This window comes from Passer domesticus, chromosome 3 (genome assembly GCF_036417665.1).
Source record: "Passer domesticus isolate bPasDom1 chromosome 3, bPasDom1.hap1, whole genome shotgun sequence".
Lineage (NCBI taxonomy): Eukaryota > Metazoa > Chordata > Aves > Passeriformes > Passeridae > Passer > Passer domesticus.
The window spans coordinates 111,181,233-111,253,052 of NC_087476.1; the positions used below are offsets into that span (position 1 = coordinate 111,181,233).

At 43.7% G+C, this 71,820-nt stretch overlaps 1 protein-coding gene across 3 annotated transcripts; it reads right to left on the minus strand.

Moving 5' to 3' along the window:
• Positions 1–620: 620 nt before the first annotated feature.
• Positions 621–28,595, minus strand: KCNK12 (potassium two pore domain channel subfamily K member 12). Of its 3 annotated transcripts, none has more exons than XR_010359483.1 (3): positions 28,228–28,595; positions 10,440–11,689; positions 621–7,356 (listed from the first exon to the last, which is right to left on the minus strand). XR_010359483.1 is itself a non-coding variant. In XM_064415136.1 (3 exons), exons 1-3 carry the CDS (start codon positions 28,577–28,579, stop codon positions 7,320–7,322), a joined length of 1,281 nt encoding a protein of 426 aa, XP_064271206.1. In that variant the 5' UTR covers positions 28,580–28,595; the 3' UTR covers positions 622–7,319. The 3 variants fall into 3 exon arrangements, 2 of the variants coding, with proteins under 2 accessions (XP_064271206.1, XP_064271207.1); XM_064415136.1 differs by having other exon boundaries at positions 622–7,356; positions 10,798–11,689; XM_064415137.1 differs by having other exon boundaries at positions 622–11,689.
• Positions 28,596–71,820: the final 43,225 nt, after the last annotated feature.

A 71,820-nucleotide genomic window follows, 5' to 3' on the forward strand; every position in this document is an offset into this window, starting at 1 on the left:
GCCAGAACTCTTCCATCCTTATCCTTTCTGCTGGGAAAATAAGTTGTGTGTGTTTTGGTAGGCAGGGGCTGCCACACCAGCCCTTGCAGGTTTTGTGCCAGGCTGGACACTGCAGGTGCCATCCACAGCCTATGCCCAGCACCAGCTCTTACTGGGGCTTGTTTTATTTAGCTGAGGAGATGGGGAGAGCAAGAGGGCTTTTTATAAATCTCTGGTTTATAAACCAGAAAGGTTTGCCCTCTGGGTTGATGTTACCTGGCAAGATTAGCAAGCCCCACGTTTGGGGCAGTGACATTTCTCTGTTCACAGTATGACTGATCTTTTAAGTGCCTTTCTAGTCAATATCAAAATTCCCAAGATTTATCTTAATCCCTTGGACAGATGGCTTCTATTGATTGGAATGGAAGTTGTGGAGAGGGGATATATTGGGAGTTCCTTGTAACTGTTTACAGAGCAAACAGCTTCCATCTGCTCTCTATTTTATTGCAGAGCAAAGGATCACTCAGCTGCAGAATTTAACAGATGATCATTGGGTGCATTGGAAGCACATCCCACCAGTTGTTATCCCACCTGCCTCTGCTTGACCATACGCAGTTTACTCAGCATCTGGAGACTTGTGGGGTCTCCACATACGGCTCTGAGGTCTCCATACATTTCCAAGGGGGTCTCTCACCCAGGAGGTGCTTCTGCCTCGCCTCCCACTCTCCATGCTCAGAAGAAAAGACAAGAGTACTCACATGCACGCACATCCCAGGCAATGTTTTTTTCTCTGGTTTATTTCAAAAGTCTTTGTAGTAGATTAACTGCAACATTCCCAACATCACCTGGACGTTTCTACATCCTCCCTGATGTAGAGAATTCATACTCAATCATGTTTCACGGCATTAAAAACACACAGGAATGTTCCCTGGACACCACCAGTGGGTTCTTCCACAGTCTCCTTAACCACCAGCTCTACACATCCTCTGCCAAAGCCTGCAAAGCAGCTGCACCTCAGCTGTCTCTGCCTCCTGGATCCATACCCATGTTTCTGTGAATGAAGGGGTGCCAAGCCCAAGTACCCATTTTTGTTTGCAGACTGTATACAATGAACCAGCAGAAATGTGATCCACTTTTATTGGCTTCGTATATGGCTTTTAGTCCTCTTCATTCAAAGATCTTACAGTGGAAAAATCCTGAGCTGACATCAAAAGTGGGACTGATTCATTAAGAGCACTCACAATTATGTATGAGTTGGAGGCTAAGTTCCTGTCAACCCAGGATTAATGCATTTTTAAAACTGACACTTGTTTAAACAGATTTCAGTCTTGAAATTTATTCCAGTTTAATGTTTTGCAAGGAAGTATTATCTGAAAGAGAGTAAAAATCTATGTTTTCCAATCAACAATTTACAGGAACTTTATGTTTCTTCATTTCACCTCTTAACTTGGTAAACACAATCAAAATTGTGATGGAAAAATACATGCATCTCCTTTTGACTTCTAGCAGGCATAAAAGTCATTACATCTATTTAATTAGGCTATTTACTACCTGCAATTCAACCAAGTTACTCCAGATTCAAGCCACAGGAACACTTGCTTCTTGGACCCTACCATCTCTTTTGGTTTATTTAGGTAATCTTTGTGTGGTTTGGCTGTTTGGGATTATGTTGAGTGATGTCAGGCACTGGGACCTGCTGCAGCTGTTTCTGGATGGCAAAATGTCATCTTTTTTCTGACCAACACTCAGCTGAAATGTCTCTTGGTTGTTAAAAATGTCCCTGGCTAATACCCATATGCACAGTATGTGACAGTAAATTGCTTGTGTAACGTTTGCTGCCATCCTCCAATTTCAGTAGCAGGGATGTGAAATGCCCCTAACAGTGCAGAAATAGATGCAGAAATTTGGTCAAAAAAGTGACATTTTGGTGCTGAAGCTGCTTGTAGGGCAATGTTCAGCACCCCAACCAACCACCTGATTCTCTCCTGAACCCAAACTTCTCCCATTGCCATGAAAACATCTAGCTGCTGCAAACAGAGGCAGCTCTGCTCACAGCTTTTGCATGTGAGATCCTTACCACCACATTCATTATTATTTTGCTTGTCTGAAATGCTCATAATGGGTGTTTGGGTTTTCTGTTTGGGGTTTTTTCCTCCTTTTTTTTGAAAAACCATGACCACTTGAAGGTCAGCTGCCAAATGGACTGAACGATCAGTGTAGGAAAATTGAAAATCATAACATCTTGTGTGTAGGCTGTGAATAATGGGCAACACCCTTTTTATCATTAAAATAGAAAATGATCTCTCTGTTTTCCACTGTTTTTAGCCCATTAAGAAGGCAGGGATAAGAGCACATTGCTGATGATTTGCACCACTCTGCTGGCAGTACAATCCCTGGCTGCAGACCAGGGGCTGGCAGTGGGATGGATCCCACCCTGGCAGGGGCTTGGCTGCAGGAGGCAGCTGTGGTTTGCCATGACCTTCAGCTGCTCTCCAAAAACCACAGACACCCCAAAGCAGGGACATTTTGTCCATTTTCTGCTGGGGGCTGGACCAGTATTCATGGTCCACAGGCATGCTTAAATTTGGGGATGGAGGCAAGCCCACCCCTGAGCGCTGTGCAGACCAAGGCATGGCCTCAGATACATTTTGCTTTTTTACAGATAAAGAAAATATAAGCCTTGCATCCCCTGGAGCAGGCAGAAACCAAGGCTTTTTCCCAAAGGATGCAGGTGCATTGAGCACTGGAAAAGAATGATAATTTTGTGAAACATGCCTGAGCTTTGGGGTCCAATTGTATATTTTAGCACCTTACTTTCTGTTCAGAACACCACTTTTGTTGATTCACTGTACTGGTAAGACAATTTTTCTTGCTTTTACTGATAAATATCTCTTAACAAATATAGCCAGACTTGGTAATTGATTCATCTTGTAATATTTATATATGCTGTCATCATATGGGAAGTGTAAACAAATCTCTCTATCCATTTTATGAGGAGAGAAGCACCACAGCAGGATTGCTGCTTTGCCAGTGCAGAGACACTGAAAAGAGCAAACTGGAGTGTCCCAAACACTCCAGTTTCAGGAACAACCAAGGGTTCCAAGGTGGCCAGAATCAGGAACAGCCTAGCACAGGCTACAGCCCTTTGCTGTGCTTCTCAAGAGGCTCAATGCTACGTCCATTATCTTTTTTACTTTTTTAGTACTGGCAATCATCTCCTGCATCTCAGCAAAGGGAAGTGCCTGGATCCACCTGCTTTAACCACCCCAGTGCCAACTCCCAGCCACCAAACAAACCTCCGGAATAACACTGTTGTCTGTCAAGAGTCCATCCATCACCCTTGGCCCTGCAGCTGTGTGACCTTTTTGACAAAAGTGGTTAGCAGCCAGTTGAGCCCTGTGATTTATGTTTCTTTGCTTGAATTGGAATTCCATTAGCATGCCCTTGGTTTGCAATGGCTAAATAGGTACAAATATTCAGGTTTTGAAGGTTTAGACATGCAATTCTGATTGCAGCAATCAGGCAGGCTCTGTTTCAATCCCTCTAAAAGCTCTATTCACAGGAGCAAATGTTCAGCATAGGGCTTTTTCCAAATGGGACTTACATACTTCTGACTTTAAGAATTTGAAACAATTTAGACAGAATGGGCAAATGAAATAGGCAAGTCCTTTTACATGAAACTGAATCATTAGCATCCTTCACAGAATTCATGTCAAGCAATTCTGTTGGTAGAAAAAAATATTCAGTTTGCTAATTCCAACCATGACGTAATTTACAATCTGATTCTAGATTTTACAAAACAATTTAAAAAATAAAAAGTTTAGAAAAGTGACTAATTTTGGTGTCTGGAAATGTTTGCTTGTGTTCATATTTCAGCTATGTGCAACCAATGCAAAAAGGAAAGTGATACCAAGCCGAAAACAGGACAGAACTGGTTGTTCCTTCCAGAATTCAGTGCAGAAATGAGCAAAAACCAGAACCAGGGGAATCAAGTCAAGAAGTAAAATTTTGAGGTTTGTAGTAGACGCAATGCCAGCTCAGCTAAAAATATCTACCAAGCTGTGCCCTTTCAAACAGAAACAAAATAAATAGGAATACTTTTCAACAGGTTATCTTGAAACTTGAATAATTTAAATGGGCTGGAAATTTGGAATGAATATTTTTGCTGAGAGTACCCAACAAAGTAGTATTCCAGTGAGCTAAAAATGGATTTGTATATGTAGAATTGTAGCATTTTTATTTTTTGTAAATAAACAATATTTACACACACAAAAAAAAACCCCAAACAATCCCCAAACCATTTTTTAGATGCTGTGCTTTCAGACACTGAGGTTTTACAATAGAACTGGAACTGAATTCTTGCACTGCCTGTGCAGCCCATGGATGGTACAAGCAAAAATTTCCTGGACATAATTTTACTTGCATGGAATAGGAAATTATATGCATTGAGAAAACCTTGTGTTTGATTTGCACATTATCAGAAATAGCAGTAATTTTTCCATGTTGTTTATGTATGTCATTACAAAAGCATTAATCTTGCATTGACTCACTGGCTTTAAAAAGTACTCTTACAGTCTGCAAAGTACAAAAGGAATATGGAGACTTCTTTGTATTCCTTAGGTTTGAAAAAGCATCACCTCCTGAAGGACTGATCCTGAAAACACTTGGGATGTTGAGGATAGGATGCTGGGATGTTACACACTTTCAAACCCAGCTACATCCTCACGCCAAGTCTGGGCTTGGGAGCTGGCTGGGACCACCTGGGTGTGACATGGCCCTGGGACCAGGAGGACTTGGAGGCATGGCCATCTGCACCTCTGATACACCCAAAATACTGATCATCACTGCAGGGGACCAGCACGGCTGCTTGGCAGTAAAAGCTGGGCAGCTGACTTCCTAAAATCAGCGCTGACTGTGTGTGGTGCCTTTTCCCACAGGAAAAGGCATTTCTCACAAAACACCTCTCTCCACGTTCCAGACAAGGCAGCTGAGCCCACGATGCCACGGGAGCTCCTTGGGGGGTGGCAGTGTCACAGCGCTGTGTGACGAGGAATAAACGCACGAGCGAATGCAAAGCAAGTCTTTGGTTTTCTGCTGGATCTGCTGGAGAACACGTCTAAGCTTCTCCCCTTCCCCATGATTTTCACATGATTTCCTATATTTTTTTCCCCTCATGCTAAATCACCAGATTTTTTGGATAATCTGCAATAAATTCTGTATTTACTCCCCTTTTTTTTTTTTGCAGGGAAGGATGAAACATTACATTTGAAGGCTGCACTTCTGCAGCCCCACTTCAAAGCTAAACTACACCAGTCTGGATCCTTAGAATTCAAAGTTTGGATTTGACCTTAGACCCATTTTTGCCTATGCATGATATAGGGCAATTGCATTTTCTTTTTGAGGGTTTAAAGAGATAATTTAATTGAAGGGTCGATGTTACCCATTTAGCAAACAAAGAGAGAAAGAAAAAAGATATGTGTGTTTATTGGTAGCTGCATTCAGACTGCGGCCATGTAAACTAAAGTAGTTTTTCCTCAGTGCCATTGCTACACAATGCATTTATAATGCAAAATGAACCACTTACTGTGTATATGCTAACATGCATAGCCTTTGTGTCAAAATTCAGTGGAATTGTCCATACTTTCCTTTCTTTTCCCCAGTGCAGTGCTTCTCTTTTCCTAGCATTCATGAAAGCACAATTTGAGCTCAAATATGGACATATTCACCAAAAAACAAAAGAAAACAAAATTGCATACTGGTTGTACAATGTGCAATGCACCCTTCATTAGTTATTCTGTGTGAGTCAAGTAGTAATTTTTCCTAATTGAATTTATTATGTAACACAGCATTTATTGTATTATTTAAATGTAACACTGCAGACGTGTGTTGGTTTGCAAAGGCACATTAGTAATCCAATTAGAGCAGCAGCCATACCCACAGATTTGCTAGGCTAGCAATCAGCAAAGTATGATTTTGTTGAGATTAGCTCTGAACATTCACTGCAATGATTTGCCACTGAATATTTTTCAAGTTAAAGGCTAGAAAAATACTAAAATGTGAGAATTGTCTCATTGCTACAGCTAATTTCCATATAGTCATAAATTCATCCCACACAGGCAATCAGGTTTATACTGAGCCCACATGCCTGGCTATATGACCTCCACTGCTGCTGAAGCCTTTCAGCAGCAAGGCATGACTGAAATATGGGTAAATGGTCACAGTATACTCAAATTTTCACCCACAGAAAGCTGGGGAGGAGATAAAACTGAGGGCCAGGGCTGAAGCTGTGCTGGGACAGCAGCACTACACCAACAGGGGCATTTCTGGGTAACCTAGCATGGCACAGGGCTCTCCCAGAGCGCTCTAGTGGGATTCCTGTCTTCTACCAGTAATTCTGGCTGCAATCAGAGCTGGGAACAGCCTAAAGAGCCTTTGGATGCATTGCTGTGCAATGCTGCTTCTGCAGGGAGGCAAAGCACAGCCTTGTCCCTCAGACACTGCCTCTGTGGCTGAGATTGCTCTGAACATCTGCGTGGTCTGAAGGGCATCCTCTGCAAGGAAATAAAGAGCCATTTGATTTTTTTTCAGAATGAGAACAGTGTTTGCAGATGGGAAGAAACCAATGAGAACCAGATGACATCTTGGTGTGACTCCAAACTTTGTCCAAGACACACAGAGGGAAGACAGACCCTGAGAGGTCAATGCAGTGATTTGCCAAATGCTACAGGTTTCACAAGAAATTACTCCTTGTGACTGCTCTGTGCTGACCTCTGGGGTTAAGAGAAGATGTCACTTGAATTTGGTCATTGTTGCCCATCAACTTTCACCTAAGATTTGATTTTCATCTGCAGGGTATTAGTGCAGGTGCCAGGCACATGTGGTATCTCCTTTGTCCAAACAGCTCACACTTGTGCCACTGCTGTTCTCACCAGGGGCCAGCTCACAGAGGAGTCCTAATTCCTGCAGCCTTCTGCTGCTCCTGAATGCTCTTCCCTGGGCTCAGGCAGCAGAAGACCAATCTGGGGGACAGAGTCTGAGCTCAGGGCTGTGCTGCCTGTAGGCTCAGCAGGCAGCTGGGATGTCTTGGTCTGTGTCAGTGAAGAGTTACTACTGCTGTTCTACAGGGTGGTGCAGAGAGGGGTGTACCAGGGAAGATGAGCTTTTAAAATCTAAGCCAACTGTATTCTTTCAAGGCTACCCATAATTAAATTTGAATAAAAAAACCAACCCATTTCAAGAATGTAAAGCTCCCAGGTTACCTGAAAAGAAAGTGCAATCTAGTGCAGTGTGCTTTCACTTTCCCACTCTGCTCCTCTCATTTCCTTCTGATTTCTTGTGCTTCAGTCTTTGTCCAGGTATTGCTGGTATCTGCTTTGTCTGTGGAAATGAAATACCAGGAGGAATTGCACTTGGTGCAACTGGTGCACGTTTAAGGGTTAATTCACCAATGGAGCAGGCTGCCCTGGGGAATCCACACACAATGGAAGAGGAGTCAGGTGCCCAAGCCTGGCAAGTTCAAAGAGGGGCTGTCATTAAAAAAAAAAGCTAAAGGAAGAGCACAAGGGACTAGGAAAGACTGATCTCAAACCTCCTATGTCCTCTTGGCTCGTGTTTTCATGCACAGGGGTGATGGGTGCCCAGGTAGGGCTGGCAGGTTGAAGAGTAGAGATTTGGAGCTGGGTTTCCATGCGTCCTTGAAAAATACCTCTGCTACTGAATATGAGGGAACTGTAAGGCCACCCTTCAGCAGATGCTTCCCAGTGAGACCCAGGTCAGTAACTGTGCTCTGACCTTCCTATAAACTGAGCTTTGCTGAGCCAGATGGGTTTGGGGATTTTTACAGGACTTAGATATGACCTGGCGGTCCCTGTGGTTGACTTTTGTCACCATCTGGGGATATGACACCTGCAAGCAACAGGGCCACTGGTAAATAACTGGGCATGCACTTCCTCTGAGGCTGGAGGGAAGCAGAATGGAGATTATCAAGGACCTTGGGTGTAAGTAAACATTAGATCTAAGTGAACAGAGCAGCAACCTGATGCCCAAATTCCTTGAGATGCCCAGCTCCAGGAGCTGGTCCAACTTCCTCTGGAGTTAACAGGAACTGCAAAGGGTCCTGCAAAGGCACCGCTGTGACTGATGGTACCAGAAAGACTTGGAAGCATTTCAATCATGTTACAACAGGCCGTGTGTCTGCCTTTGCCTGGACTCAGGAAAAGTACAGAGGAGGTATGTACAATTTCATATTATTTCACTGTATTTTCCAGGCTGGAATAAGAAGTTTGAAAACAATTCACAAATTTACAGTTTAAAAAGGATCCTAATCATGGTTATAATATTTATCCTTTAAAACAACTCACTGAAAAAAATTTGCAAATTTGCTACCATAAAAATAAGAGTTCTTGAGCTCACAGAATGTTGATACATTTGAGCATGCTTTTATGAGCAAAATAATAAACAGGTAATTCTGCTGTGGCTTGGAGCCCTATCAGTTCAAATTCCTAAGTCCTTTGGGACAGAACCTGTCTACCCTTATTTATGTAATAGTTCTAATGAGTAATAGTCTCCATGATGACAAATACACCAAGATACAACCTTAAGAGAGGTTGAGCTGCAAAAAAAGAGCAGGGTCCCATTCACACTTTTAATAAACAAACACATAAATCATCATAGTAAGAGATTTACCTGTGGGCGTAATCCCAAGGGGAAATAACAAATTTTCATTCTTTTGGTTCCCTGCCTGTGCAGTTTCCCTTGCATCTCTGGAAGGCGTCTGCCTGAACTGGGTCTTCCAGCAGTCAGAGTCTTTTCCAGACTGTGACCTTTCCCTGTACATCCTGCCTAAATTTATCCTTCAGTGGCCTTCAAAAGGAGCACCAAACACCTCTTCCTGCCTCCTTAAAGAGGAGGAGTGCACAGACAGGAAGGCACTGGGACAGATGGACTTTCTCTACCACCAAGAAAGCTCCTGCCTCTTGAATGCAGCCCCTACCATACCACAGAACCTTAAGCGTGAGTCTGTGCCAGCTGGAAACACATTACAATCATCACTGCTTGTTTCTGGCCAAACACATTTTGACAAAAGCTGTGACATTTACAGCGTGATACAGACCCATGTGTGATGGTTTATCTGCAGCTCTGATTTCTTTTCATCAGGAAAAAAGATACATTCCTCGCCATAATTCAGCTGCCAGGCTCAGGTGTGCAAAATCTCAAATTTAAAGTTGGTTTTCCAAGGGTAAATTCCAAAACCTTTTGCCCTGCTACAAATTTAAAAGAAAGCAAAAATGCTGGCTACTCCAAACCCATGCAAAACAAAGTAAATAGAATAAAATATCTATATAAAACTTCATGGAAATATTTTCAAACATTTCTAATATTCCTAGTTTTTGTTCATCAGCTTGTTCAATTTATTCAGTGACCAACCTACTACTAATGGTCTTGCCTACAAATTTCCAGTAAGTTTCCAAGAGAAGGCTTCTCAGAATACAAGCTTAAGTTTTATTACTTGCTTGGAATCAGCAGAAGCCTTTTTATTATCTTCACAGTATAGTAGAGAGAATTTAGAGAAACGATCTAGAGCTGTGCATGCATTTTTGAAAGAGGTTTGCAGCAAATGCTCTGCCCCCACTTGTCATGCTAAACTACACACTCTAGACCAGGTTTGCTTTTGGCTCTTCAGTGGTTTGGGCTAGCACAGGTTTAATATGGCTTAAGATGGTAGCAGCAACAGCCAAAGGCCACTTAATGACTTGGTGTCAGCATTTTGGGGGAAGCCAGCTTCTGGGGGAACTCCAAAGCAATGCTCTCCTTCTGTACAACCTGCACAGTCAGATTTGTGGGAAACAACTACAGGGCTGGGGCCCTCAGAGAATCGCAAGGAGATGATTTGCATGAATCTCTGCAACAACACTGCAGAAGATGCAAATTTAGGACAACAGAGAGCCTACATTCATTTTAGTGACTTTCAATGAGAAAGTAAGGAAGTAAGCATTTTTGTGGTGATGCAAACATTTCACACCAGAGGTGCATACCAGCTTCTCTTGTATGAAACAAAGTCAGTTCTGAGGATGACAATTGCCTGTTTTCTGTTATTCAGCAGGTAGGAACAGTTCTGCACACTTTAACACGGTCCTTGATAATCCCCTGACTTTTAAGGGCTAGGTGGCAGGTGTTCTTCCAGACAAGCCTGGTTAAACCCCATCATTTCTAGGAGGGGAGTTCAGCCCATTCCATCCTCTGCCACTGAGGTCAGTGGGATTACTGAAGTGAAGCACAACCACCCTAAATCTGGTGTGATGACAGTCACCTATGTGCATGTCATACACAGGCCTGCTACGAGGAACCGCTGAAGAGCATTGAGTACAAGGCTCAGGACCAGATCCAGACTTCAGCAAACTGGGAGATACTGGTTAGCCAAAACTTACCAACCCCATGTTTGAATCTGGAGCACAACTTGCCTGCTTTATGCCTTTTAACACAGAGTTTGGGTTCAGGCGCTGCTCTGAAGAACATGTTGGTTTTGACACCATCCTAGCCATGCACACCATCCTTCTGAAATTGCACCAGATTCTGCATCAAAGACATCCAAGTCTCATTTAAAACCCCCTTAGGGGAAAACTGTAACATAATGGTAAAGATCTCACTGCATATTAGAGAAAACTTATAAAACCCCCAGAAAGTAAAATGCTGGAACACCCAATGAATACCAAGGCTGTCTCTGAAATGTAAAACTTTCCAGTAGCTTACAGCGGTAACTCCACCCTAACCGCCATTTTATTTTTATATAAGAAACAAACAGAATTCCAAAAACTCTACCTAGAATCACTTGTTTCTGCCAAGCGGTTGTTCATGATGGCCAGAGCCCCCACCCCCGCAGAGAAACCGTTCTGTCTCGTATTGATGCAGACGTTCCTCGGGTAGCCGTTGGCTGTCTCGGACAACTGCTTCTGCAGAATGGCCAGGGAGACTTTACTGGACGCCGTGAGCTCCCTCATGGAGATCATCTCTCCCGAGAGCCTCCTGCCCTCGGTGTCACTGTCGTACTGTCCGTCAGCGTCCATGGCGACGTTGTGGCGGCGCAGGCGGGCTCCTGGGGTGATGGCGTTGCGACGGCTGAGGCGGGTACTGGATTTATGGCACTTTGGGCAACATCTGCATTCGAATTTTTTCAACACCCAGTTCAAAATTTGTTTGATTACGATTGAGATGACATTAAAAAGGGAGTATATGCAACATACTCCCATTAATATAAACATGAAGTTCCCGAATCTGTATAATCCCTGATGTTGGTACACAGCGTTTTGGTTGCTTACCAAATCTCCAAAGCCGATGGTGCTGAAGGTGACAAAGCAATAATACAAGGAATCAATGTAGTTCCATCCTTCCACTGCCGTGTACATGGCGGAGGCGCAGCAGGAAAGGGCGATAGCAAAAATTCCCAGGATCAGCATCACGTGGTAAACAGATGGCTTCCAGCCCACCAGGCTGCCCACCCCGGACACGGCTGGCCCCCTTCGGAAGTTGGGAGGTAGGAGACCACTCCTTCGCAGCTGCCTCTCGTAGCACGCCTTCATGATAAATGCCAGGAGGGAGATGATGCGCTCCAAGAAGAGGTTGAAGAAGAGGATAGTCCCAGCACACCCAAAAAGGCCATAAACGATGAGGAACACTTTTCCAGCCACGGTTGCTGGTGTGGTCATTCCAAAACCTATGGTGTGGAGATAAATGGGCAATGTTAATAACATGGGTTTTTGTGAGGAAGCTCACAATGCATGTACCTTAACGAGGCTCCCATCTCACTGGACAAAAGGAGTGCTATCTCTAAGTCAGCTTAGGCCAACACAAAACCGAGTTTGGTAAAGAAGGAAGAAGGCACCAAAAGTTCAACGAGAGGACTAAAACTCAAAAGTGAGCAAAAAAAATCCTTGCAAGATGAAAGGATTATTATCTGTATTAACAGAGCAACACCACTCGAAAGGCAGGTGGAAGACTCAGTGAGCCCAAACCTTTTCAGGGTGGGATGAGGTGAAGAGGCCATTTCCCTGCTCCCACATGTGTCAGCCATCACGACCTGATGGAAAATTTAAGTTCTCTGTTCACAAGCTGTAACACAGTGTAACATTTTTGTTATAGGGCTCTGATTGTACCATTCCCACTGAGAAGATGGAAGTTTTCAGGTTGTGTAACAGGAAAAAAAAAAACCAAACCACCTCCCAAATACTGAATACTGTTTTAAAAATAACAGCACTTTAAAGCCTTTTCTAAATCCCAGCTGTGACTAGCCCACCTGGTGTCATCACAGAAGGAAGGAAAAGCCATCACGCCGCAGAGCTGCCTGGCAGACTGGGGGCACTGGGAACTTGCAGATGGATAATTACAGCAGGGAAAAACACTGCTGCACAGAGTTGAACAGAAAAATCAGAATATATAAACTCTGGGAAGATCCAGCAACAATATTAATTCAACTCTTCTTCATATGAATTACTTATTGTAATATTACTTATTATTATAACATTACTCATACACGAAGTTTTAAAAGTAAGCAGAAATGCCTTGTAGCTAACAGATGGTTAAATAACAGCAAAAGTGAACTTAAATTTCCATGCAAATAAATATAGTAGCTTTATTCCATGTCATTTGATGATACCAGTTATGATAAAGATCACATGCATTTCACATCCTATCTCAAGAAGAGTCTTCTGAAACTCAGTTCTGCAGGTATTGGCTTTTTTCTGCTATTCTTCCCTGTAAAAACACTTGGTGACTCAGGCAAAAAACATTGACAGGATTGAGGTGACTGCTTATGTCCCATGAATAAATAACCACATCCAATCTAAATTAAAGTTTTGTGAAAAATCCACATTCCAAAATTTCATTGCTGTATTGTTCCACCAAAATACCCAGCAAGGAACATATTCAAGGAGGTAAATATCAACACCAGACTACACAAATAGAAGTTTGTGAAGGAAAAGCATAGAGCATAATGAAATCATTACAGAGCATAATGAAATAATTAAATCCAGTTTATTACCATTAATACCTTTATAAACAGCAACAGGATAATATTGCCTATATACAATGAGTTGAGATTGCTTCTTGAAACCTCTTGATCTATTTTTGCAATGGCTGAATTGTTCTGGCTAGTTTATCTGCGTTCCTTTCCTGCTTTGTTGATAGAGAATTTCCCATTGGTTGGCAGAAGAATGTAAATGCTCATGACAAGTACACTCAGACATATCCTTTCAGTGACATGAAGATGAATGAGGGAAGAGGTGGTCCTACTTTCACAACAGATTTGGCAGGCTCAGAAACAGCTGTGTGCCAGCAAGTCAGCCCATACCTCATAATCTGAGTAACCTGATCTAGTGGAAGGTGTCCCTGCCCATGTGAACAGATAACCTTTCAGGTCCCTTCCAACCCAAACCATTCTCTGATTTTATGATCACAAGCATCACTGTAAAAAGAGTATTTTGTGTAAAAGTCAGTGAAAAACTTGCTTAGTATTACCAGAAAATATTACCAAAGAGGTCATGACATTTTGCTTTCTGGACCCACAGTCTTCTCCCCATTTTGCAGTGTTAACAACATCACCTTTGAGCAGACCCCACAAAGCCTGCCATGGGCTCTGGGAAGTTCTCAGTTCCTTCTTCTCTGTGGGATGGACCTGTTCTCTGGATTGGGCTGGCTGGTAGCAGGAGTCCTCTCATTTAATGATGCATATCCAAAAGTGCCTGGTCCTCAGAAGGAGCTGGGGAGCCTGTTGTGGTTGCCAGCTAGGGATACACAGCCAACTTGTTATGGAGAAGGCATCTGTTTGCCTGTGCCTTGTCAGCAAAGCACTTAAACATGTGCTTCACAGCAAGCATGTGAACATCACCATCAAAATAAATGGGTTTATTGTCACACATACGGCTAGACACATTTATTAATTAGGGAAAAAAAAGAGAGATAGCAACAGTTTGGATCAAGCTGTAAATGTGCTGAAGCCTTTTACTATTTTTTGGTGATCATTCAAGAGAGGTGATGAAGTTTTACATTTTTGATGCTGTTTGTTTCATCAAGATTTTTCTGAAGCAAAATGATTCCAAAATTCAGTATGTAGCTAAGCAAGGTGAAAGAGCCCATCACAACAATGAGAATGTTAAGAAATACACAAAACAGGCAAAAAATGAGGCTAGGCAAACACTGAATCATTTAGGTTGGAAAAGACCTTTAAGACCACTGAGTCCAACTGCTACCCCAGCACTGCCAAGCCACCACTAAAACACATCCCTTGGGTCACCAGCTGGCTGAGGGAAGCAGTCACGGGCTCTCTGTGCAGGATCTTCCCCTGCCAGCTGTGTTTGTCCCTCAGTGTCACCCCCAGCACGAGGAGCTGGTCCTGGGATGCTCTGTACCTCATCTCTGAGCTCGGCCCCCACCCAGGGCTCAGAACACCGTGATGCCTGGATGAAGCAAACTCATCCAGAACTGCCTATGCTTCCAGCACAGTGCAGAGAAAAATACAACAGGGCTTTGTGCTTTTCATGGCCCTGAGACATATTTTAAAGGTGCCTTGGGGTCGACTTTGTGTGGCTCAGATGCAATATCTGAACCTCCCTCGTGCCAATTCTGCCCCACCACCGCAGATACAAGCTCTATGGCAGCATTAATTTCAGCTGGTTGATATTTGTCCTCCCCAAAGAGAATTAGCAGAGATGAGCTGATAAAAACTCTCTTCAGCAGCAGCCTCTCACGGTTAAGTGCTGGCATTTAATGAGACCCTCATCCAGACTTGCATAACAGGTTTGTGGTTACAATTCTGCTCATCTGGAGCTTTAAATTACTTAAGCTAGGGATGGATTCAAGAGGTAGAACAGATGGACAAACTTGTGACATATGCTTCCTGTTGCTCTTGCTTTCTTTTCTTTTACCCACTTTCTTATGAGTAAGAGGTGGTTGATGCCAGAAGACAGAAAGGAATAGCAGCTTTAGTACTTGTGAGCTCTCCTCTCAGTCAAATTATTTTGGCAATTACCTTGTCTTACTACATTTTGAGATTAAAGTGGGTAACAATTTTGCAGTAAAAAATGTATTTACTCAGAGATGCAATAAAGTTTTGGTCACTTCAAAAACTGAACACAAGGAAGTCACAGAAAACAACACAAGAAAGGGCATAATGTGTCCCTGCCTCTTTCAGCCACCCTAGCTCTTCTTATAAGCCACAGAACTTCACTCACACAGCAGGTCAGCACACTGGAGCAGTCATTTGAAATGCCAGAGTGAAACAGCACTTAGATCATTGGAGCAGCATCACCTCTACACCACTATATAACCATCACAAAGTTATATTTAAGGAAATCAAAAGAAACTAAAATGGTTAAAAGTAACTTTTTAAACAAATGGTTCCATAGAGACAAACAACAACAGAAACAACTATAACCAGAATGCTGCTTCCAGAGGGAAAGAAGTTCTTGTAACATAAAGACTAAGAGAACACAGAGAAAAAAAGAGCTACCAATTTTAATGTTTTCCTGCACAAATGTCTTTTCTGCACTTGCTTTACTTCATAGCTCTCCAGTTGTCCTGTCTGGTCTTGACTGACACATAAACCATACTAAACATGTATATAGGAACCAAACATCCTACTCTGAATCCCATGTTTGGGTTCTGGTGCTTCCTTCCACCCTTTCCCACCTGTTAGCATTTTATCATTATTTCCCCTGAGAATCATACCTGTATATTTTACAACTGCCTCTCATTTATTCTCTAGCTCCTTACCACCTAACATCCAGAAACAGTTGCCTTGGATACAGGGTCACAGCTCAGACTGACAGAACTGCTGTATCCAGAGCTTTTTCCCAAGGAGTGGGAATACAACGAGTCAGTTCTTCCAACTGGCCCTGCATTTCCAGACTACAAATGAAAGACTTACTTTCCCTTTAACATCTTTCTCAGCCTGCTTTACTAAAATACCCCACTCTGGGCTCAAACAATAAATTATTTTAGAGCTTTTCTATTGCAAAGCCTTTAATCTAGAAGTTGCTGCAAAATCCCATTTGATCTTATTTAGATTAGTATCTGCAAACACCTCCTGAACAGCAGCGCTCTGTCCAGCACTGTGTGAGTTAAGATCCTTTAAGTTGGACCTGTGCTATTTCTGAATAAATGATAAACAACTGCAGTTTTTAGGGCTGGCCTAACCTCTATCATACACAAGCTTGCAGTCCTTGGTGACCCACGTAGAGGGGCAGATATTCCATGGAGAAAATACTGAGTGACTATGCAAATAAGGACTGACTTCCACAATCATTCTCTCTATCCATTCTCTAGCCAAGAAAGAGCACCATGATAAGGCTAATGAATGTAGTTAAAAACCACCCATGTCTCTGCTGGTGCTCCTTGTTTCATTTCCACCTGTGAAACATTAGTCAGGTGTTTGAGACAACTGCTACTCAAAAGGAGCCATGCTGGCAGAACAGAGGCAGGAGATGATTAATTGAACTTTAAGGAGTTTCAAAGAGTTGCAGGTGACTATCACAGGCTTTCTACAGTCCCAATTTTATTCTATTTACACACAGTGGCGATCAGGTTATTGGTTATCCAAAGTGCTGTGATGCCTTAGTGACCAGTGAACACCAGAATCAATCACCCTTGGCAGTCCTCTGCTGGCCATGCCTTAAACCACAGGCTGAAAGGTCATGGCCACATATTCATTCCTCTTTGATATATGTTGGTTTTAAAAAGAGTTAACAGAATTGTATGGGGGTGAGAAGGGGACCCCAAAACCTAAGGAGAGGCTGCCATGTGTGAAACAGCCAGAGCAATGTATTTAGGGTGAAGGTGAGAGGACTGAGGGTGAGGTTTCACCTCAGAAACCTCAACTGTTGCCACCTTGATGGGGTCTAAGGCACTGGGGGTGATCCCAAAGAAACCTCAGGGAAGGAGAGAGGAATAACCTCCTCAAAACCTGGCTGCTCATGAATGTTTAACTTCTCCTCCTCACAGCAGGTTTCCCAAGAGTGTTTTTCTAAGCTGACACCTTCTAGTTGAGCGTTCCAAGAAAGATCTTCAGTCTCTAGTGGGTACTCAGCAGGCACATTTATCAGCTCAAGTGGCCTAACTTTTGCATGTTTGAGTGACACGTGGCCCTTAAAAAGACAAACACTGGGGCTTCAGCTTCACCACCAGCAGCAGCATTCCTGCTCTTTTCACTCAGCAGAAGTAGGCAAGCTTTTTTCCTCAGCTGTACTGCAAGCTGCCCTTTCTGTGTACAGCCTGCAAAGGAAGTGCACATCAAAGACCAACCAAACAAGTCCACCCTTGCTCACTACTACATGCCATTGTCCTGAAGACAAAACACAATAAATACAGAAGGAGGTCTGCTGAAGTTGCTTTGGCACAGAACCAAGCCAAGGAAGAAGCAGAAGTGTCTCTAAAGCAGTTTTATGGTTGCCTGGCTGGGGCCAGCTGCTCTTTATACACCTTGTACAAGCAAATGGGGACTGCCTTGTGCCAAGCCATCAGTGTTGCCAGCTGAGCAGCAGCCCTGGCCTAAGCAGGCCCCCCTGAAGAGGGAATATGTAGGGACAGTCACAGGCTTGAGGCTCAAAATCTTTGGCAAGCTTCTGTTCAGTTTTCTGGCTATGGTTTCCAATCAGGGAGAGGGAGCCCCTCCTAAAAGGAGATGGTGGGGAATAAAACACAGAGGATGAAAATCAGGAGCGAAATTCAAAATACACAGAGAAAAAGAAAGTCAAGACCTACAAACTGGCACTATTCTTGCTGAATTGACTTTAAAGGGATGGGTGTGTCCTGTGGTGTGATAATCTCCCTTCTCTATTAACATGCTGTTCATAAACTTTCTTTCAATACTTAAGGTTTTACTGCTCTTATAAATAATATAATCTTCTTGTCTGCTAAACTCTTGGGGCCAGTTTATGGTTTACAATCATAAAAATCAAGACTGAAATTATTTTCTTCATTTTATGCTGCCTTTCTTGGGCAAATCTTCAGCAAGATGCCACTAAATGTCCTCCTGTTTTGTCAGTTATCCTGTCCCCCTGGCACAGCCAAAGCACTCTAATGGCTTGTTAAAACAGAAAGAGTATGGGCTAGTGTTGCCTAAATTAGTCCTAAACCACCTCACAAAGGAGGGCTTCCAGAAAAAGGAGATGGGAGCAGGATGTACTTTCCTTTGGTGGCAGCCTGTCTCCTTGTACATTGATCTAAACTAGCCCAGAGCTGCTTCCTGTGGCTGCCTCCACACCTGATGATTGCAAGGTCCTGCCTCTGGCTTGTTTTCTTTTCTTATCCTAACAGCTGGGGAAAACAATTTTGCTATAATCTTATCTGAAATGGTGGTGGTGCTAATAACAGAAAAATACATCCCACACGCTCCACAGTTGTTTGACAAAGTTGTATTACTGTGAAAAAACCCTCCCCTTTGCACTACAGGCTTGGGGTCTTTACGCTCTCACATTAAGAGCTGCCAGGGAGGGTATCAAACCCCTGCTCATCATCCAGGCTGTGTGAAGAAGGATCTGCCTTGGCATACTGCACTGCCCAGAATCACCTAAAGCACAGGGATTTCTGCAACACCACCAGACACAGGAAACACCCCTGCACTTAAAAATAAATACTGCTTTAAAAAACACACAGAAAACAAAAGCATGGTAACCAGAAAAGAGATGAAGTGTGGCTCAGTAACCATGGATATACACAACAGTGGAGCTCATGGACCCCAAGAATCACCAATTCCTTCTTGCTCTTAAGATGTGTCCAGTATCTGAAGCCACACTCTGCCACCTCCTCTGACCTTCCTACAGTCTTCATGCAGCTGATGATTCTAGGTGAATATTGTTCCAAAAGCAGATTTCTGTTGCAATCATAATTTTTCATCCTTTAAAGCTGCTTCCATTCTTATTTCTCTATGTGTTTTTGAGAATGTTTTTTGTGTGGATGATCGTGTATCTAAGCAACACCCTAAGAGAAAAAAAGCTTATGCCCTGTCATTTCAAACATTAGCACTCACACATGCTTTTGCTGTTTATTGAAACTTGCAGTTGTATTTCAGATGTCTATGTACACCCAAGGTTGAGTCTTTTTTTTTTCTGAACTCCAAGTGAAAAAGAATAATGGCATCCAAATTTTGTTATATTCTTGAGATATTATTGGCTTTTAAAGAATACTTGCACATGTACTGTCACTTCAGTGCCAGTACATCTCACAATACTCCTTTCAGGCCAAGAAACAGCATTATCTAGATTTCACAAGTGATCTTGGGTCTGTGTCATATTTCCCTGCATAAGAAGTCTGACAGAAGAAGATGTCACTCGTGGGCTTTCTGAGCCTTACAGATGGGAAAGGCTGTTCAATAGTTATATTGTTGGCTTATCTTTTGACTGGATTAAACAACAGATTTGTGGCATATTTTTTCTTCTGCCACTGGTGTTTGTGTAGGTAGGTGTTCAGAGAACATCTGTTTCTTCATAGTTGTCTCAGCTATTCTGCTTTACAAAGAGTTTGGCTATAAAGATGCACCCAAGGGATAAAAAGGCCCTAAACATGAAAACAACCATTCCACTCTTAGGCATGTTTTTTGTTTTTGGTCTTTTTTCAAATCTCTGTACAAACTTCCACAGTTACAATTAAATGAAAAAAAACCAAAACAAAACTCTGATAAACCTACCTGGGCTTCTTAATGGTTTAAATATACCTTCAAGGTCTCTTTATATTAAAAAGTTTCAGCTGAAAGCAAAGAGCAAATTCTCAAGTATCTTTCTGCTCAGGCAGCTCTTCCAGTCCATTCACGAAGGCACAAAGTCCCGATTTTAAGTTACTGTAACAGAAATAGAGGGTGACAGGACTGCTGGCTAACCAGTTATTTCCCATTTTCTACTTCTTCATTTAACTCTTCCTTCCTCAGTATGCATTTCCCTTGACTATTTTTAAATTTAATGATACTGAACAACTCTGCCACACTACCAAGACAATTTTGAGCTTATATTTTATCTGAGATTTTCCTGGTCCTCACAGCTCTGCCCGTAGCAGCTTTTGTAAACTAACAAATCATCATATCAAACAGCTTGTTTCTGCCTCTCTTGTGAAAATCCCAGCTTGGGTTTAAGACCTTTACAGTGCTGTCACTCCCTCCTATTTCCATCAGGCTTAAAGCAGACCTGACTCCATGCACATTGAGCATGAGTGACACTGTGTTTTTTGTTTGACCTCAGGAGAGAAATATATTGCTTCCACAATTCTCAGGCTGAGCAACAAGATGACAGGATATATAATGATGGATAACCAAAGCTATTTTATCTGGCTTTAACTGAATTTTACTGAATTAGTTCCTCACTCAGCTCTTGCATGGACAAATTTCTTCTAGCTGCAGCTTCTGCTGTGATTAAATTTGACTGTGTAAAACTTGAGAATGATTGGGAAAAATTTGGCCAATAATTTCTAAAGGGGAAGAAGCTGCAGTGGAACAAGCTCAGAAAGGTTAAAATCCAGTGAGGACTTGCTATGGGGCTACAACTGTTTTCAAGGCATTACTGCTTCTTTCATGCACTTATTATGGAATTTTAAATACAAGCAACAGCAGTGCCTCACTCACAATAAGTAATCCCATATGTTAACATCAAACCATTCAATTTCTTATCTTATTCCACTCCAAGGCTTTAATTACTTGTAAAGGCTGCTAATGCTTTGCCTTGTCTAATGCAATTAGATTTAATTTTCATTCTGCTTCTCATTTGATTCAAGAAAGATTGTACTGAAACCTTCCCATGTCTAGGTGTGGCAGCCAGTGCCATCAACAGACCCACTGAGCTCAGGGGGATGTATTTTACACGGTAATAACAAGTGCATTTGTTTTATAAACCTGGAGTGCCAATAAAGCATCTAAGGCAGGATTTTCTAAAGCTCTGCAGAGTGGTCTGCTATTGACTTCAGCAGAAATAGGCTATTGAGGAGGTATTTTATTTGTCTGGATTGCTATGCAATTGCCCCTTGGATTATAATTCTGTTTGTTACTAGAGTGTTTCTATTCACAAAAGGTTTTTATTGTCACTTCAAACATTTATTGTGCTCAGGAGGACTTTTCACATTTCAAATGTACACCAGCATGAACCCTAATTTTTGTCCTTAAACATCTTTTCCCAAAATGCCCTGAGATATGCCCTTGGTTCTGACACACTACAAAGACTGTCTCTTTTGATATAGGTAAGCAAGGCTTATTCAGATCATGGCCAAAGGCTATGCTTTCAATACTATCAAGCTGTTTCAGTCTCAAAATTGCATATGAAATGTTCCCAGCTGTTTTTCTGTTGCTCTAACCCTGATGCAACTATGGCAAGAGGCAAAATTATCTTTGACTTAACAGCTTCAAAGATAAGGTAATCCTGCATTCATTAAAATAAAGAAATGACATTGTATTTTCCAGCACACCGCCAGCAGCAGGTAATGTTACATGAAGTTAATTGTCAACAGAACTACCCTGTAATTGTTTTCCTCTTCTCTCCACGATGAAGAGCAATTAAAGCTTGTATAAAAACAAGACAGTGTGCTGGCAAAGATGACCCCGTGGTACAAGTGAGAAAAAAATATGATCTGTGTCAAACTGAAGACAATCAGAGAAGGAGGAAACAAGCCAAGAAAGAAATGAGGGTCAATAGCAGGATTAACACCAGGGAAAGGGGATGAGGGTGATGAGGAACAGAGAGAAGCTGTAAAGCTTTACTTCTGACTTCTTTGGTAGTCCTTAACGTGAAAGGCTGTAAAGACAGCAAACAAATGATTGAAAGTTAATCAAGCAAACAAATCTCCAGCAGAGAAGGGCATACTAACTGGAGGAAGGCAGGAGAACTGGAGAAGCTCAGGCTGGGAAAGGCAGGTGAGCAGGCAGCAGTAGATAAGCACTACGAGAAGGAAAGGGGGAATACCCCCAGGAGAACAAAGTGGGGGAAGGCTCCAGGGACTGGCAGGGCTCCATGGGAACACAGGCCATAGAGTTTCAAGCAGGATTTGGCTTTATGAGCCTGCAGCAAACAGGGCAGCTGATAAGCCCAGTCATTATGATCCCTCACAGCCACCGCAGGCACCATCACTGGTTCACAGGGAGGCTGATGGTGAGAGACACGGACGGGCTGGAGCCACACGTGCACGGAGAGCTGTCAAAGGGTGCTTTGGCACACCGGAGCCTGCTCTGCAATCACATCTACAAGCTCTTGTAAATGTATAGAGGACTAAAAGAGAGGTATCTGCAGGACTATCACCGAAGACCAATGGAATGCTCTGCTAAGCAGGAGGTACATGCTCACCAAGCAGGCATTGCTCCTTCAGTGACCCTGAAGGCTGCAAAAATGGAATCCATTATTACAAACTCCAGCTGGTCTTTGTTTTGAACCTGAACCAGCACCTCATAAGGCAGTATAAAATCTCCCTTAGCTTCTGAGATGCTGGACCATATCTCATGTAACGCTGGGCAAAATTTGGTTTTTGGATGACTGCTCTACAAGGCTGTGGTGCTTGACATTTAATTTGGAGACCCCACATTTCAATGCTCCAGCTGAGCACCTCAAACTCCACAGCCATGGCAAAAAACAGTGCAATTTGTTTGTCCTTGAACTCTCCATCAGCTACTGATGTTAATGTTTTGAAACATTTAGCTAGGGGTTAATATTAAAGAAATATCTGTAACATTTAGATTAACTAATCTGAACTGAAATGCTCTGTAGAGATCATTCTGTTTGGATGGCCAAAGCACAGTGAAAGCTGAATTTTCTGTGGCTGGCATAACCCTACAGGGGCAGGCAAACCCTAAGAAGCACTGAAATTAAAGTAATATTTTTCACTTTTTTTTTCTTTAATTTTAGAAAGGGTTTTGTTTCATGTACTTGGGTTTCTCCCTCCTTCCTTCTAGAATAAAATCACAACAAATTTGGGATCAAAATTATTTAATCATGGCCCTTCAGTGGGGACTCCTCAAGTCACCTGTGTAATTACATGGATGTATTCCAAGTAAAGATTTATGTGGTTGCTCTCAACTACAAGAAAGCAAGCTGTGATTTAGATTACTTTTCTGCTCAGATCACCCAACCTATGCCCACACACCTAGGAAATTCCTATCAGTGGCACCCAAAAAGTTAATACTCCCATGCAGCTATGGCAAGCAGAAAATATTGCTATGGTCACAGTACTTCATCTGCGGAAAATCAGTGTGGGATCAGAACTCTCCACAGAAATATGCTGACCATTGACCTGCTGCCCTCTGAGCCTCTTGCTCTCTGTTCTTTATCAAGATTACCCGAGTGAGAAAATAACTCAGAAATCCACTGGCACATTGATCCAAGCATGGCATGCATGGAAGGAATCAGATCTGCCTGAAACACCCTCTCGTTCTGCCTGCAGATTGTGTACAGGATGGCAAAGACAAATAACCTGACACTGCAGCTTAATAACACTGCTGGCTCTTCCAGCTGCTTTCTCATTCAGTTTTGTTTGATTATTTCTTAACTTTAAGAAGGTCAAATGTGGAAGCAACTCCCCCCTAATCTGAAACCTGTGCAAGAGCTGCCTGTATCAGCCCCAGAGAACTGCAGAGCCCTGAGGAGGTAACGCTGCTGCTTATCAGGTGCTCACCCTGGCTTGGCTGTCACCTTTTGGATGGGCTGGCCCCATAGGCAGCGAGGCTGCCTTCAGGGAGAGCAGAGAGCCAGAACCTCCTGTGGCTGCAGCTCTAATTCACACCCTGGAACACAACAACGAAGAAGATGGGAAAAATAGACTTGCCCCTTAAACCTTCAGACCATCTTGGTTATTTGTGGGATTTCTCACCAAATTATCCTCCATAGAGCCTCCTCTCACAGGCTGCTCACAACCCCTGGTTCCTGGCAGTGCAGTCCAACATCTCACCCGTGCTTACTGAGCTGTCCAATGTGCTTTGCACATCCCTTCCATTAACTTATCACCTCCAGAACATCTGGACCGACAGATATTCTCACAAGACTATGATACAGAGCCAGAGGGTATTTTGGAAGTGAGTGGTTATGGTGCTTAGGTTGTGGAGCGCAAGCAGAAATGCTCTGCTGGGTGTGCTGGTCCCTACAGAGGAGCCAGAGAGAAGAAGGTCTGACCCAGCTGACATCCCAAGCAAGGAGAAAACAGCAGCCAGAGCCAGCGAGATGGCAGAAAATACAGAATGCTGTGTCTGTTACTAAAGAGCAGAGGATGCCCCCATCCCTTTGGGTGGAGTTGTCAGTCCACAGGAATATTGAGTAATTTAACAGGATACCTCAGGGATAAGGCAACTGCTAGGTATACTCAGTGTCTCTCAAGGGTAAATCACCCACAGGTTACTCAGCTCACTCCTACACTCTGTGTCCCCAACACCTGTAACCCCTGCACAGCTGTACAGAGAGAAGATCCCTGCTTCTTTTCTTCCCAGGGGCATTTCTCAAGCACACATAACCCAGACATGTTCCATCCCAAAATAATCTGCCCACAGTAAAGGAGCTATAAAAAAAAAATTACTTTAAAAATCACTTTTATATATCAGAGTATTTCACTTGACCTCATTTTTTCATGCCTGGTATGGATTTCTATAAATCAATTCTATCACTTGATTCTTGAAATATGTACTTACATATAAGAAGCTTAGATTCCAGTTTAAATGGGTCTATGTTACAAAATGTTTTACTACACAGGCACCTAAGATTTATTCTGACACTTAAGAGAGGAAAGAAATCTGGGTACAAAGTCTAGACTGAGACAGAAATCCAGATCTTCAGGCATTCCAGAGTTGCCTGGTGTGCTAGGCAGAACAAATCTCTGCTACCAGAATACAGGGAAAGCTAGGATTGATTATACCTGCATCTGTAACACTTTACCAGGGACAAATCTGGTCTGAGTTATACTTTTGTTTTCAGTCTTTAACAAAGTGCTGGGTACTATAGGTGGTTTGCATTTGGGGAGGGAAGGAAAAAACTCAACTGAAAACCAAAGCCTACAGTCAGTTAGACCAAAGAATCAATAATAAATTTCACCTAGCTGCTCCTTAAAGAAATCAGAATAATAACAATAATTGCCTAGAAACGTAGCACCTTTTGGAATGCAAAATAATGACTGAATAGATGGTGTGGTTTGACAGCAAGCAATCAGAATTTAGACTGAAGGATTTTCTTACATAGCTCTGAAAATCCAGATGTGTCTAATGAAAACAGACTCAACATTTCATTATTCAAACACAAACAATACAGTAATAAAAACTAAATGCCCAGAGTGCTATCAAGAGGGTGTTTTATGGACTGCAAGCCACACATTTTGTGGGCTATTCAGGAAAATGCTTTAAAATTAGAATTTCAACTCTCATTTCTTCAAGACCCCATTAACATGTTTCTCACCCAGCCTGTTTGATTGTGTCCCTGAGGATTTAGGGAAGTGCAGAACTGCAGCCAAGGAGGCACCTAAGAGAGGGGAGCTGCAAAGGGCCTGCTCCAGGAGCACGGATGGAACAGTTCTCTCCCAGCCTGGCCACTCCTAACCCTCGTGTTCACAGAAGGATGAAGAACAGGAGTCCTTCTCAGCTCAGCTCACACAAACTCCAGGAGGACTTGCAGCCCTGTGCCTGGATGACTGCATTTCAATGCCTGCAGGAGAAAGATTTAGTAGCTTTATTAAAACTGTTGAGAACAGAGCGAGGGCTTGAAAAGACATAGCGAGATTCCTGCGAGTTGGAATCCTCTACAGATGAGAAGCTGAGTAACCTGTGGGTGATTTACCCTTGAGAGACACTGAGTATACCTGCTGCTTGTTAAGCAGTGAGTAAGGAAGCTTTCCACCACCTCGCTGGGATGGTGGTGTGTTTAGCTGGAGTAATAAAGTTGCTTTGACACACGTAACTGATGAAGCTGTGGAGGAAGGAAAGCTGTTTTGACTCTGCATGTCTGGTAGTTCTTGGCAAGGCTGGGTAAAAACAGCATTCTTGTCAATTAAGCATGACACGAAAGCAAATCAAATTGCTCAGAGCCAGGATAACGTGGTGTGTGAGCAGACAGTGGAATCAAAGGTAGTCCAGGTGGGTAGGTACATAAATGAGCTGGCTGGGAGGCTAAAAAATGGACCTTGAAAGAATGGCTTTGGAACTGCTCACCCAGGTGACATCTCACTGCCCTGCCATTCGGTTTCTCCATGCTGGGACCATGAGCCAGACAGCTTTGTGCACGTTTGACTGAGAGCACAGCATCGTGTTTTAGTGGAACAACTAGTTAACCCACTGGGGTTTTCCGCTTCCGCTGGGCAGAACTGCCAAAAATAACCGAATACAACTGTGTGGTGGAAGAAACCCTGCTGCAGCTGAGCTCTTCGTGGGCTTTGCCTCTACGAGCTGCAGCAGCTTGAAGAGGCACACGAAGAGAAGCACTGAGGCGAAGGCAGCAGCTCCTCTTCATCTGCAGGAGCTGTACACGTGAGATGTACATGGTGGAAGCCATGCCTGGATGGAGCAGAGCAGCCTCGGGGTGCTGGGACTCCGGCAGACACTGCTCCTGCCAGGCTGTGCAGTCTGGCACCCCCAGCACAGCAGCTCTGCCACGGCCTTTGCTGCGCCCACAGGCACAACTCAGCCTGCATCTCCTCACTCAGAGCAAAGCCTTGCTCTACGGCTCTCTGAACTCTAAACAATCCAGGAGTAAGCACTGCCAGGTAGCATTCCAAGAGAAGGTGGGACTTGGGGAACACTTGTCAGAATCCAGCCTTTGATGCACATCACAAAAAACCCCTCGGTCTTCATCCCCCACCTTGCATGTGAGATGTGACACTACTGACTCCAAGGAGAAAGCGCTCGGCTGGTGCTACAGGAATATGAGAAACACAACTCCTGGGTCTGCCTTTACACCTCTCCAGACCCTGCTGAGTTCCTCAGTTCCTCTGCCCAGGCACAAATAACTGCAGGCAAGGCAATAAAGTGGAGATGGAAACAAATGCAAAGTAAGAGGAAACATTTTACATTTCAATAACCTCAGAGAGGAGAAGCCAGAGTTGGCAGGGACAGCAATGTGTTTACACATCACCTGAAGATTTCTGTTTCTCGCAGTAGGTGTAATGAAATTATGGCTTTGTTAAAACATTAGCTTTTTTGTTCACTCATTCTGATCAGTCAAAATCATCTCTTTTAAATACATGTTCCTGTGATGAAGAAAGCTTAATACTTAATTAAAACGGTGTTTTAATGACCGGGCTACCAAATGTAATTGCAAAGCAAAAGTTAACTGGATTTTTCAATGCAAAAAGTAACAATACCTGACAACACTGCTGTACTCACCATCACGACTCCATTATACGGATTAGTTATTATTGATAAAACATTTTCCATACCTAATGAATGCAAACGCAATAACGAGCTGTGAGTTTCTTCCTCTACAATAAACGGAAAACAAGACATTTATGCTCAGAAGACACCTGGCTTCTTACAGAAGTCAAAAACTGGCAGAGTTAAGACTGCTAAGATCTTGTATTCAGGGGACAGGGTTTTCTCAAGCAACAGACCAAGAGCAGTAGATAGCCACAGAGTTAAAAAATCCTCCCACCACAACTCATCATTTGCTTTACAAAGTGCCGTTCTTCCCAAACACCTATGGGATAGGGAAAACTGCAGCCGGCTGCAGCGATACACCGAGAACGCTACGGCTGCAAGACACGCGACTTTGCGTCTTTAAACACATACACATCCTAACTTTTGCCAGCAGTTAAAGCCGGTACCAAGGCGGCCAGGCACGGCGAAAGCCTGTCTCTCGTTCAGCATCTCCATCAGCCCGCTCCTGCCGGCCCCGCGCCGCCGCTCCCGGTACCGAGCCATTGGCGCGGCGGGCGCATCCCGGCGCAGGCAGCGCTGCCCGGGCAGCCGCCAGCCCCGTTCGCTCCCTCGGGCCGGCAGAAGGAAGAACCCAGGCGCCGGCAGCAGGAGTTTGCTGGGGGGGACGGGGCTCCCGCAGCCGCGACGGCCGGCGCTGCTGCCAGCCCGGGAGAGCAGCGCCGGTCCCCGGCTCCGTGCAGCGGGAAGGGGGGGCTGGAGGGGACCCCGGGACCGCGACCCCCGGCACGGGAGGGCAGCGGGGACAGAGCGACCCGGACGCGCTGCGAAGCCCCGGTTGCCACAGCAACGCGGCGGCGCCGCTCCCCAAACTTTGGTCGCTATAACGACGGGGCCGGGGCCGCGGCATCCCCCGGCCGGGCGGCTCTGCTCCGCGGGGCCGTCGGGGCGGCGCTCACCTATGGTGGAGACGACGGTGCCCACGAAGTAGAAGGCGCCGGGGAAGTCCCAGCGGGGCCGCAGGGCGTCGACGCGGATGCCCGCGGCCATGGCCGCCTCGTAGCTCCGCAGGAAGGCGCGCAGCTCCGGCAGGCTGATGTTGAAGATGCGGCTGAAGTTGTGCAGGGTCCGGTTCCAGCGGAGCTGCGCCGCCGCCTCCGACGGGCTCTCGAGGGCCGAGAAGACGGTGGCGCCGGCGCTCAGGTACGCCGCGATGAGGGCGGCCAGCAGCAGGAACCGCCCGTTGTCCTCGTTGAGGGGCGCCAGGCGCCGCCGGCGGCAGGAGCCCACCGCCCCCCGCGGGGGCATCATCCGGTGCGCGGCGCGGCGGGCGCGGCGGGCGGCGGGCGGCCCCCGGCGGGGGGCGCGGGCATGGGGCGGCGCTGCGCGGAGCCCGGCGCGGCGGCGGCGGCTTCGCTGCAGGGGCCGCGGCTCTGAGTCATCCCCCGGCGGGGCTGCCCGCCCGCCTGGCGACGGCGGCGCCCCGGGGCCGCTGGCCTCGCCCGCCCGCCCTCGGCCCCGGGGCCGCGGGCTGCTGCGGCGCGGGCTGCGCGGCGCGCACCGGCCGGCTCGCTCTGGCCATGCGGGGCGGCGGCGGCGGCGGCCCCGCCGCGGGGGAGACGCCGCGGGGAGGCGGAGGCGGAGGCTCCGCGCGGCGCCCGGTCGACGGCGGGCGGAGGGCGGGAGCGTGCGGCGCGTCCCCCGGGGAGCCGCATCCCCGGCGGGGAGGCTCCCGCAGCCCCGCTGCCGCCGCCGCCCGCCCCGGCCGGGCCGATGGAGCCGCCGCTGCCGCGCCCCCGGGGGCCGCCGCGCCCGGCCCGGGGGAGGGATGGGGCGGGACGGGGCGGCCCTGCCCTGCCTTTCCTTGCCTTTCCTTGCCTCGCCCTGCCCTGCCCTGCCCTGCCCTGCCCTGCCCGGCCCTGCCCTGCCCTGCCCGGCCCTGCCCTGCCCTGCCCTGCCTCGCCCTGCCCTGCCCTGCCCTGCCCTGCCCTGCCCTGCCCTGCCCTGCCTCGCCCTGCCCTGCCCTGCCCTGCCCTGCCTCGCCCTGCCCTGCCCTGCCCTCCCCTCCTGTCCCCGTTTCTCCGCTCCCGCCGCGGCACCGGCCGGGCTCGGGGGGCGCGGCGGACGCGCCGGTCCCTCGGCGTGTGCGGGATGCGCCGTGGCCGCTGCGGGGGTGGTTTGGCTTCAAAAGCTTTGCTCTACGCCCGGTGCCAAGAGGGTGTTTTTTGCGGGGGTTGGCGGTGGTCGGTGGAGCGCTAATGACTTGATTTCAGCCATTTCTAGATGAACGAGTCGTTGTTTCTGATCTGACTCCACAGAGGTAGACCCAAGAAAATGATACATTTTGGGTTCGGTGCCAAATGCCCATTTAATCTTAGCTAGTGTCTGAAAAGTGATTTTTTTCCTCCTAAGATGTTGGATTCTCTCTTTGCTGTTTGCCTTGGAACAAACACTGTATCCTTTCTTATCTGTTATGCTGCAGTAAGAACTGCAGTCCTTTCCTGGGAGACTTGAAGTAAATAATTACATTCGTATTTTTAAAATAAAATGAGAATTCTCACTGATAAAGTATTGCAAAGAAGATGGGAGTGATGCCAGTCCTGCAAACATATGTGTAGGGGTTGATAACACGTGTAGGAAAGATCTTGGCTTGGAGGAGGAAATGCTCCCCACAATTTGCAGTTGCCAGTGTCAGTCTCACTGGGATAGGAGCTTGTGCCCTGGTTTGTGGGTTTTTTTAGCCTAGGTTCTATTTTTTCTTTTTCTTTTTCTCCTTTTAATTTTTTTTGGTCTATATAAAATACTTGCTGCCTCTTGGTAGCTACATGATGTCTTTTAGCAAAGGGCTATTTGCCATCACTAGAACTTCTCCATAGCTTCACACATCTATTTCTTATTTTGGATCTGAGAGATTTTGCTTTGCCATGAGATTTCACATTATTGAGAGTCATCTCTTGGCCACCACATCCATTGGAGGAGGACTTCCTCCCTTTCTAACAGACTGTTCATACTTGTCAGGTGAAGAAAATTGCTTGGGTTTACACCTATGCTTCCTAGGAACAGAGTACTCTGATCAAAGTATGTTTTGAGAGCCACTAATGTGCCTAAACTTTGGGGTTTTGTCATTATTGCTTTTGTGCTAAAGCATTTTGTTCAGTAGAGGTGAAAGTGTCTAGAAGTATCAAAGAAGATTTCCAATCTCCTTTTGCGCTCAAGGCGACCAATACCACATGTAACCCTTAAGCAAAAAAGTGTCTCCTATTTCAAAGTGTCAGTTGTGTCCCATTATAAATACTAAAACTGAATAAAAATAAAAAAAATTAAACCAATAAATCACAAACCCAATAGCTGGGGAAAGCAATAGCAGATCTCAAGGACACAAGAAGCAGAAAAACATTGGGAAAATATATCAGACCTGATCAAAAGACCATTGAAATGAGTGGGAGGTCTCCCATGGATGGTCAAGAGCTCAGTAGGTCAGAAATGGGCCTTTTAGTGCCAATGACTATAGCTGGAAATAATTTCCACTGTGGTATGGAATGATTACATGGAATACACTGTGTCAGATGATGTAAAACTAAGCTAATTTACCTGAATTTGCAGGAATTTTGTTGCTGCAGATGGACATCATTAGGTTGCTGGTGCTCTTGTGTTTGCAGGGGAAGTTTTTTTTTTTTTTTTTTTTTTTGATTGCTTTTTTTTTGTTTGGTTTGGTTTTGGGGTTTTGTTTTTGTGTCTGTTTTGTTTGTTTGGTTGCTTTTGTTGTTTTTTTTTTCACTTTCTCTTGGGAACATTATAAAATGAGGGTTCAGTTCTCTGGAGTCCTCAGCAATTTCACCTATTGTGAGAGGCCCTTGATGTTTTTAGTGAGAATCCAGTCAGCAAAGTTTGTGTAACTCGTGCACCATGCCATGCATTGTGCCCTCTCGGGGGATGGTTTCTCCTAGGTGGGGAGTGAAAAATTGGCCATTTCCTGGGGTGACAGGACAGTTTCCAAGCAGTAGAAGCTGACTGGCTCTGGAGTGTATGCTGGCCTCTCTGGAGATGTCCTTCCTGGGAAGGGATGATGCTGGTGGGATGCTGATTAGCTTGAGGAATCACCTCATAGATGTGAAAGCCTACCAGTAACTTTCCATGAAGAAAAAAGCTCAGCTGAAGCAGCAAGGGATGTGGTTTAGCTGCTTCAGCATGGACAAGATTGTATTTCCAGCATCACCGAATCATGGTTTCTAAGAATTCGAGCTGTTGACAGATTTTCAAAATGTTTTGACAACTCATTTCGCTAAGATTTTTTTACTTAGAGTCTTGAAAATTTGTCACCATTTTGCAGAAATACTTAAAGTTTTTTTTTTTGTTATAAAGCTAGGGGGAAAATTTTCTTCTTCTTTTTTTTTTTATTAAAGTCCCACTGAAAATGTTTGGTCCTTTCCAAAGTAACTGGCTCCTGGAAAAACTCAATTAGCTAGATAAAAAAGTCTTCCAGAGCTGTGGCTTAAAGGAAGGTCATGGTTTTGGTTGCTCTGATCTGGATATGAGAGTTTGAGGAAACATCCTGAAGCTGCTGCTGTGCCCCTGCCTGGGTAACACTCTTAAAGGCTGTCGTATGGTTAAATGAAAGATGTTTTTCTAAATGTTCTTGAATAATTGATTGAAATCTTGAGGGATTTGGTGAAAACATCACTGTCTTTAAAACTGTTTGCCTAGATTTTTTTTTTAATCTGATGGTCAGCTGTAAATTGGGCTTTATGCTAAATTTAGGTCCCTGAGCTGTGGGAGTATTGTATGCATGGCACCAGCCATTTGGTTTGTCAGGAGGTCAGTGTTTGTGAAAGCAATTATTTTAATAACCAAAATGTGGTGTTTGCGTTATTATCTTGGCTGTGTGAAGTTAAGCTCGTGCAAAGAAACGAGATGGGCTCATTAAATGTTTAATTAAAGCATTGTCTGCAAATAGGTTGTACTGCTAAACATCACATCCCTTTATTAAAGAATAAAGTTTAAAACGGTATTTTAAACCTGAAAAATACCAGTTACAGTTATTCCTTTCAAGGGAGTAGTTATTTTAAAATTTTTCTTTTGATGGGTGAAATCCTCTAAATTTCCAACCATGGTTTGACTGTGTAACTCAAGCAAATTAGCAAGACCACTTTTGACTTCAGGGATACCAAGACCTCCACATTTGTGTTCTCAGTTCCAGTACAAGCTTCACTGATACACGTCCCCACTGACTTTGTAGCAAATATTTGCCAAGAAAAAATATCAAGTACCTCATTCAGGAGCTTTTTACCGCTATATTGAAGTAGTTATTTGGAAGTGTCTCATACAATCTGAAGGTAAACATGCAGTCCCTGACCTGAAATGTGCGACTTGTTTGCTGTAGCTGGACATATTTTCTACCTCGACAGTGACCAAAGGTAAATGGATTTGTAACTGTTCCTGCAGCTGGAATTAATGTGCAGATGGGTTTGTGTTGATCTCCATTCAGCCCAATACAGGCTGTATGAGTTATTTTTTTTCTGTAATATGTACCAAGGAAATTAGTTTTCAGTGAGTGGCCTTATGGTGAGCCTGGGTGCTTGACAAGCTGCACAGGCAATGACACGGTGCTCTTCTTCTCCTTTGCCTTCTTCTGGATATCAGGAAATTACCTTGTAATTAAAAAAAATGGATGAGGTAATTGGTAGTCTATGCAATCAGAGCCTGGGTAGCATTGTGAGCAAGGGTTTCAGTCACAATACATAACAGAAATTAATATGCCCCATTTTTAAGTTAGAAATCTGGATATTTTAGGATAAAGGGCTCTTCCCAGTACCTGACAGTGTGATGACAGATTGAGACAGTGAAAAGTATATCAAGTGCAAAGTATTTGGGGATGAATATGTGTTTCCATGGAACCTCAGATGTTACTAGGGTCTCCTCACCCTCCCCAGGCACTTTCTAGGTTTTGAAACAGAAACAGTCCCATGACCCAAATAGCCTATTGTGTTCTCATGTCTTCTCTGTGTCAGGGTGAACTTTCGGGGAGGGGAGAGAGAAAACAGGTAGGCTTATTACTGGTCTTGAAGCCATGAGTTGCCTGTTGCAGACAATTTGGTTGAAAACTAGGACATTTTATGTGTTGATTAGCATTGATTATCAGCTGGTCCATGTGGAGTCTTGGCATGAAACTGTTTCCAGGTAGCTGGGCTCTGTAAACCCCCCATTGCTCTGCCAGTAGCACTCTGGCTTTCGTGGGAGAAGAGCCAAAGAGGCTGATGAGATAAACTTGAGAATCCTTTGGGAACCATTTCTTGTCCTCCCAAACTCAAAATGAAGTCAGGGTGAGATGTAGGAGTTAGCCAGTGCAGGTTTTGGTTTGCTAGGTCGAACTGCTAGGGGATGCTAAGCTGTAGGGAAACAGTGTTGTTAGCCAAAGACATGGTTGTACTGGGAGAATACTTCCACAGGTTTAAGAGAAACAGGCAGCAATCGCTGTCTAAATCAGAGATTCCTTCATTCTTCCTGATAATTTATAAATATGCAATGGCCTTTTGTTTTTATTTTTCCTGAGGCTCAGTGATCTAACTACTACTTTCTCACTTTCACTGCTCTCACTGAGAATGATCTAATTAGTGCTGCCAATTATATTCAGTTTAAATCTGATGAATAGCCAATTTCAGAAGGCCTGATTCTGTCTAGTGCTCTGAGCATCCTGAGCATGTTAACTAGTTAATGAATTAATTAATGTGTTCTCACTTGCCTGTGCTGCCAATGGAAGCTCCAGGCACCCTGCATTTTGTGCAGGTAGCTCTGTGTTCACATGACTTACTTTGCTCACTATTTTTGGTATGAAATCTCACATTTATGGGAAAACCTTCCACTCCGCTGGCTTATGCTGTTCCTGCATTAGTTTTGCTTATTTGTTTTCTATTATTGCTTTGCTCAGGGAAATCTCAGTCAGTGGCTTGGCATGCAAGGGATTTTTAGTATAATTTAATAATGGAAAGCTACTATTCTGCTACTCAGAAGGATGCAGCTCTGTCACATTTCTGAGACCCTGCAAAGGATAATTTCTGAATGCAGAACCCCCTGCTGAATTAATGTAAACTGTTAGGCAACAAGCCAGTTACGAGATTTTCTTTGGATCTTACCTTGTTCAGCCTAACCAGGGCCTGGCCCTTCAGGAGAGGTCACCATCCTCCAGCCCTCCAAGTGAACAGCTCAGTTTTTGAAAGGACTGAAAGGCCATTTAGGCAGTTCTGTCACTGCCATTTCTCTTGACAAGAATTTGGAGGAAAGAGGAAGAGTTCTTTGTAAATCTCTGTTAAGGCTGGAAATGTGGCCCTTGTATTCTGTGGTTGAGCTTCTCAGTGCAGAGGGGAGGGATGGACAGACAGATGGATGGATGGATGGATGCAGAAACCTGCAGAATGGGATTGGTGCAGCTCCTGAGAAATCTGCATCCTCCAAGTCCACGGTTGCCTGTGTACCAATGAGCTGCAGGGAGCTTGCCAGGAAGGGAAGTAATTTTAGAGTGTGATTTGGAAAATGATTCAGTTTAAAAATTGCTATTTTTGAAGGGCTACTTTCAGCTGGGATCCAGTCTCCAGCCTGTTCCCAGAAGCACTTGCCTTGCTGCAGCAGAGCGTGGTGAAAAGTGGAGGAGGAATGTCTGTCTGGGAGCTGGCAGCCCTGAATCTCGTGATGCCACGGAGGAAACAATCCCTGGGGATGGGACCTCCTTGCATTTCACATCCCTGCCTGCATCTGACAGGTGAGCGTTTAACCCAGCTGGGCTGGTGAACATGGCAGAGGTCACTCTGCCCACCCTCCCTCCACGCTCAAAGGAAAGCACAGGAATGTGGGTCTGGACATGGGGCCCCTGGGCAGACAGAGTTTCAAGGCAGGAAAGCCTACTTTATCCTGCTGACATAAAAGACAAGGACAGCGTGAGGAATTTATGAATCAAGGCTGTGCAATGGCAAACACCTTTTTCATGCCATTTGAAGATGTACTGTGTGTATTTGACAGAGCCTGTGGCTGCAGCTCCTGCAAATCTCTCCAGCCAGAAGCACCAAATGAAATCAGCTAAGCTGATGCTCACTCCATCAGGCTGAGGCTTTGCAGAAGTTCAGGACAGGCAGCACTTGATCACAGCTCTGAAGAAAATATTGGCAACCCCTTTGGCCTGTTAGATTTGCCTTCTAGGGTGAGAAGTTTCAGAGAGCAATTGTGTGCTGATTACAGCTGTCAGTCACCACCAGACAGGTTAAAATGTCCCTCCTGCCCTGGATCTGTCCTTCTTGTTTCTTTCAGGTAGGTGCTGGCTGATGTTCCTCTAAGGTCATTTATCCTGGTAAGCTTTTCAAAACCAGGTTCCACTCGTGACCAAGCAACTTCACACAACTTGGTTGGTTCTCGAGGATGTGAGGAGTGGAAGTGTATGGCTGAAGAATTTGCTTTGGTTCCTGTGCAGGTATCAGGCACATACAAGGAAAGCAACATAGCATCTTTAGAACAAATTTTAAGCTCCTTCTAGGAAGCAGAAGGTAAAGAGAATGTCATGGTGAGGAGAGCCCCCTTTTACAGCTGTCTGTTCTTGCTTCAAGTGCAGTAAGCAATGGGGAAACGTATCAAGCTTTTTTAAAAAAAAGTAAAATTCCAGTTGTCTATGTAGAGGGTTTTAAAGGACATTTTCAGATTAAAATTTCCTGTTATTTATGGCCACATAAACATATTTAAAGTGTTTCATATGTAATACCAAAACATTCTTTGTGCATCTTATGAAAGAAAGACAATTGCTGTGCCACTGAGCATGCAAAAATGTGCCAGGGAAAACATTAAGGACCAGAGTAATTTTCATCTCTGGTCTTAGCCTGGAGCTGAACTTCAGCCTCCCATTTTCCTATTTTTAGAGATGGCCACTGCCCATATTCACCTGGGCACTAGGGGAAAATGAAATGAAATGAAGCTGTTTGGCAGAGTTTTGCAGTCATTTCACAAAGGAGCGGTTAAAGTGATGCAAAGTGATTAAACTTGTTACAGTGGCTTTAATGCATTGTAGGTGTAGTGTGGCCAGTGCTCTCACTTTGGTTTTAGAGCACTGGGGTATTGATTTAACATTTAACAAGCACTTATCTAGTGAAAATGCATCAGTGGAAGCATAAAAAATAAAAATGCACAGTGAAGAACATATGAAACCAAACTGCACGGTGTGCTTCAGGTCAGAAATTGCTTAGGTAGGGAATGAGGTGGACACAGAGGAATAGCTGGATGACAAGTGCCTCAGAGTGGACACTTCAGAAGTGGAGTAAAGAGTGGTAACTCTGGGGGCACTCTGCACCTGGGAGATCACCTCTGTAGCTCTGCATCTGGGAGAAGTGCAGGAGCCAGGGGTAGAGAATAGAAAGGACCACAGACTTTAGAAGCTTTCTGGAACTCAGGCTTGGAGTCCTCTCGGGAGATTTCCTTCCAGCTGCACAGTCCCCTTGCTGCCCCTTCAGCTGTGTTGACTTGGAGTTCAGCACGGTCTAGGGCAGAAAGTTTTCCAGCAGCACTTGCCAAAGTGTATATTTTAATTTTCTTAACCAGAAGTTCAGTGGGCTGGCAGAGGTTTGGGAGGCAGGGGGTTTATCCTACCTGGAAAGGAGCTGCCTCTGGGTGGCTGAGTGTTGTGTCCCACTGGCACGCAGGGGCTGCTGCCTTCCCTGGGACTCCTGGCTGTGTCTCAGGATGGAGCCATTCCCATTTTACAGGACTCTGTCAGGTCCAGCCCATGTGCCACCCAAGCTCCCGACTCCTGGTCTAACGGCCAGGCCATCCCAGTCAGGCTTGGAAAAGGTGGAGTTCCCACCAGTTAAAAGCTAATACATTGCATCATATCTTGGTCCAGTAATTTCTCTTCCAGTTGCCTTACTTACCCTTTGGACCTTGGTCCTGTTTCTCTTCCTAAGTTGAGAAATATTCCAGAATAGAACAGCTTTTATTTTGATGCATTATCATAGCTCCATTGGAGATGCAAAGAAATCATGGCCAGCTTCCCACCATCCCTGAAGGAAATAAAAGAGAATTCTGCTGGTGTGAGAACCATGGTGCTGGGGAGACCTTGTCATGCTGATAATGATGTAAGGGGAAAATGCTGCGAACAAAATGTGTTCCAGCAAGCAGGCTTCATTTCTGTCCAAATGCTAGTGTGGCTTACTATTCTCTAATGAAGTGAAATATATTCGGGCTCTCTGAAGTTGACTGTGTTGATTTAATTTGTGTTTTATGATCAAGATTCCAGATTTCATATCTTTTATGTTTTATAAGTAGTGAGCAGGGATTTAGCTGCATAAGACACATTAATATCCATACAATATAACTCCCCAGGCACTTCTTCAAAGACTATTTTATACATAACGACATGGAATTTCACCTCTATATTTCTCTCATTCTCTGTAGGAAAAAACAGTGATAGCTAATCCGAAGGCAAGCACACATTTTATTATTGCTCTCAAAGCAGTAAGCATTTTTAATACTCCGAATTTTTCCTGCTGACAAACAACAGGCAGTGTATAACACAGAAGCCAAATAGCTGTTTTTTGTGGGCTGGGCTGGGGAAAGCAGCAGAACAATCTCAGGCAAGAAATCACAGGTTATTATTTATTTTATGTGATTTCAGTGTGCTGCTTTCAGGGTTTTTTGCTTTAGAGAACTGGTATGCAATAAGTGAGATCCTTCTCCAGTGTGAAATATTATTAGAAAAGTAATGTTCACTTTTCTAAAGGAAATTTCTTGGGTCTGCTTCATTCCTCATGAGTAAAAATGATCCAAATACTGTTGTGAATTTAAATAGGGAGGAAAAAAATGACATGTTTTCCAAGCAAAATATGTTAATTTTATTTTTACTTTGTCCTTACAAACCATGTTTCTGACTTTCATCCCAACAACTAGATTTGTCTCTCTGTACCAAAAGACAATTGTCACATCTTAGACACCTGTTCATCCAGGAGAATGGAACAATCTAGGGAGGATCAAAGATTTTTTTTTTAGTATTTTCCAGCAGAAGAAAAGACCTCTGAAGATCGCCTGAAGACTTTTGCTGTGTCTTGGACATCCTGAGATGTTCTGCTTGAGCTGGTGAGAGCTCCTGCCAGAGCAGGGTCTGTGCTGTGGGTGAAGCAGCTGGCTGGGCTTTGCAGGGTCTACCTGTGGGATCACACCTGTATCATGCTGACCCTCAGTCAGGAAACATTACATTTGTCAGAGTTTAGTATTCCTAAAATTCGGCTTTCCTGATTTAACTCCTGATTCATTCTGGTTATTCTGATGACACTGAGAAGGGTGGCACTCATGGTGACCCAGTCACAATTTGCCCTGGTTTGGGGTTGCAGAACATTCCTTTTGCTCTGGTGTGAGTACATTTAGCAAGTGTGGAGTGTCTCTGGAGCTGTGCAGTTCTGGTCCTGAAGAAGATTGTGCACTACACTGGTCAGTGATACTGTTGTGTATTGTTGGAGCAAATTCTCCCATCTCTGATCAAGTGCTGAAGTTTAAAAGGACTGTTGCAATACAAGACAATATAAATCATCACCTTAACTGCAGCCTGTGGTAACCTGTGTCATGGGATTCGGCCTAACAACAAAATAAATCTATAAATCAGCTGGAAATGATTGAGGAGATGAGTGCCTGGATATTATCAGTTGGGTGTTGAATAATTATGAGCTCACAGTGTGTATGCCCAGGTCTCACACACACACACAGACACAGAGGAAATCTACAACAAATCTACAGCAATTTACAGAAATCTACAGCAAAACTGTATAGCTGATAGAGGTGTAGTCCAGAAGTTCCTTATTTGGCAGTTGTAGGAGTTATGCATTCCAGGGGCTGCCTGACCTTAGGATTCTTCTTCTAAGCTACATCATATTTAAATAACACTGGATTTCATAGGACTGAGGAATACATGAATCAGAGGGATGAAGGTCAGGGAAAGAAAAGATATGTTTAAGCTAAAGTATGACACTGGCCCAAAAGCAAATGAGTATGTGTTGCCTGTGAATGCACTGAGAGAATATTTGAGAATGTTGCTAGCTATCAAAAAAAAATCAAATTTCTAAAGTCTTCCAATAGGAAGAATGAGAGTGAAAAGCTGGACTGTCTGTAAAGTGGAGTCTGAAGTGTTTTATATAAAGTGATGTCTGCAATACCAGTAAACTGAATTTAATGGCTAAAGTGCTCCAAAACATCATCAGGTATTTTAAGCTGGATAACATACAGACCTCAGTTGCACACGGTGTTTCTTTCCCATCACCACTAAAAGGGGTGTTACATTTCCATGCTCTTTTTATAGCAATATTGACTTTTGGAACTCAAATAACTTTTGTAAGCTGGCTGAGGAATGCATTTAGGAAGAAAGGCTAGGGATGATTTTGCTAGAACATCCTTATCAGTGGAAAGAAAAAAAAAAAAGAAAAAAGAAAAAGTTACGTCTGTTATAATTTACCAACATGAAAGCTCCTCAAGGTCTCTGCTGTTCAGAACCCAGCAGGAATTTTCCAACTGAAGAGGAGAAAGAGAAATGTTTACTAAAAGACAGATTGCAAACATCAAGCTGCCTGTTCTGCAATTGATCTTTTACACTGAGACTATCCAGAAGATCTATACTTATGGTTAGGCTGTTATTTGAAAAGGCAGTAAAAGACATTCTGCTGAGAACTGCTTCATATTAAGCCTGCAACTTGGGGAGCTTTTAAAATACAGCAATTGCTTTGGATGCTCATTTCAAGGCAGACCTTACTCTGTAAATTTAAAATAATGATTTGTCTTTCGGATCTACTGGAAGTATGTTGGGTTTGTTGTTTTTTTTTCTTGCTTGATTAATAAAAATAAAAATACCACAGAGGAGGGAAAAAAAGGCTGTTAGCAGATTTTTGTTAAATGCCACACTCTAGATCCTTCATGAACAAAAAAAAAATTTGAATAACGGACACCTTTAGCTTACAAGTCTGGAAGGTAGGTGCAAATGTTCTTGAGCAGGGAAGCTGTCAAATTCAGTCCATGGGGCTGTGCTAGCTGAGTGAAACACCATGGGAGAGCCCAGAAATGGGGGAATGATGTTGGCTGAAAAATCATATTGTCATTTTTAGGAGAGGCACATCTACACTTTGTCATATTGACCTTTAGTTTCTTATCACTGCAGCTTGATTTCCTCTTTTGTGCTTTTCCCCCAACCTGTTTAATCACTATTTTCTTGATGAGAAGACAATTTGGAATAATTAGAAGATTAATTTCTACTAGGAAGAAACTTGAGTCTTTATCAACTGCCCCTTCAATTGATGCTGCTAGGAGATTGAGACATGGAAAAGAGATTTATTGCTTACTGCCATGCTTCCTGCCTGGTAACATGAAACTACATCCACATCCCCATGGCTCCTGTCTGATACTTATGCACAAACTTGTCTTCTATGCAGCAGCAAAGCTTTGCTAGAAGCTGCATTTGCCTCTTCCACTGCCTCTGTAAGTCTCAAATCCTCTGCAATAAAGCTCCTTTCAGTATCATTTCCCAGCAGAGGTGTGATAGCTATAAGCTAGCTCTTGACTCTGATATTAAATTCTCTGGTATTAATGAATTATGGCCTTCAGCATTGTCAATATTATTGACAACAATATTATGACACTGGAAACTCAATCAAACCTCACCTTTTACATTAATTGTTACACAGCTTTTACCTTAGCACCCTGAAAAGAAGGAATTATCCTGGATCCATGAAAACATCTGAAGTGTAAAAGACAGCAAGTAATGACTGCTGTCCCTTCACCCTCAAAGAGAGCAGATAACTGCAAAATATAAATAAAGACAGTGGTGAAAGAAAATGGGATATAAACGGGGCCATAGGTCATAAGAAATTCTGCCTGCTTGCATCTACAGTGCACTAACAGTTCAGCAGTTTCTCAAAGGTAAGTGGGTTGCTTTCACAGCATTTTTTGATGCATCTTTTGGGAGACCTGGGGCTAAAGATTGCCCAGGTGTGATTTGTAATTCTACCTCCTGCCTGTTCCCACACATGCAGGGAAAAGTCCTGTACCCTCTTCTTTTTGAGCATGGCTGGCTAAAGGCGAGGATCCCCAGGGAAATCTACAGCAGAACTGTGCTCCTGCTTTATGATGACAGTTAACTTTTAAATTAAAAACTAATAAAGAAAATTCTAACTGAGCCCAGAATGATACTGGCTTTTTGGACTAAAATTTCAGGGTTGAATAACTGGAATTTCAATATCATCCCATATGTGTTTGTGAAGCAGTATTGTCCCAAATGGCTAGTGATGCAGTGCTTTCTCAGTCCTGCTGAATAAATCTATTTTAAGTCAATTCCCAGTAAAAGCGTTTGAAAACCTCCTCTTGCTGTTGGCATTGTTTATTTGCAACAGTAAAAATCTGCCAAATTTCAGGCTTCATCCCAAAAACACCAGGAGCTCAGTCCCTTATCCAGCAAAGCCTTTCATCACGGGCTTAATTCCGAAACACATGAATAGTTCCCAGTGACATCTGCAGAATAAGTGAACTTCAACAGCTTAGGTGAAGCAGCCCCCTGCCCTGGATCTGAGGGTTTTGTTTGTGTGTTCAGAGCACAGCCCTGCAGGAAAATGTTCACCAGCAGAAGGTACCTGAGGAGTTGGTGACTGGTGTTCTACAGATCTGAGTGGGGCAGGGGAGAGGGGACCAGCTGGGCATTAGGGAAGGACAGGAGGTTTGTCTTCATGCTTTAAAATTTATATTCCACTTCATCCCAAAGACTGGAAGTTTATCTTGGTCTGGGAGTGTGCTCAGGGCAAACACAATGGCAGGTTTTTGCAGTCTTTGGAGATTTCTGTTTGGCTTCAGGGGTTGTTTCAGGGGTTTCAGTTCCCCTGTACCTCTGCCCAGTGGGGGAACTGCTGAGAGGATGGAATGGCACAGCACTGCTCAGCCCTCAGAGATGTAAATGGGTGCTGCTGAAGGAGGATCTTCTGCTACAGCCCAAAACCTGGCACAGACATCACTTCACTGCACTGAGTGATTTTAATCTGATGGAGCCCTCTTTATTCAAATCTCAGCACTCTTGACTGACATCAGGAGTAAAAATCTTGAATAGAAGTGTTTCTGTCTGTAATTATAATTGGATAAAACCCTCCCCTCTCCACTACATTGACCATGCAATGAATTCTTTCGGTTCTGTGCTTGTTGGGAAGAAAGCCTGGTATATCATCATCTCCATTGCTCTGGAGAGAGTTTACAAGGGCAGGTGCACAGGAGAGAAATAGATAGTATGGCCTTGTGTTGACAGGAATTGTTACTGGCATGGAAAAAGTTTAATTTCAATCTCACTATAAAACATGAAGCCAATAACTCTGTGAGTGGTGAAACTCACACCAAGCACACTCATCCAAGCCACACAAACAGGAAGGGGGCTCTGACTCAGATGGGTTGAAGGCAAGTCAAGGTGAAACCACCTTGCTCACAGGAAATGAAGAAGTGACTGATGGTGTTGGGTGGGTGAGTGGCTTTATTTCAGCCCAGTGAACGTGGTGCTGTGCACAAGGTGTCCCCTGGCTGTAGGATTACAACAAGGGGCTGTGGGGTGGAAATGCCTTGTGAAGCAGAAGCCTGAATGTTCAGGAGCTCAGAGTGTGCCCCACCAGGAATGTGCTGTAATAATGCAAAATATGGTGGGGCTTTTGTTGTGTTTTGTTTTATGAGAGCTGACTGCTGCTTTTAGTGGCCTTCCCGAGGTGAGCTCCCAGCTAATGTGGAGTGCATTTACAGCACTGGCTGCATCAAGTGCACTCTGATGGAACAGTCTGGCTGCAATTCCAGTCTCTGCATTTGTCTTCCTTTGAACAAATGGAAAAGAAATAGTTAATCATTAAACTTAGCAGATAATACTGTTTACAGCTGCTGAACCCATTAAAAATGGTTTTCTGTCCCCGGCAGCTTTGTGCCTTTGAGGGTTCTGCTTTTGTACAGAAAAAAAGTCATTTTGCTCTGCTGCAGGCAGCAGCATGGGAGTCCTGTGTTTGTCCAAATTCTTGCTCTGAAATTCTACTGTTATTTCTCAGCATTGCTTGTTCCATCCCAGGGTCATTCAGACTGAAAAGATATCCTTAACTTGAGTGCATGGAAAGCATGAAAGACACAGGTCAAGGTCTGTTAGTTAAATAAACTGGTATCATAAACTGAATTATGCCAGGGGAGAACCAGACACAGAACCTTACATGGGAATTTTGTGCTGCTTTTGCCATTCAGGCAGTTGGCCACCTCAGCCCTTGATGTGTGAAATACCACCTTTGGCTCCAGTGTTTTTAATGCAGGTTTTTGTTCCTGCACGCTGTGGGCTGCTCGTGGACTGTCAGAACACCAAAAACATGTGAAATGCTCCTTCAGACCAAGCAAAGTGATTGCTTTGAAAGACACATTGCAAAAGGAGTGTTCTTCTAAAACATCAGGGACCCTCTTAGAAAGTGTTGGGCATCCCTGTGCTCATTATCATTGGAAGGACAGGAAGAGCTTGATGGGATGTAGGACCAGGCATGGGGCTGGTTGTGGAGTTTACATTTCCTTCCCTTTCAGACTTTTGACATGAACCAGAAAAGTGAGCCTTTGTTTGAAAAATGTCTGTGGTGACCATGTGAATCATCACCATGGACACTGAGATGGGTTGTTGCTCTCCTGAACCTTGCCTTGACAACCTCTTTGTAAATCTATGGAAAATAGTATTACTGCTCCTTTCCTTTCCTTTCCTTTCCTTTCCTTTCCTTTCCTTTCCTTTCCTTTCCTTTCCTTTCCTTTCCTTTCCTTTCCTTTCCTTTCCTTTCCTTTCCTTTCCTTTCCTTTCCTTTCCTTCCCTTCCCTTCCCTTCCCTTCCCTTCCCTTCCCTTCCCTTCCCTTCCCTTCCCTTCCCTTCCCTTCCCTTCCCTTCCCTTCCCTTCCCTTCCCTTCCCTTCCCTTCCCTTCCCTTCCCTTCCCTTCCCTTCCCTTCCCTTCCCTTCCCTTCCCTTCCCTTCCCTTCCCTTCCCTTCCCTTCCCTTCCCTTCCCTTCCCTTCCCTTCCCTTCCCTTCCCTTCCCTTCCCTTCCCTTCCCTTCCCTTCCCTTCCCTTCCCTTCCCTTCCCTTCCCTTCCCTTCCCTTCCCTTCCCTTCCCTTCCCTTCCCTTCCCTTCCCTTCCCTTCCCTTCCCTTCCCTTCCCTTCCCTTCCCTTCCCTTCCCTTCCCTTCCCTTCCCTTCCCTGGAAGGTTTTCTCCCAACACAGAAGGATAGGAAAATAATGTCATTGAGCTTTATTGTTCTTTGCCAGTACATGGCAATCTCAGCTCCTTATTATTTAGTTTGTAATGAAAAGCAAACTAGTGTCATTGTCAAAGAATTTTGCCCCTTAATACGTCTTTAAATCAACGTTTTAATGCATATAAATTACAAAAGTTTTAATCTACACACTATATATTTTTATTACTATGAATGAGCTCTAGAGACATTATTTATGAGGAATCAAGTGAGATTTTATGGTGGGAGCCTTAAAGGGGCTCCTTTCACTTAATTAATTAAGAGCAGCTCCACCAAAATCAGCAAAATGATGTGACAGGAGGAGGGATCAGAGATTTCCTCTCCATCTCTACTGAGCACCTCTGAATTCCTTCACAATCTGGTAATTAGCAGAAGACTAATGACTGCTGAGTGTCTGCCTCCTGCATCAAGCCTTAAACATGGTCAGGTTTTTGAGGCTTTTAAGCTCAATGGAAAACCCAAGATATCTCAGTACCTGGGAACACAACATGGAATCTTACATTGCTATTTTTTTCAGAAATAGTAACAGAACTTCTTATCCACTGGGAGATATCTGATCATCTAAGAATCCCCCTTTCTCTGGGGAATATTTCAAGGACAAAATACATGTGTTGACCTCTCGAAAACAGAATAAACATGTCCTTAATAAATAATGACTTCTTTAGGGAAAAAGTTTTCTTGCTAAACATTGAAAGTGGAACTAAGCAACTAGATTTGCTTCAGCTGAGCTGTAAACTGCCCTGCTTGTACTGAACATGGGAAATAAAACTGGAATTTTATTTGATGTAATTGTAGAAGGGACCAAGGAAACAGCATTACTGACTGAAAACTGCCTCCTGGGCACTGTAGAGAGAAGTAAGTCCCAGTGTAACAGGACCAATAAAATGTCATGAAATGTAAAGAAATGTCTGTGTCAGTGATTTTGCAAAATTGTTTTGAGCAGCTACAGTTTTGCTGGGGATTGCTTGCAGAATGGACTGGAAACACTTTTCCTAATGACCAATGTGCAATATAAAAGTCACATGGTTCTCCTTCATGCCGGAGGGCTGGAAGTTCAGAATCTTAATCAAAACTTTTTTCCTCTGACTTAGAGCAGTATTCATAGCCCTGAGGACAGCTACACAATTTGGACAGCTTTGTGAAAGAAGATAAACTGCCTGCCATAGGAACCCAGATCTTAAAAAAGTCAGCATGCATCTGGCAGAAAAGACAAGAAACACCCCAATGGTTTGATATAAGTATGAAATGTTGAGGTTGTCTGGATGAAAACTCTGTTCTATCTGACTCAGCTAATGCAGACACTGTCACTTAGGACCAGAGGGGATATTCTGATCATCAGGTGGAAGCAAAATTTAATCCAATTATTTTTCTGGGGAGCCCAGGACATTGAGTCTAACTCAAGCCTGTCTTTTGGAAAGACTTGAGTAAATTGCAGTGATTAATCACACTTGAAGTTTAAAAATATATATCTAGTTTCTACTTCAGATTTGCCTGGCTCTAGTTCCCAGACATTAGTTCTTGTTTCATATTTACTGTTTGAGTTCTTGTTTAGTGCTTACTATTTGTGAAAGCGTTTATAATACAGACACTTTCTGGTTTTATTGTTGAATATGACAGAATATTTAGAGCTTTCTGGATCTAAATCTCATGCTGGACTCCTCCATATTGTGACTGTACTTTTGTAGAGTGGAGCTCTTCCCAATTTCAGTCTAGACCACCTGTGTCTAAGAAATAGAGAAAACAAGGCAAAATAAAGAGAGGAAACTGGATGCACAGGGAGAGATGTCAGAAACACAAAATCCTTGGTTCTGGCTGATGTCATGTCCAAACACTTGCCAGGGTGTCCATGGTGAGTCTGGGTCACAGACATGGATCCACACCACAAACTAGAACAGAGTTTTTGGGAAGAAGCAGAGGGGCCACCAGGAATTACAAGGGAGGAGTGGAAAATCTTTAGAAAATCCCCTGGGCAACCCTTTTTTCCAGGTGCAAAATTATTCCTGTGTTTTTCTCCCTGCTTCCTCTTCAAGAAAGGAGTAAAGGATGAATTACCTGAGGGAATGGCATGAACCTGTGTCAGGGAAGGTTTTCGTTGGATATTAGGAAAAGATTTTTCCCCCAGAGGGTTTTGGGGCACTGGAACAGGCTCCCCAGGACAGGGATCACAGCACCAAGCCTGACAGAGCTCAAGAAGTATTTGGACAAAGCTCTCAGGCACTTGGTGTGACCCATGGGGTGTTCTATGCAGCTCTAGGAGTTGAACTTTCATGATCCCTGTGGATCCCTTCCAACTCAGAATATTCTATGATTCTGTGAAATTCAATATTGCAGCATCTGTTTGCCAGTAATTTGCATATTGTTTAAAAATACTGGAAGTTTATCACATATAAATTACATTGTAACATTGGAAAAGGCCATTGTATAAATAAGGAAACAGTGGAGAAAAAGTGAAACTGTTAGATGTTTTGCTGTCCAATATATAAATTGCTACATACAGGACACTTAAGCTGCAAGAAGGAATAAAAGACCCTGAAAAATGAGGGAGAAAGCCAAGAGACAACCTGAGGACACAGACTGGCAAACTGGTATCAGCTTACAAGGGTGACTGGAGCCATTCAGAAATGGAAAATAAAATTGTTGAAGATGCAGCACCTGTTGGGAGGTGCCCTTGCAGCAGTTTCCTGGAGGGGATTGTGAGTGACCTTCCTCCAATTGCCCCTGTGACCATGGTCACAGGCCAGCAGGAACTCTGTGCACTTGGAGAATTTCTCTGTTAAGGTCAGCTGGAGCTCTCTTTAAGCAGAGTGCCTGATTGCAGCTCCAAGGTGCTTGCACAAACCTTGAAGGGACCTCCAGAAAATACATGTTGGCTGTAGTATTTGAGGTGCTAATAACCCATCTAAACCTGTCTGGCTTCCCCAAAGCAGGAGCCTTTTCTCACCAGTGCCACCCTGTGCCCTGCTTCCATATTTCTCTTGTACAGCACTGGAGCAGGAGAAAGGAGAGCTGTTCACAAGAAAACCTCTGAAATTTAAAAACAGAAACAAAGTGGTTTTCCCAGTCTATTATTCTTAGAAATCCTGGAGTGATGTGACATAGAGGGGTGTGAGGCTGTTCTGGCTGGTTTCTTTGGGTGCTCTAGCCTTATGCCCAGCCCTGTGCCTGCAGTGCCAGCCCAAGGGGATGCTGGTGGGCTCGGTGTGGCAGCACAGGGGCAGCTCTGGACAGGCTCCCCTGTGTGCCATCTTTTGGGTCAGGGGGGCTACAAGCCCTCAGCCTCCCCTGTGCACTTTGCAGGGCTGCTCTGTGCAGGGGGTGAGGCAGGCTGGGTCATGGCTCTGGGGACAGCTCTGCAGTGCAGTCCCTGGTGTGGGGCATGTCCCTTGGCCACAACCCCAGATTGCTGCTGGGAGGAGCTGCTTTGGCCTCCTTGTCAGACCTACTGTGTCCACAGGGCTTTTAATGGTTCAGGGGAATGTCTCAAGCAGGGGGACAGAACTGAAATTCACTGATAGCACCTTCTCAATCCTTTTGTGTCAAGGTTAACAAAAATTTTTGGAAATTAAAGCTAAAATCTATTACACTCTCTCCTCCTTTTTCCTCTCTTTCTCTTCTTCCTTCTGTTCCATCTTCCCTGCAGAAAAAGAATCACCACTCTACTCAAGGAGGACTGTCCTCCAGAAGGAGCTGGAAATTAATCTTGTTGCTGAAATGAAGAATAGAAAAGTTCTTCTAAACTTTTTCATTTATTTATAAAATACAAGACTTATGATTTATTTGTCCTCCCTTTCTCATTAATCATTGTCACCTTCAGGCATTCAGAAAATGCATGTCAACCCCCCCAGATTCATTAAATTTTTCCTTTTTCTGCCTCCTTTTGCTGAGCCTTGTAGAACTGTACTTTACGGATGTTTTTGGGAAACATCATTTAAAAAAAATGAAATGTACTTTGAAAATTAAATAGAGCCTTAAGAAGAATATCAGCTCTTAGTACATGAGTGATAAAGCTGTATGATTTTGGATTCTGGGTAAGACTAAGGAAGCACAAATATCTTTGTTTAGTGGATGTGCCCTCCAGGACTAAGGAGCCTTTGGTAACTCTTGCTTTGAACCTGCTGCCAGAAGAATCCTTGTCCTGCCACCATACACCTGCATCCAATGGGCATGGCAGGACCAGGCTCTCGTGCCTTTGCTGTGGCACTGTGTAATTCCAGCATTTGTTGAAGTGCCCTTGACCCCTCAAGTTACTGATTGCAAGCCTCTCCCAACACAACCCAGTGAATGACAGAAAGAGGGAAAGGTGACACAGTAGGGAAAAGTGGCTTCCCTGCCATTAATTGGTGGTGAAAACCTACTTACATAATTTCCTTCAGCACAAATAAAAATGAAAAATCTTCTTTCTGCTCAACAAAGCTATGGATAAGAAAGGCAGAGCTTTGATTAAAATGTGCTGGGAGAGTCAGGTGTGTGTTTTGGAGCCCAAAACGTAGAATTGCTCGTCAGAAGTTGTACTAAGAGGGGAAAACCTTCCCAGGCTCCCAGTGGCACACCAGGATTGTAGAGAGCAGGGTATAAATTTCTTTTTCTCTTTCGGCATCCACTCTAAAACACAATTTCTAGAGCTTTATTAAATGGCCCTGAACATGAAAGTGGGTGCTACATATGTGTATATTACAAGTAATATTAATGTAGGTATGTTACAGTAAATTTCCAATACATTTTCCTTTCTTTCTCCTCTTTCCCCTCATCTCCATTCTAACATATTTTTGAGGTGGAGCTGCTGAATCACATTTAGAGGGGATGAGGGACTGTTTGGTCTCTCAGGTGTGTTTTCCTGCAAGGCAGCACTGTCCCTGGCAGCTGTGGTGGTGAAGATGGGCCAAGGACCTGTGGAGAGCTGAGCTTGTGCCTGTCCCAGGAGCCTCCTGTGCTTGAGAAAAGACTTGGTGCTGTCAGGGGTCTGGATGAAAGTTATTGCTGGAATTTTTTGTGGTGAGACACTGTCTCTCCTCCTGGAGAGGAAATAACATTCAAAAAGTTAATTTAAGACAGTAAAAATCTAGCATTTAGTGCAGCTAAAGGTGTGCATACACAGAGAGTAGGGGTCAGCTGGAGTCCCAGAGGTGTGACCCTCTGCAGCTCCGCTCCCAGTGGATGCATTGCTCCACCTGCAAATGTGTTGGATGCTCTGTATCTGCTCATTTCAATAAATATGAACCTGACAAAAGCCTCAGACCTTGCTACTTCAGTGTCAAGAAATCTTCTCAATAGTCAAAAATTTCCTTCCTAAATTAGATCCATTTCTGTTTGTTTTTTACCTTCTTTCCTTTCTCACCCAAAGCTACCCTGGATAATAGGGCATTGCAAAAATTGATGTCTAAGACTATTTAGAATTATTTGAGTAGTTACCATGTAGATTCTTACACTGCTATTAACTTGCCCAGCTGATGTGTGTGTGCTCTTGTGAGGACAATTTGTGTGCAGGGCTGCTTCTCCCCTGTACTCAAAGCAGGTTTTGGTACAGCTTTCTGTAATTTACCTCTCTGTTTCAATGAATTTAGGACACCCCTGCCTCACCAGTATATTTCAGTCTTTACTAATTTTTGGAATTGTCCTGCCAAACTTTATGCTGCTGGTGGAGATGATGGGAAGTGGGACACACGAGCCTTTAAATCCTACTTTACAAATCTGTGTGCTGTAGGTAGCTAAGACCATTTATATATCAGCCTCAAGGTGAAGGTAATAAATCTTGCTCATCCTTGGGACACTTTGCCAAGTGACTGATTAAAAGCAATCTTCACGGGAATTGTTCTCTCTGCAACTGGCCCATAAAAAAATCCCAAACCAATCCCTCTTTTCTTAGTTACTCCAGTACATGTAGTAGAATAAAGCTGTTGGTTCTCTGAGAAGGCTTGAATATTCTTCTTTTAGACTTCTAGCACTACTCTTCACTGCTGGTCACTGTACCCTGCAGGTATTCCATTCTGCTGAACACCAGGGCTACACAAGAAAGAGAATTAATATGTTTTTTTCCTCAATGTCTTTAGGCTGCAGGTGAGGTGTCAGTCTGCAGACAGAGTTTCTGGAGAAGGCATGTCCTGCCCCAGGAGAAAAAGCTGGAGCAAGCAGCAAGGCTGCCAGCAAAAGTGATTTTTGGAGGAAGACAAGTGGCTGATTGGCAGTGTTGGGGAGGCAGGGGAGTATTTGGGTGGGGAAAGAAGGTATTGAAACAGAGAAGAGGTTTTAACTGTAAATGTATGGTGGGCATAAGGGAGACAAAACACTGCTTAAGAAATTGTGTGATTTAAAAAATACATTATTTGGCTGTCAAGTGAATTATAGAGGAGAAAGGGAGATTATTCATTAGATGCATCATAGCGACAGGACATAAAGGATTAGACATGCTGTGTGAGCCATAAAGCTTTCAACCAAGCAGGGAAAGAGTAATGATCTTGGTTTTATTGTGCTGTTTTCAGGATGACAAAGTTCTAATTTTGTTCCAAAAATAAAGTTATGAACCAAATAGAAAGGGCTCTTAAATTGTGTATGTTCTCTTCTGTGGTGGTGTTGACTGTGCACAGACAGTTTGATCACTATCTGTCAGAGCTCTAGAGAAACCTCTGCTTCATGGGAGCCTAAATAATTCTCAAAACAAATGCAGATAACATTTCTGGTTATTGCTTAGCCTTCTGGCTGTTTTATTTGCCTCTGCAGCCCCCTCTGTTAGTGCAGGGTGAGTACCTGGGGACTTGCAGGAGCTGGCAGGCTGACCTCAGCTTCTCAGGGCTGTGTTCGCTGTGCCTGTGCTGGCTCTGGCTTCCTCAGCCCAGAGCTACAAATGCTGCCAAAAAGTGCCTCTCCTGCCTCTCACCCCACTCTCCTGAGTCACAGGGGTAGATAATCATCCCTCAGCCATGGGGAAAGTGCTGCTGCCACCTCCTGTGGCTGTGTGACCCCAGCACCACTGACCCCAGCCAGCCAGAAGCACCCAGCCTGCCTTTCACACAAACACCAAACCCAGTAAAAGCAGGTGAAGGACCCGTGTCAAGCTGCAGAATGCACCTAACAAAGGAGTACCCGTGGCCTGGCTTCAGCTGGGACAGAGTTAATTATTTGTAGCAGCTGGCACACTACTGTTTTGGGTTTAGGATGAGAATGATGTTGATAACACACTGATGTTTTAATTGTTGCTCGACTGCTGCTCAGGGACCAGCTGGGCGCTGTTCAGCAGGTGGTGAGCAATTTTATTGTGCATCACTTGGTTTACTTGGGGCTTGTTCCTCTTTTTGTTCTCTCCCTTTCCATCATCATTTTTAATGTTGTTGCTGTAAGAATTTACTTTATTTCAATTATTAAACTGTTTTAATCCCAGCTCAAAGGTTTTACCTTTTTCTGACTCTCCACCACAGCAGGCTGGGGGGATAGAGGGAGCAGGCAGCTGCCTGGTACTTAGTTGCCATCTGGGGTTAAAACATGACATCCAGGCACTTAAATTCTATTGCTTCATATTTATTATGACTTGGACAGCCCCTTAATTGGCTGTGGGGGAAAATTTGAAATGAAATTCTAGAGTGTTTTGTTTAGTAGAACAGCAGGTTCTGCTCTTTTCAACACTCAGAAGGAGGTAGTTGGTGAGGATGTAAAAAATACACTTAAATCCCTTCTGTAAGCAAAATTCAAAACTCAGAGGAACAATTTAACCTCCAGAGCTCACCAGAAGACAATATAACAGTGTGGTTACCTGGATTTTTTTGAGTCATTCACTCTTTTGAATCACTCTTATGTGATTCACACAGGCTGAGTGAAAATGCAGACCTGATCTGCTAGCTGCTATCTTTACTTTTTCCTTCAAGCTTTTCCCATGTTTCTTAATTCTCTCCCTTCATTTACTTAGCAGTAAATTTCTCTGAATTCTCAAACTGCAGTTAACAAAGAGAAGGATGCATTAACTACACAATCGACATATAAGGGCTGTGACACATGAATGAAGCACCAGAAAGATAATGAGATATTAAAAAGAAGTTATTCTGATTTATAAGCACTGGAGAGTTTACATACCCTCTAAGCAATTTGAAGGTTAGAAATGTACTTGAAAGAAACTTCACAAAGGTTTCTTACTCTTGCTCATTGGTGCTTTCATAATGTTCATATCTTTCCCTTTCTCATGAGTTCCCACTGATGATAACCTTAATTAAATCAGAAAATTTTTTTTAGCACTTCCTAAGTGTATTATCTTCCTCTTTGGGTTGTATTGTACAATTAAATAAATTTCTTAGACTGTATTTCTCCAAATGATGTTTCTTCCTGTAGCATATTCCCAGTCTTGTCAGCAAGTCCTGTCAGCAGCTGAAGCAAGTGCTTTCTTGCCAGCTCTTTCTTTTTTTTTTTCTTTTTCTTCTTTTTGGAGAGACAGTATTGTATAAAAACAAAATAGGAAATAAATATCTATAAGATTGAGCTGCAAAAAACTTCAGCAGATCCTTTCTTCATTCCAAAAGCTTCTTTTGACCTGAATGTTTTATGATTTACTCTTTAAGTGTGTCTCCTCTCTCATGCTGAGCCTCTTCTTCTCTGCTTTAACTAATATTTCTTCATGAATCTCTTCATCAAAGACACAAAAAATGAGGTGTTGTGCACCATGGTTTGGAAAAAAAACCCCATCAATCTCTTCTCTAGAAAAGAGATCATATTTATCTTAAGTCATTTTATTCTATACTTCATCCCTCTTTCTTTTTTGTCTGGATTTGCACTCACTCTTGCATTCCAGCTTTGTTCTCAATCCTCCATAAAATCCTATTAATTAAATGCCTTTCTCAGGCACTTCTTCCCACTATCTTAAATATGGATAAGCCTGGGAAAGGTCATCAGCTTCAACTGCTCTTTTAATACAGAATGGAGCCAGCTATAAAACAAAGCCCAGATAAAATCAAATCAAACCTGGAAGGACTGAGCTGAAAAGCAATAATTGCTTGGCTGTCCTCAACAGAACTACAGAAGTGCTTAATTTAACCCTGAAAACAAAACTGGAAGGATTATTGGCAAGGACTTGATGAAAGAAAACCCAGTTGATAATATTGATCGTAGTTGGCAATTTTTTCCTCCAGAAAGTGCTTTACAAACACTAATTAACCATGGTATTGCACAACCTGTGGATCTCTTCTAATGGGGTTTTTAAGCTTTGTTTCTTCTGTGATATCTGGCCAAAGATTAAGCAAAGTATAGCAAAGCTTTTTCTACTGGAGAAATGGACCCATTTTAATCTAGTGACCAGTCTTGGTGTGTGCTAATGTACTCTGCTTTATCAAGTCAGCACTTCTTAATGGTGGTGATTTGTTCCTGTATAATTAGGCATTAAATAGGGGTTCATATTCATGTTCAGTCCTAGTCCTTGGGTGGAAGGGTTGGGAAGGAGAAGGTGAGGTGCTGGCAGTGGGCCAGGGCAGTTCATGCCACTGGCTTTGCTTGGGTTTGGTTGGGTTTTTTTGTGGGTTTTTTTTTTTTGTAAATTAAATCTCCTTGGGGCTCTGTCCATTTCTGCATATCCACAGAGGAGTCTGGAGGAGCCATGTAAGGTCTAACCACTGCTGAAAAGTACAGGAGTGTTGCTGTCTCTGCAGTCTTCACTCTTCCAACAAGTGAGTCCCTACAGTGGTGATCACGAGATTGGCCTACAGAAGAGTTAAACACAGTTCCAGTTACCAGGGGTGAATAAAAATAATTAAATAACTATTTCCTTTGCCTATAGTCAAATCTTCATGCGTCACTGGCATGGAGTTCCTCAAGATTTGAGCCCCTCAAGATCTGAACCAAACTTGACCTTTTATTTTTTTTTTTTAGTTATTAATCAATAGCAATAGCTGGGCAGTTATGATTAAGCAATTGCATTGTGAACCTCGTAGTCGTGGCTAATCTTTTGTTTTAAGGGAAAGGGAAGACAATCCCAAGATGAATGGGCTGTCTGGACCAGAGCCACCAGGAGTGAAGTCAGCAGAACTGAGCAGTAACTGGGGAAAAGGTAATTCTGGCAGTGGGAGACCACAACCTCCAACCCACTGACCACCTTCTCAAAAGGGACCCCAGGCTCCAATGGAGGGAAGAACTGTGCATGCAGATTGATTGGCATGAGAAATGAGAGATAGGAACTAGCAAATAGGGAGTTGAGCACTGATTAATAAAAAATTATGTCATCTGTAACCAGGGATGCTGATACCTTTGTTAAAATGTTTAATTAGTGTAAAGTTTGGATGGTCAGGTAGCCAGCCTTTTATGGGTTACCACCCTGCTCCCGACTTTGCACAAACTAGAAAAAAATGTTAGCAATACCTCACCTTAGTGTGTGTGAATTGATGCTGAGCAGCAGGTAATGAGCTGGCATTTGGGACAACAGAACTAAAAGCAGAGGAAGTCTCAGTTTCAGTTTCTGTCTCCATCTCTCACTGTGCAGCACAGCAGCAGCTGCTTAACCCAGGAAACCCAATAGCCAATTCTCCTTTATGATGGGTAAATCACCAAGCCTCACAGGGTTCAAAACACTTGGTAGCTCTCAGACTGTCCTTGTCATACTCTCATGCATTAGGTACAACTGTTTATTTTCACTTTGACCACCAGTGTCTACCTTCCATCTCCAATTTTGCTATTCCCAGAGATCAGAAATGAAAAGAGGGATATATTTTGAAGTGACAGCATCAATTTTCTTTGCACTGATAAGTAAAATTAACCTGTCATTTTAGACAGAAAAAATCTGCTCTGCAGCCACACCACAGCATGGTCTTGCCCTGCTGTTGTGCCAGGAGCAGCCTCAGCTGTGGCACTGCCCTGGTGCCATAGCAGGAGTAAAAACCTCCTTGTTCTTCAAGCACTGAACACCTCAAAAACCTCTAAAGTCTTGTGATTTTAATGAAGACTTGGAGAAGAAGAGAGAGATCAAGAGTTTTGTCTGGTACCAGCCTTCTCCGTAGGTATTGCAACTGATTCCTGTTTATTACATCACAGCCCCTGCCTCATTGCTGCAAAGAAAAAAAAAAGCAGGAGCGAGGTGTGGGACCTCAAACCAGCTTGGTTGTGCCTCAGCCAGTGCTGGGGGGAGCAGTGGCACTGAGGGAAGGGGGAAGAAAGCAATCCCATTTTGGGTGGAAGTCTGCCCAAGTGCTAGCTGCAGTCATGTGTTTGTTTTCCAGGCTCTAATAAAACCCATGTGTATGCAATCACTGCTGGACTAAATGGAGAGAGATGTGGTGAACACGTGTGTGTTCACACCTGGATTTTGAGTGGACAGAAAGTCTGCAGGATCTGTAGCTCATTGCTCTGCCTCTTTCAGTGTGAAGGCAGTGTGAGAAGCCAAGCACAAAACACCAGACCCAGCTGACACTGACACTGTGCCATTGTCATTGACATTGTGACATTGTCACAAGCCATTCATTTTCAAGCATTTTTGAAATTTAGCACAGCTTATTAGAAGCAGAGGGTGCTTAACTCCAGATGGTGTTACCTGGTTTTAATTGTCCTTTCAAGGGGAAGGGCTGCTCCCCAAGGGCTGCATGGTTTTCCAAGTTCCACTACAAGTATAGTAAAGCTGAAAAGCTTTGGAGAAGGCCTGCCTAATGAAATGGCATCCCAGCCAGGAGTAATTAAACAGGCCATGGCTTCTCAGCATCAGTAGAGTCAGTAAGATGGGGAAGGTTCATTTCCTGATGATCCTCGTAGATCAGCACCATGAGACACCCCACAAAGCAGCAGGGTGGCAGGTTTAAAATTAAAATAATGGAGTATGACTTCATGTGGTTCATAATTCAGCTGCAGAGCTCATTGCCACCAGCCACTGGGGGCCAATCACTCAAATGGCTTCCAGGGGAAATCAGCCCATTCAGGGAAGAGAGGACTGCCAGGACCTGTTAACAGCAGAGGTGTTCACACACAGCCGTGGTCAGGAGCCACGGAGCCAGTGCTTTCATGGAAGTATTGCTGCACATGCTCCTGCTCCTTCTTCCATCCCCTAAAACATCCCACCAGCCACCAGCAGGGGAACCTGGGTCTCATCAGTGCTGCTATTACAGTGCAAGGATTCCTCAGCCCAAATCAGGAAGGGGATATTGAGCAGTACAAGCCTCTGTGCAAATAACCACTCTACATCACAGGTGCAGAGTAGAGCTGGGTGTTGCAAGAAGGTGGGGACACGGTGAGATAAATACAGAAATATATTTGAGCCTGGTCAAAACCTTGTATCAGCATAAAAGGGGACTGAGGGCTTCCCTGGTCTCAGTCTTGTGGTGGTGTGGTCCTTCAGTGTTGGTGCAAAGGAGCTGTATGATGCCAGAGCAGGAAAATGAATTTTGTAGTAATTATCAATCACACAGGGAAAAAACCAACCATCTTCTAATGCAGGATAATAGAAACACATTCAGTACTTATAATGATCCCTCTAATCTGAACAGGATCTGAGTTTTATATTTTGGAAGAGAGGGAGTGCTCAGACATAATTCCAGTGCAGCTGCAAACAATGCTCTTTTGTGGCTGATTATCCATCCATAATTCAGGATGGTGAATCCAGCCTGTTCAGTTTTGCACAGCCCATTTGTTTCCAGACAAACACAAATACTTTTCCCCAGTATTTTAAGGGGCAGAATTCATGCCAGAAGGTAACAGTTCTGCAGTCTTACCCAGGGTATGTTAGCTACCATCAGTGTCTGCCCCTAGGTAGCAGAGTAGTGGTGGGAGCTCCTGCCTGGGAGCTGGGAAATTGGGATACAGCTGGCTCCTCAGCTTGCTGTGAAGGTGCACTTCATTCCTGTTGCTGAAACTCTCTTGTGTGCAGGAAAAGCAATCCCCATTTATTATGCTGTAGGGAAAATACCAACTGGAGAATCTGTGTAACCTCATGGTTTTGAGGTGTGTGTTTGGGTTGCCTTGAGAATCCTGCAGTCTTTGGGTTTAAAAAAATAAATTGCTTGCCCCACTACATTTTTTTAGGTGGCCAACCCCTGGCTATGTGATTTATTTATGATTTGCAAATCCTGGGATGCTGAACTACTGTGTTTCTTTTCCATGTCCTGGGTGTAGTTGGCAACCAGACCAGCACTAGACATAGTCAGGATGACCTGCAGCTGCTCTTACTTTACCTCTGTAGAAAAAGTTTTTTAATGATGCCCAAGTCCTGCTGACTCAGCACCTAATTTTTATATGCTTCTTTATTTCAGGAAAAATAGCAGCATTTTTCAACCAACTGGCCTCATCCTCCCTCCTGGCTTTGAAAAATCTATGAATCTGAAACACAGAAGATGAAGAAGGATTTCTGCTTGTGTCAAGAAAACCCCTTTATTTCTCAGTGTTAATATTTCTAATTTACATTTACTGCTTGGGGGTTTACAGATTACTTGGAATAGAACTATGAACCCTCTTTCCACATATGTAGGGACAAGCAGCTATTTATAGCTTTAGATTTGCAGTTGGAGGAAGAACCATAAATATCCCCTACTTCAGCAGGAAAATAGTTCCAGCAATATAAAAAAAGAGCCTCAGTACACAGAGATGGCATAGGATTTGGGCTGCATTGATTATGGTGTTTCAGCTAAGATTTATCTGTTTGAAGTTTCTGAGACTGGTACAGTCCTGTGTTCATGTAAAGACAGCAGAGCCCTGTGGGGAGCCCTATGGAGCCCTGTGTTAAGCTTTGCATCATTAGCAGGAAGGTGGGCAAAAAATTCTCTGTGAAAACAGCCCAACCCCTTGGCTTTATGCTCCTGAATATTCTAGGAGGAGACCTAAAAATCACTGATGTGAAAATTTGCAATGTGTTATTATGCCTTTGGGGGCATGATAATAATCTGTGATACCTCACCCTTTAACTAGTCATCTGTGATGAGGAGAGAGGGAAAAGGGCTGTAACTGTCCTGCACGTTTGTTAAAGGATTATTTCACTATGTATTTGATAAAATAAAATCCCTCATGATAATGTATAATTTTACAATGTTAAAAATAAATATCACAATAGCTTTTTACAAGTTTGGTTTGTGTTTTTTTTTTTTATTGTAAATTTTAACATAGCTGGGTAGGTGTTTCATATGCAGTTTATTGATGTTGTATTTTTGATGTCTCCAAGGGGGATGTGGAATTGCTCTTCCCTGGTCAGAATTTCTCTATACATTTACTCACATAGTGCACCTATTCTCGTATTTCTGTTGCATGCAATTCCAGTGGAAATGAATGTTCTCAATCCCAGCCAACTGAGATGCAAACATTTAAAATTAAATATAGTTACTCATTTTAAAAGGTCACTCTTGTCTTTTTATTAGTGCTATTTGTTTCCTCAAACCTGTTTCACATTCAGACCACTAAAACGAGGAGCAGTGTAACGCAAAAGGGTCAGAGCTGTGGCTGGCAGTGGAAGGGGAAATTCTGGCACATGTGGCTCCTTGGTCTTAAGTGTTGCCACTTATCCCTTGGGCTGTACACAGTCTGCAGAGACATGCCCAGTCCTCTGTGGATCTTCTCATCCTCTCAAGATACTTTCTGCACTCCTGAATGGTTTGTTTTCTGCAGTGATGTGCATAGGCTCTATTGCTCATTATGGATTTCTGCTCTGAGCTATGTAGACTGCAAAATGCTTTGAGATTCCAAACCAAATGGAGATTCACACTCTGATTCTCCTGAGCCCTGTACCCCAGGGTGCAGTTAACTCCTGGGAAATGCCAGCAGCTCCAAATAAGAATGGGAAGCCTCTGAAAGCTGAAATAAGGCTCAAGGCAGCTGGAAGATATTTTAATAGTCATAGCCATTAAGATATTAAAATCAATGCCATGAGCTGTTGCTTGGACTGCATTAGCTCTGCTCTGCCATGAACTTGTCCTTTTTCACCACCCAAACCTTCTGAAACTGCAAGTGAACAAACATTTCTCACGGAGCCTAAGCACTCTCTGCTCTTAATCTGAATATGTTTGGATTTCTCACTGAATCTGCCAACACCCATTAGAGTCACCATTAACAGGCCATGGTGGGATTTGAACTAATCAGTACAATTTACAAAATCGTTTGGAGCACAGAAACTTTTAGGAGCAGCTGAGTGGTGAAACCATACTCAGGGGACAGGAGTTTTAGCAATCAGTCTGGCTCCCACCCAGATTAATGGAAACCAACATTTGAGTCTGTGATAAACAAAGGAGCAGCCCTAGGTGTTCAAACCTTCTCCACAGGCAAGAGAGGCAGAGGAAGGCATCAGGGAAGACAGTCAGCCAATCATCAGTCTATCACTAAGGATTGTTTTAATTACTAAGGGGACAGAAGAGCGGGGAAAATTGATCTCCGGTGCAAAGTCAGAGCATGTCAGATTTACCATTCTTTCCATTTCCCTCTCCAAGTGCTGCCTCACACTGAGTGTTGCTTTTGAACCCCCACAAGCCCACTGATGATTTAGAATCCATATTTGCATGAAGGGATTATAATTAAGCTCCTCTGTGGCTTCACTCACAAATTTACCACTCCCTTACAGACAGTACCCATCAGCTTTGTGTCTTCTGGCTGCTCTGGGATCATTATACCCAGATCAGCTGCAGTGTGCAAGTTTAATTTGTTACTTTAGCAGCAGCTGGGAGCCCTGTTTTAGCTGTCCCTGTGCCTCTCACTATCCTGTTCATACTCTGTAAGCTGGGACAGCCAACTTGAGGCAGGAGGCTACAGCAGAGCTGCTCATCCAGCCAGCCCAGATGAGAGCAGGCCTGTCAGAGGGGCTTCTGGAGCTGGTGCAGCTCCAGGTAGATCTGCCAAAGCCTAAACCCAGGTGTCAAGAACACACCAGTTACCCATCTCTCTCAATTTTCCATTCAATTGGTTTTGAGTCACAAACCAGTTTCTAATTGCAGCCAAGCCTGACTTCTGCTTTTTAAAATTTCTTTTCTAGATAAGTGCAGAACTGAGTTGTGGGTTAAGCCAGACTGATCTCAAATTGGGAACAAGCTGCAGAGGTGTCATAGTACCACTAGCAATGGGCTTTCCCAGGAGATGGGCTGGGCAATGTGTTTGTGCATCACTCTGGCTGAGGAAGAAGCAGAAAAAAATTTCATTGTCTAAGCTCCATCCATCTGGAGCAGTTCCTTGTTTGAAGCTGCCAGCCATGATAAGAGCTCAGGAAGCATGTCAGCCTGCAGTGGAGGGGCCACAAAGGGAGTGAGGAGAGCAGGGTACAAGGCAGGCGGTCCTTGGTTCCACCCCCTGCTAGAAAGAGAGAGAGCAGGACTTGTGCCAGAGGGGAGGCTGGCTCATGGTGGCTGAGATGGCTCACAGGGGTGGTGGAGCTGCTCTTGAGCACCACGGAGTTGTGCAGAGAGAGACAGAGAAGCTTCTGCTGGCAATTCACAGTCCCTGTGGGGCTGTGGTCAGACCCTGAGCCACATCTGTCAGGGGAGGAACATCCTGTGCTCAGCCACCTGTGCTTCTGGCCTCCAGGTGAATTGCCAGTCTCCTGTGCTGCTTTGGTGCAGGACATGCAGACCTACAGGCTTTGTCTGCATCAATTACCCTCTCTCAGGGAGAGCTGGGCATGGAGGAGAAGTCAGGAGAAGCTGACTTTCCAGCTTGAAGCTGACCCCAGCTCCAGCCAGAACACCTCAGGGCTTGGGTGCTCCTCAAGCAAAGGTGGAAAAGCAGGGACACAGATCCTGGGGACAGTCCTACCAAGGGTTCTCTTTGCCTCTCTGCTTCCAATCATACAAGGATAAACATATTGGTTTCCTGAGCCCGAGCCTCAGCAGTGTTGTCTATTTAAAGAGTAAGGGTGGAAGTGAGTTATTTTTTCACATATTTTGAGGTTCTTCCTGTGATGTGTTAAAAAATAAGAGAAACAGTCAGAGAAAGGTAAACAACAAGTGGTTGTTTATAAAAGAATGTAGTTAAATGTAAGGCACAGAAATATTCTTTATTAAAATAAATTAACTAATTCCTTGATCACCTAGTATGATCTTGTCTACAAGCTCTCATTCAATGTGTGTTTTAAGGTGAGAGGAGTTTCTATTTTTGATAATCATTTTTTGCCAAGACTTAGAGCTGTACAGACTAGTCTGTTTCTCTTCACCTCACCAGGATTTACAGCTGCAGTCAGCCTTTTAGGGGAACAAACATCAAAGCCTTCAGCAGGTGTGCAGTGACCAGGAAACGATGCAGCACAAACTTCAGAGAGGAGGTGACAGGATATTTCCCTTGCAATCCTTGTAAAAATGACATGGAAAGGACAGGAGTGCTTGCAGATTGCATTGTGAGCCCTGCAGAAAACGCATCAGCCAAACCAGGAAATAATCTTGGAAATGCCAAGCCTCATTGAAGGCTAGTGCTGACAGAGCTGTGGGAGCTGGTCCCAGTGGCACATTATTAACCAGCCTGGAATAATGGTGTTTTCCGTGAGCTTATGTGCCAAAGGCTGGCCATCAGTGTGGCACTTCTGAATTGCAGGAATGCAGAGTGCTGAGCTCATGCAGCTGGAGAAAACTGATGGAAGAGCTGCTCCATAGCTCAAGGAGCAGGAGAAGGAAAAACTGCACCATTTAAAAACGCTTGTCCAGTGGTGACTTCCAGCACAAACAAAACAAAAGAGATGCAACAAATAAAAGCTGTTCATCTGTCAGGACTGGATGTACATGTTGGGATGTACATTTTCATCTGTCAGGACTGGATGTACCTGCTTTCCTAATGTGCCATTGGCGTTTGCCAGAAGCGTTTATTTCTTGAGCTATGTGTCTGAATTGCGTGTTGAGAATTAGTAGTTTAGTGCTTGTGTTGCAGAAATACATATTTTCTCTATGAAAATGTCTTCTTGACTGGTTGAACACCAAATAAAAGTGGTCTAGAAATGCATGCAGACCTGAGTCTGGGTGGTTTCTCTGAGCTGGATGCTGTAGGTGGCACTAGTGGCGTAGCTGATGTTAAATTATGCAGTGTTTATCCCCTTTTGGCTGAAGTGGTAGCTTTTTGATTGAGGTAGAGGAGTTTGCAATTATCTGTAGGGCTGTCACATGTTAAATAGTTCTAGTTTTATTTGTTTTAACTTTGTGAATACTCTACTGCTACTGGAATGACCTCAAAAAACCCTTCTCAGAAAGCTGCCATTGACACATCTGTTATATCCATACAAAATGCAAAGGTATCTTTGATATATTGGAGCCATCATCTGCAGTCTGTGTTGAGTGAATAGAGCCAAACATATTTGCTTGAGCCACAAAAATGTCTCACTAAAATAATTAGTTTCAACATGAACAGGACTTAAAGATTATTTTGTAATCTGCTGCAAGCATCAGTCAGTAGAGTCACAATTAAAAGGGCTTGCTGAGATGAATAACATTTTGAATTTATTGTTGTATTGTTACCTACCTGACTGCTTGGCTGCTGTAAATCAAGTGGCACTACTGGAAACATGTGGATGAATGCCAACTGGAGATCTGGCCCATTATCAGACTATAAAATTCTCTTTCCAGAAGTATTTCACTGGGCAAGGCATCCCGCTCTATATATAAATTTCTTAATTGAAACAGATGGCAAGAGGCCATAAATTTTTTTGATGTGTAATGCAGACAGGTAACAAGGACACATTTATCAGCATTGTGGTGAACCACAGGAACATCAAAGGGAGCTCAGAGAAATGTGCTGTCCTGGGAAAGCAACAGGATGGACTCACAGCATCAAGGTTTTAATGTCTGGTACGTGCTCTTCTTTTTATACAGCTGTTTCTAAATTGCTGTGTTTGCTGCTGCAGCAGCGGGTTCAGCGGGGTGGCAGGGTTATAGAGCAGGCAGTGGTGTGTGCACTGTACCTGGAATGACTGGATTCTATCAAGCATGCCTGTTAAATAGCTAGAGAGAGGAACCTGCTGTGAAATCCAGAGGAACTGAGCCTGAGCTGCTACAAGGAGAGGGTGTCTCAGCTCCCTTTATTTCCTGCTTCCTCAGTTGGCTGAAGACTTGAAGCGGGGAAATGTTTAATCTGGCTTTGCTTGTCAGTATTTCCCAGCTCAACAGACACAAGCAGATAAAGTATTGATACTGCTGAATATACCCAAGGCACACATGTAGGATTTCTTTACGCTTTTGAATTTTAATATGTTTAGTTTTCAGCACTCAGGTGCCACAGCAGACGGCTGGGCTGTGAAGCTCTGGTCTTACGCTGATTTCTGGAACAGAAGTAGCAGGGAGGGAAACTGCTGGAGCTTTGCCACACTGCCAGGGCTCTTGCCTGGCTTGTGTGGTGGCAAAAGATCCATTTCTCCTAGCTGTGCTGTTCTACATGCTCTGCTGATCCAGACAGGGATCAGCAAGGGATTCAGCAGCTGGAAGGAACTCAAATCACTCCAAACATTTCACAAGGGGTAAGCGTGAGGTGGTAGCAGCACTCTGCCAGCAGCAAACCTCCCCGAGAAATTACAGCCTCTGTCCCATCAGCCAGCCTGTCATGTATCAGCACTGTTCTGTAAAGAGACCATGTGATTATCTCTTATTTTACCCCTTTTAAGTGGTAAATTCGAGGTGTCGTGTGAACTACTGAGTTCTGGGTAATGAAGTAAAGAGCAGCTAGGAAGTGATTGACTTTGAGATTATATATTTGACTTTTTGGTGGGTTAATTTTTTTGTTGCTATATATTAATGCTGATAAATTAGTTCTCTTCCTTTTCTTTTCTTTTTTCCCCTTTTGTCTTTTTTAAAAATTTTGTTGTGTTAGCCTGCTCTTCTTACTAACACCACTTACATATTTTTGCATGCACCCATTGAGGGAAGGAAGCAAGAACTCTAACACTTTTTCCATGGCCTTGGGTTGTTCTCTGGAATCATGTTCTGTCACAGTGTGATGCCTTCCAGCAAAACCATGACTTTTGAATATTTCATTATTATTATTCCTTCCAATTGCAGCTAGCTTACATTGGGCTGCCAGTTTCTGTACCTAACAGAAACTCAAACCAAGTCTGGCTGCTCTCCAGCAGAGCCTGTTTAATGCTTCTGAGAGCAGGGTCCAAATCATTCCAGCCAAATTTGAGCCAGCAGTAAAAAAAACCCCAGAATTTTATTTCCCAGCTCAGTATGATGCAGTCAGTTCTGTGAATTACTTGTCAAAATAATATGCATGTTGACACCTGTGAGCACACATCATGGCACAGCTTTCCAAAGTGCTCATGAAGAAATTACATGCATTTTTGAGGAACCTTAGTTACCTACATTGTTTTCCAGGATTCAGAAAGCATGTCATCATTTCCTTCTTCCCATTTCTTTCTCCGCCTTACTTCTATTGATGGTTTGCCACTTAGATGACTTTTTAGCACCTTGCTTTGAAAAATCAGATTTAAATTGGTTCTTGATTGCCCTCTCCTCTGTTTGTTTCAGATTACATTCCTCCCTGGGAAGCTGCTAGGAAACAAAAACTGCTGCTGCAATTGCCTAGCTTCTGAAATGGCAACAAGTCCATTTCCATATCAGTGCAAAGCCCAGCCTGGGGTTATCCCAGCGGAAGGCATTTGCTCACCCAGGGGTGCTGGGATGGGAGATGGAAGGAGAAGGGACAGCAGCTTGCTTGTGGTGGTGGCACAAATCATGTCAGCATTTGGAGCCACCCCCTCTACTCTGAGATCTGAAGCTCTGCAGGGTGGTGGTCCCTTTGCTGTCACCCACATCCATTAGGGAGCTGCAGCTGTGCTGGACTAGAAGTGATACTGGAGATTAGAGAGCCAGCTTTACTCTTTGGAGTAAGTTAAACTTCAGCCTGCTGGGTTAAACTCTGTTTACAGTTAAACCAATGATGTGCAATCAGAGAAAAGAGCCCAAGGGGTTTTTACAGAGGGGAAACAGATAGTCCCCAGTTGGAATGTTACAGCCACGGGAGACAAGGACATTCTAGATGTTTCTTAATGCAAAGATATTTCATGTTCATAAATAATATATGCTGTTATAGCTATATACCTGATACAAGGAAAGAAAAACTTTTTTATGTCCTATGCCATGAATGCTGACAAGAACCTCAGCAGCAATTCACAGAGCAGCAATGTCTTTGTCCCAGTAAAACCAGCAGTGGCGCAGCCTGGGCAGTGGGGAGGGATACTTGGCTCCTCCTTCAGTTCAGTGTTGCAATAACACAAAAAATTGTCACCCCTCTGGCTGTTCTAAGCTATGGTTGTGCCACACAGCTGCTCTGCTGGATGCAGTGACTGTGTCCAGCTTGGGCATTGCCTGGGGGACAGGTTCTGGTGCTGGCTCACTTTCTCTTGGAGCCAGGATGGCTCACAGGCAGCACAATCATTTTGTGGCCACAAGATAAAAAAATCCTCATTTTCACTCAGACAATAAATTGTAATTAGTCTTTCAATCAGGTGTTGAAAGTAGTACCAGAAGCCGGAATTGGGATGGGTTCTTTTAGAAGCAAAAATTTGAATCAAGATCTATCATCCTTCTGCCCTGACAAAATGTAACATTTAGTGGTATTTTTCTTGTGCAGGTGTCAGCTGGTGTCTATCCTTACCAGATGACAACAGAAAAAGCCAATGTATCCAACAGAGCAGCTCAGGAGTGCTGATGTCTGAATGCTGACATGTCACTCACAAAAATAATGGAAGAATATCCAAACAATATCTGTTCTTTTTCTTTAATTGTTTTCTTGCCTCTAATAATGTTAAATGTCATTCTCATGTGAAAAATTTAATGTCCAACAGCTTATGGATATTTTTCAGTTATATTGCTACATCTGGACTGTGCATTTGTAAGAACCTGGAAATAAAAAGGGGGCTCCACCAAAGAAGATGCTTTAATTGCTCAAAGATGGAGCAAATCAACACTGTTGGGAAGCAGATCCAACTTCCATCAAGCTCTTCTGTGCTACAGAAAGCAAGGAAGATTCTGGATGTGTAATGGAAAAGTATTTTTAAAAAACTAGTGGATGCAATTTATTATTGCACCATTCCAGTGAAACTTTAATGGATAATGGTAATCTGAGAGGGTATTGTACTCTGGGAGTGCTAGCTACAGTGGAAGGATTAGCCAAGACCTGTTTGCAAATGTGACACTTATCTGATGTTCAGATCTGTCTGAGATATTTATATACTAAAGAGCTGTGAAGAGCTGATATGATTCTATATTTATGGAGGGTTTCTCCACTGAGACTGTGAGTCTTCTGCAGGGGGACAGAAGTGCCCCACACCCACAGGAGGTGCAGCTAAAATTCAGTGTCTTCCCGGAGCCTTTGCTAAAAGGTGGGGTACAGCAGTGCAGGCTTGGTTTCTGATCTGGAGTGCAGGGAAAATGCACTCAGCCTTGGGAGCACACAGCAGGACAGGTCAATCCTCTCAGAATTCCTCTGCATAATGGGATGGACAGTCTCATCTCTGTTTTAGCACTTTTCCAAAGCTAATGGCAAAGTCCTCCCGTGGACCACTTTGGGCATCCTCTTCATTGGTTTGCAAAACTGATGAGTGACACTGGAGCAGGCTCAGAGGTTGTCCAAGATGATATAGGGAAGTGAAGGAAAGAATAGGAAAAAAATAAAAAATGTTGTTTGCTTAGCCTAGAAGAACAGGGATGAGAGAAGATGTGATTGTCTATAAACACACCAGGTAAACAAACACCCTCATTCAGAAGAAAGCAATCCCAAGAGTATATTGCAGAGATATCATCAGCCAGCTGAGATGGAGAAAGCTGGGAGGACTCAAACCCCACTCAGGAATTGTACTGATTATTCCCACTTAGTGAAGAGCAGATGGGAGAAAAAAAGTTTGTCAGTCAGTTGGACAAGCCACAGAACTTTATCACTCTTGGCTCCTGATTTTATGTCATGGTGCATTTTATCACTAGAGGTTTGATGCCACTAACATGAACAGGATTTTACAAGCAGCAGCTAACTCAATAAACACCATTTCCTCCTACGGGGACAAGTCCTGGAGCTCTTTCACTCCTCGGGACTGCAGCAGGGTTTTCTGCATTCCTGCCACATTTCTTCTGGGAAGCATTTGTCATGTGGAGTCCCCCCACCACTGCTTCAAAGCCAATCCTTCTGGGAACAAAATGACCAGAGGGCACCACCCTCCCTGGCATCTTTCCAAAGCAGATCACAGCTCCTAGGTGCCCACAGCAGGAACTTGGAGTCCTTGTGTGCTTGTCCTAAATATGTGCAGCAAGGTAACGTTAGGTAGGTGTGGGAAGGGTTATCTCCAGGAAAGCTGCTGGGTGGGAGGAATGGGGAATGGACCGCGAGCTGGTGCTGCTGAAATGTGTCAGCTGAAACTGCAAATGCTGGTTTGCTGTGCTACTTATCTTGATAAATTTGTATGAAGGGAAAATTACATTTCCCAGGAGCACCAGTGGTTTTGTAGCCTGGCGGGGTGCAGCACCCTGCACTGACAACTGCTTCCAAGGGCTCCTTCTGTCAGCTCAGCTCAGGTGAACTCTGAAATGCCAGGTGCTGCTGCAGACTACTGAACAGATTCCTGCCAGAGAAACACAAGGCAGTTTCCAGGTGACAATAAATGTGATTTGTGATGGAAAGAGAATGGAATATCTTCTCTTACACTACCATTAAGGCTTGAAATTTTCACTGAAATCAAGCCCTTTCCTAAGGATTCCACAGCTAAACCTTGCTCAGAAGGTTAAGGACTGTGTTGCAATATTTTAAACTTACTTCAATGGCAATAAATGCACCAATTTAAAACATCTTAAATGACTCCTTGAGAATCAGAAGAACTACAACAGGAAGAAAGCTCAGGATTCATCAGAAAGTTGCAGGACCTTACGACATCAAAGAAAAATATTCTGCTTTCAGCATCTGCCCCCACTTTCCTCCATCAAAGTAAAATTAATGTAAGACCATGGTCTTTATTCCTGGTACGTGGTAGCCAAGAAGGACAGGGTACACGTATGAAATAAAAATGGTCTTTGGAATTAGATAGCGCTGTATAAGTACATACAAAGTATCTGGGACATTCTTCAATTAAGTACAGTAGTGCTTGACCATATTCTGACTGATTCAGTGTAGGAGCCTCCATAACCATCTCCCTGTCTCCTGGAGCCACCTCCCAGTCCCTTCCAAAGCAGCTGAGGTGGCAACAGAAAAGGTAAATGACCTCTGACAGTGGTATTGCTAGGATGGTGATTACAAAGCAGCAGTAACACAGGCTCTTCTGGGTGAATTTGATTAATCAGCCAAGGATGAGCTGGCAAAAACTTATGACTCAGGACAAATTAATGAAGTTACAGAGGAGAAATTAATGCTTGATCCTGAGCCCTGATAAAATGGTCCAGTGGCAATGCCATTCAGCTGGAAGGTACTGAAGGTTCTAAATTTGCTCTGGTGCTTTGGTTGTTTGCCAGGAAGATGATAAAGCATTTTGTTCATGTGCTTCAATTTGTGAAGCTGCTGAGGTGAGCAGCACTGCTGCCCTGCCCATTGAGCAGCTAATCCACGAGAAAATTGTAGTGATACACCCAGAGGTGGTGCTTGGAGTGAAACTGGTTGTGGAGACACAATGCTGGACCTTGTGGGGTCACACAGTGTGGGGGAAACCTCCCACACAGCCGGGAGTGTGGGGAGAACACTGACAGGGTGTTAAGATGGTTCAAGCTGATTTTGTTAAAGTTTTGTTAAGGTGCTGTGATATCAGGTTTGGCAACTGTTCTTAGGCTGTCTAATGGATAAAGTAGGTGAAGGTAATGTAAGGAAAGTGGAAGCACAATTTGGTAAGGAACAGGGAGATTGCTGGGGTGCTCTAGCTGAGTTTCAAGCAAGGTGCAAGTGTGAAGGGTGGGCAATTCCTTGCTCAGTCCCTGCCCAGACTTACTCACTACCCTTTCACTATCCACAGCACATCTGTTCACTTCACTTCGTTATCCAGGAGGTACCACAGTAAATACAATTTTCAGTGTCTAAATTTAGAGTAAGAGCAGAAGAAATTTCAATTCTGTGAGGTCTTACACAAATAAACCTATCTGCACCAAGGAAAAGGCAGCAGGAGGCACTCACAATGTGGCTGTTTCTCTGAGGCATTGTTATCACTGATGCTTTTATTATACCACAAAATAAATTACCTCTTTCACAGTTAATAAAATTTAGGATGTAGCTGTTTGTTTCTGCTATATCTCTCCAAGAATGGAATGGCTCAGCAAATGGTGTATGACATTATCAGATGCCCTTTAGTCTTTACACAGAAATTGGACTGGTCAATGTATCTTTCCAAAAAAATTATATACAAAATACATGTGAATATAAATATTAAGCTTGCCCTAATTTTAGGCAATTGGTAGATATCACTTTTTAGAAGCTCTGAACAGATATTATGGATATTCTGGAAATATGAGTTGCTTATAAAGTTTAAAAATTATTTCTAATTTATTGAATGTATAGTTCTCAAATTTGACTATTGTCTGAAGAGGAGGGTTTTCAGCTTTTCCTTTTCCATCCTATTTGTACAAGCTAGGCATGCTCTTCTCATCCTCACAGCTGTCAAACAGGTTACTCCTTTTGTGCTACATCATCTCTTTACCAATTGAAGTTTTCACCTAATTTTGACCTTACATCCTTGCAGCTGTAAGTCTGTATCTTCAGCACCGCTTTTGTTGGCAGCAAACACCAAAGGGAAATGTATTTTTTTTCTTCTGTAATTTTTCTGCCCTCGGTGATCTCTGTCTACGGAGGAAATTGGACTTTTATTTCTGTGTTTCCGTGGGAGCCGAGGTGAAGAGTAGCTTCAGCAAATCATCCTAACAGCTTATTATTTCCAGTCCTCCTACATGATCTCTCTGCTTATGTAACTTTATAAAGGATGCATTTCAAGCCAGTGCAGTCAGTGTGCCCATCAGTGTGATCCTTACCTTGGTGTGACCAGGCTGGGGTTGAGCCCACCGAGGGCATCGTTGGCACTGGGGGTTCCACAGACACAACACAAACACAAACACAAACACAAACACAAACACAAAGTGGCTGGGAAAGAGGACAAGGGGCTGGGGAGGAAAGTGGGTGTCTCTGGAGGTAGGGGCATGGCAGCACCATCCTGATTGCCAGCAGTGGATCTTAAATTAGCCACGAGACAAGAGGATCCAAGCCATGATACCATTATGAATATTGGTGTTCAATGAATCTCTCTTTAAAAAAAAAATTATTTCCCCATTCTCAAAATGTTAAAGATTGCAGGACAACAGCATAAACTGCGTGCAATATTTGCCCTTTTTATTTTCTAACATTTTCTGAACTTTGATGTTGTTCTCATGAAGATGTGAATGCACTCAGAAGTGCCTGATAGCAGAGCCAGGTACTGAGCTTTGTGCCTCTCTTGACACCAGCACAACTTTGCCTCTGTGAGCTGGCCTTGGTGAGGGCTAAGTGCAAGCACAGCCCCAGGAATAACACAGAGGTGAGAAACAATAAGGGAAACTGTACAACAGAACATGCCTGCTGCTGCTCTCACCCATCCCTTCAGCTTCTCACCCCAAGGACTCCACCCGAAACACCAGGTGCCTTTGCAGCCTTGCTCCTCTCTGCTGTCATTGCTTCATGCAGGATTTTGAGTGTAAAGACGGAGACTGAGCAAATCCAGTGTGTTTTTCTCTCTGCATTCTCAGTTCCTGGCTGGCAGGGCTGTTTGTCATGCATTGGCAATGTCTACCCTCATTTCCAGAACGACTCTACAGTCAGGAAGGTTTCCCTTCTCTCTCAAAGTCACCTCTCATCTTGAGGTTGCTTCAGCAGAGTTCTCTCAGCTCTACCAAATTCTGCACTGCTCTTCTGAAAGAGTAGTGTCCACATTTTGTCCCCTCCACCTGGATTTAGCTCTCACATCAGTGTCATGCAGCCAAAGGCAGAATTAGAGATTAGATCTGATATTTGCATTAGACAAAGAACCAGACTTGGGGTGTGAAAAAGGATCCATTTTGTTGAAGTGCATTCATTTTTAGGATGACAGTTATCAATTTGTATCTCAGCCAAAATATTGTTTCAAGGGATAGGCCGATCAGCTGTTAATGAAATTCCAAGTCAGCAAAAACAGCCACCAAACAAACCTTGAGAGAGTCAAGGTTTATTTTAGGAGTCAGAAATAGTGTATTGCCTGGAGGAAAATGGATTGGATAATCATCAGAAAAAAAAAAAGTCCCCAGGTACTGGCATTAAAGAATCAGTAGCAAGAATGGAATTTTTTACCTTATTTTCAATTAATCATGTGAATCTCGGAGGAAAAAAAACACCTTATATTTTTCTCCACTTCAGCTGGGCTTCATTAATAAAAGATCTTTCAAAGAATGACTGAGAAAGAAAAAACTTGAAGATTAAAGCAGCCAGTT

What these genes read in the sequence shown, in the direction of transcription:
- KCNK12 (XM_064415136.1), bottom strand. Translation starts at nt 28,579, where the DNA reads ATGATGCCCCCGCGGGGGGCGGTGGGCTCCTGCCGCCGGCGGCGCCTG. An exon ending in CACCGTCGTCTCCACCATAG is followed by an intron (nt 11,690 to 28,227) that starts GTGAGCGCCGCC and finishes TCCACACCATAG; the next exon opens with GTTTTGGAATGACCACACCA. An exon ending in GCAGAAACAAGTGATTCTAG is followed by an intron (nt 7,357 to 10,797) that starts GTAGAGTTTTTG and finishes TCATTTCCACAG; the next exon opens with ACAAAGCAGATACCAGCAAT.